This window comes from Trachurus trachurus, assembly GCF_905171665.1.
Source record: "Trachurus trachurus genome assembly, chromosome: 17".
NCBI lineage: Eukaryota > Metazoa > Chordata > Actinopteri > Carangiformes > Carangidae > Trachurus > Trachurus trachurus.
In genome coordinates, this window is record NC_139900.1 from 27,508,289 (window position 1) to 27,576,623 (window position 68,335).

The 68,335-nt window shown below is 43.5% G+C and overlaps 3 protein-coding genes across 3 annotated transcripts; 2 read left to right on the forward strand and 1 right to left on the reverse strand.

The window, feature by feature from the left end:
- Positions 1-17,921: 17,921 nt before the first annotated feature.
- On the forward strand, positions 17,922-33,912 carry LOC311000918 (glutamate decarboxylase 1-like; the record flags this gene model as incomplete). Its single annotated transcript, XM_083991823.1, has 17 exons — positions 17,922-18,001; positions 18,947-19,064; positions 21,060-21,116; positions 22,680-22,817; positions 23,428-23,670; positions 25,772-25,862; positions 29,513-29,625; positions 29,783-29,898; positions 30,702-30,781; positions 30,889-30,943; positions 31,040-31,156; positions 31,250-31,314; positions 31,401-31,479; positions 32,895-33,044; positions 33,227-33,334; positions 33,558-33,647; positions 33,739-33,912. Exons 2-17 carry the CDS (start codon positions 18,989-18,991, stop codon positions 33,910-33,912), a joined length of 1,752 nt encoding a protein of 583 aa, XP_083847949.1. The 5' UTR covers positions 17,922-18,001; positions 18,947-18,988.
- A 4,417-nt stretch (positions 33,913-38,329) lies between these two features.
- LOC311000959 (Golgi reassembly-stacking protein 2-like) lies at positions 38,330-49,298 on the forward strand. Its single transcript, XM_083991883.1, has 10 exons — positions 38,330-38,514; positions 39,172-39,252; positions 39,387-39,590; positions 39,683-39,769; positions 39,905-40,035; positions 42,372-42,504; positions 42,887-43,007; positions 44,432-44,539; positions 45,489-45,608; positions 47,947-49,298. The coding sequence occupies exons 1-10, from the start codon at positions 38,452-38,454 to the stop codon at positions 48,216-48,218; spliced, it is 1,320 nt and encodes a 439-aa protein (XP_083848009.1). The 5' UTR covers positions 38,330-38,451; the 3' UTR covers positions 48,219-49,298.
- Positions 49,299-50,752: 1,454 nt separating this feature from the next.
- Positions 50,753-62,794, reverse strand: LOC311000946 (serine/threonine-protein kinase tousled-like 1-B). Its single transcript, XM_083991866.1, has 20 exons — positions 62,508-62,794; positions 62,312-62,350; positions 62,094-62,169; positions 61,962-62,005; positions 61,777-61,866; positions 61,568-61,648; positions 61,366-61,458; positions 61,143-61,253; positions 60,297-60,433; positions 59,928-60,119; positions 59,005-59,071; positions 58,533-58,630; positions 58,138-58,219; positions 57,948-58,039; positions 57,769-57,858; positions 55,982-56,151; positions 55,713-55,848; positions 55,494-55,605; positions 55,140-55,247; positions 50,753-53,520 (listed from the first exon to the last, which is right to left on the reverse strand). The coding sequence occupies exons 1-20, from the start codon at positions 62,598-62,600 to the stop codon at positions 53,371-53,373; spliced, it is 2,061 nt and encodes a 686-aa protein (XP_083847992.1). The 5' UTR covers positions 62,601-62,794; the 3' UTR covers positions 50,753-53,370.
- Positions 62,795-68,335: the final 5,541 nt, after the last annotated feature.

Here is a 68,335-nt window from a genome sequence, read left to right on the forward strand (position 1 = left end):
ATACATCTGTCAAGGTGCAGTTGATAATGTACAGTAGTTTTTTTTTCTTTAGATATACGCTCAATTACACTTGAAAGTAATTTATTCACCAGTGTAAGTAAAGTCTGACATTTTAAAACTTAAACCAGGTCAACATAGACTTTTGTTAAAGGGACATTGTGTAACTTCTCCTGTTATATATTCACGAAAATCGATTATTTGGTTCAAAAGTCTGTTTTTCATTAACCAGTAATCCCCCCCATCAACAAACTGAAGTGTTCCTTTCAGCTCTGAATGAGCCGTTCATATCATTCATATCTCCATGGAGCGGGTAAGCTCGGTGCTGCTGCCGTGTGGTGTCGCCATGTTTTTACGTTCAGTGGCAGCGTGACGGTAGGAAACCACGGAAACTCAGCGGAGACACCGGAGCTGTCGGCTCAGGTCGAGGTGGCGTCTGTGAAAAGTCACCGCGGTAACGCAGTGAGGAGGAATGGAGCGTTACACTGATGCTGCATTCACCTGCAGTCAGGCAGACGGCCGTCGGTAACAAACCAGATGTCATTTTAGTCACAGAAGTCCAGAGAAAGCCGGTAAAACGTGGGTCAGGTAAACAATACAACATCGCCATGACAACATATTGTCACGTGTATTGTTTTGCCTCGTGCTGACGGACCACTTGTTTACATAGAGGCTTGTTTATGCCGTTACGTGTAGCGACTGTCGTCCGTCTGCCGTCTGCCCAATTTCAGGTGAATGCAGCATGAAAAATACGATTGAGTTGCTTGCAATATTTTCCCATTTTTGACCCCCTAAATCGTCAATTCTGACCCCCAGTGTTGGGCGGAGCAAAAAACGCGACTAAAATTGATGCAGGCAAACTGGAGTTACAGTAGCTACATCACGGCTAGACGGCGCTAGCGCTAGCGACCACGCTAACCTATGGGGGCAATTCTTTCAACCACAACAAACACTAAAAATAACAATCAAATATCTATGGTACATGACTGGAATCCTTATGACACACCACTGAACTCATATAGTGTACAGTAAAACAGTATAAACTTTGTGTTTTTGCATGTAACCACTCATCTCAGACAGCCTAACGGTGCGCTCACACCAAACACGATGGACGCGATGAACACCACAACTTTCCATTCAAAGTCAATGTAAATGACGCGATGACTCACGATGTCCCGTCAGGCGACGCGTTTCAGGCAATAAGAGCGACGCAATGAAGCTTCCATTGCATCATCGTGTGTATTGCTTGAAGTTGAAAAATTTGAACTTTTCAAGCAACATCGCGTGACGCTGTGCCGCGACATCCAATCAGCGTTGATATCCAACCACGTCACCAACACAGCTGCCATAGTTATGCAAGACACACATTTCAAAACATGGTGGGGAAGATTACTGTGGCTGTAGTCTCGCTCACCAGACCCTCCTACAGAGAAGAACTGTGGCTGTGTAAAAAAAAAAAAAAAAAAACCCGGGTCTGTGTGTTTTCCAGATCAATAATATACACCCATGGCCGTTTCCCAGAGCTCTACGACACGACGTCGTACTTTTACCACAATCGTAATAGAAAAAATAATGCCTGCAGAGGGTCAGCGAGGAGGTACAGCTTCCTACAGTTGTGAATATTTCATATGTATTTATATTTATTAATATTTCAATACTCAGCCACGGTTGACAGTTGAGAAAGAAAATGTCAAGCGACGCGATACTCGCGTTGCAGGCGATGGCATTGTGTCCATTGCGTTTGGTGTGAACGCACGGTAACTCTGAAACATCCTGGAAAGACATTACTAGCCTGCTCTCCCCGCCACAGAAACAAACACTTTTTCCTTGTTGTGATGATTTCTTTACTAAAATAAACAGTCAGAGATATTTTGGGCATTACCACTGCACTGCTCCACCTTTATTTTTGTAAAGAAATCATCACAACAAGGAAAAAGTGTTTGTCGAGTCATGTACCATAGATATTTGATTGTTTTTTGAGTGTTTGTTGTGGTTGAAAGAATTGCCCCCATAGGTTAGCGTTGTGGCTATCCCTAGCGCCGTCAAGCCATGGTGTAACTCCGGTTTGCCTGCATCAACTTTAGTCGCGTTTTTTGCTCAACGATTTAGGGGTCAAAATGACCGGAATTTAATTTATGATAATTGTTTTGTTTTGTTTTTTCTTGTAATACACTCCCTTTAAAATCTCATCTCATTGTAGTTTCTATCTCATTCATTTTCAGGGTATTCCGATATTGATATGCTTGAAAAGCACTCTAACTTTGATTTGAAGTTTTTCGGGATCATTTTTTAGACTGGGGATGCAAGTCCCAGCACAGCTCCACCCATCATACCTTTGAAGTTATAGGTATGTTGCATCAAAAGTAGCATAATGAAATCAGTTTCCTGCTTTTATTAGAGTTGTGTGGTGAAACAGTTCAGTCAACTTATGGGCCAGAAAAATACTGAAACGCACCACAGAGCTGCAACTGTGGACTTAATGCCATCTGAGCTGGTTCAAATATATCTTTATTGTACCTGCAGGAAAATTAGTTTGCAGACCATAATATAGACATAGAAACACATATTAGACAACCCTACAAAATTAACTACATAAATACATGAGATCATCGTGCATCCAGTAAAAGAGCAGAAGTGTGCAGCAAGAAGTTAAAACCTGCTGGTGACACATGGTGAAAAAGAACACGGCAGGAGCAGCTCCACTCTCTGGTCACAGCTACTGACCCATCACACTACTCTGCATGGGATCTATTGTTCAAATAGGAATATTGATCAGTGCAGCTTAAACCACAACAACCTGGTTATTTCTTTCATTTACAGAAACACATTTGATGCAAAGAGACATCCAACACCTACAAAAGGCCCAAGGATGTGAAACATTAATGTGCCATTCACATAAACACATTCACACATTTAAAAAGGTGAGACTGTGAAAACTGTTTTTTCATTGTGAATGAGGTTTGGCTGTCCATCCCTGCACCCCTCAGCTGGAGTCCTCTGCCACATCATGAGCTTGAACACTGAGATGTTTATGTTTATTGTATAACTTTTTAACCTCTCAGTTATCGGTGAGGTCTTGAGTGAGTTACTGAGACATAAAACATAAAGATGTGTGAAGCACAGTACATAAATTACATCACACAGCTCTGAACGACAGATTCAACAGAGCCCAGATTTTAAACTTTGTATGTGTGTGTGTGTGTGTGTGTGTGTGTGTGTGTGTGTGTGTGTGTGTGTGTGTGTGTGTGTGTGTGTGTGTGTGTGTGTGTGTGTGTGTGTGTGTGTGTGTGTAAACTCAACATATAAAAACTTCTAACCATAGTTTGAACAGGGAGACGGTTACTACTCTAATTTTGTTTTGTTTGTCTAATTTCTCAATCACAAAGTTAGTATCTCCTTTATCCTTTTATTTTGTCCATATAAATGGATCAGATTGATGGGATCATCTCCATCCTAAATCTTGAATCTGTTTTCTCTTCACTTGAACTATAATTTAAACTCGTGAAATCACGACACATTTGATGAAGATGTTTGTGTTGTACACCCACAAACCTGAGACAGTAAATGTCTACATGGTATGAGTATATGATATTTTAGCTGGGATAAAACAGGGGATCAACCTAGGACTGTGTGGCTGGAAGTGTTGCTCTATAAATCAGATGGGTAAATGGTCTGTGTTTAGGGTTTACAACCACTGCCCATTAGAGAGACTCATGTATGGCTGTCAGCAGGCTGTTTATTGAGAACGTTAAGCTATTCATAAAAACTCATACAGTGTGAGTCAGGTGTGCTTTGCCTTCTTCTCACCTGACAGCAGCTGCAACCGCACCAGACTTTGACATCTTTATTTTATTTTTTACTGTACTTTCAATTAACTGAGTGAAGGAGGAGGAAATGGGAGCTGTCCTGGGAGAGAAGAGGAGGAGACAGAGAGGAGGGAGAAATGAGAAGTAAAAGGAGATGTGAGATGGACGACAGATAGAGAGAAAAGACGGAGAAGAGGAGGAAAACAGAGGAAGAGGAAGGTGAATGATAGATGGGTGTGTGTTTGTGTGTCAGTGCGAGAGAGGAGAGAGGTATACAGAGAGAGAGAGAGGTGTGTGAGGGCACCATTAAAGCCTTGTACTATAAATCTCTGACAGTGCGTGTGTGTGTGGAGATAACAGAGGGATGTCTCTCTCCATTCTGGCTCTGTCAGGATGATGTATGCATCCCTTTCTTCCCTCCCTGTGAAATATTAGAAAGAGGCCCTGTGTGTGTGTGATCTCCGCCAGCATGCGGCCAACATGTTTGGTAATTCCTCACCTCTTATCAGTGCTCACATGAGGTATTGTGGGTGGTGGGAGACTTGTGGCCGCCTGGGAAAAAAAGGAGGTAAAATGACCCAGAAACACACTCTCACACATACAGATGAGCAGAAAACATGCAAAAAAAAATTAACCCTCTATGGTACGCATTATGATGCCACTGGGGGGAAAATGTTTGGAGTGTTTTTATGTCTCAAAATTTACTAAATAAACATAATCTAAGAAATTATTATTTTTGGGAGGTTTTTGGGATTTGTTGCCTATAGGCAACATTGTACCATAACGGTAAAAGTGTACCATTGTGAAACAACCCATTGAAATGAATGAAAAAGTGTATTTCTTGAAAGAGTAATTAATTATAATTGTATTTTACAGTAAATTCTATCTTATACTGTTCTAGAAATAATCTCTGTAAACTTTCACCTCCACTGGCCTCATCCTCATCTCTATTCTCACTCTAATCTTCCTCATCATCATCATAATAACCTGAAGTTTACATTACTGCAACCAAAATCAAATTTATTGTAAGGATCAAAACAAAATTATGATGAATGAACATCATATTTACACCTAAACACACACAACCGTAATCTCATTCTGCAATGTTGATTCCATAATGGTTCACTGTTGCCTCAAGGCAGCATTGCAATTTTCTATAATGGTACGTTGTTGCCTTCAGGCAACAGGTACATTTTAACAAGTTTCTTCCAAGTTCTTTTTTTTTTTTGTCTGCATTGTCTGAGTGGATTACCACCACAAGGGGGGAAACCATATCCAGAGGTTAATGCATTTTCCGTTTGTATATTTTAGTGACTGTCAGCTACCCTCCCTGGAACGTGGCTTTCGATCCTTATAATTCTGTAGGTCAGGGAGGGATGTGCTACACCGTAGTGAAATGAAAAGGGGAGGTGAAGGACTGTGAGAAAGCAGTTTCTTCCAAGTTCGAGTTTTTTCCAGACAAAAAAGGGCCAGGAAGTTATGATTTCAGACCGTTTTAGTGGAGCAAAATGGCAGACCTATTCCCTTGATTAATTAATTCTATGGTCTTCTCTCTTTTTCTCTCTCTTTCTTTTTCTTTTTAAGTATTACAGCAGCATTGTGGAGATGTGACAGGCCAAAATTTGGTATGTTACCTGAGGGCAACATGGTACCATAGAGGGTTAAAGAAAGCTGAGACCAGGGAGGGACAGGCAACAGCTGACGGTGACAGCTTTCTTGATCGGGGGGGGGGGGGGGGGGGGGTCTGACAGGTGTGATTGATCACATAATGCCCGGCACATTTCAGCGCTCTGCTCCTCATTTAGCTGACAGCATTTTCTTTATGGCACCTTGTGTTATGGTATCATAATCATGCCAGTGCCACTGGAGCGCCCGAGGAATAAATCTTTATAATCTCCCCCCTCCTCAACCCCATGATGCACCACCACCAGGAGATGCAGCTGAGCGGCTGCTGCTGCTGCTGCTGCTGCTGCTGCTGCTGCTGCTGCTGCTGCGGCGGCGGCTCAGGTCGCTCTGCCTCATGCTGTTTCAAATGGCTGCCTCAGCTGTCACTCACATTGCCTCATCACTCAACTGCGTCACAGATGGAGAGGGAGAGCGAGATATAGAGGAGGAAGAGGAGGAGGAGAGAGAGAGCGAGGAGGGAGGAAGTGTTCCTCCTCAGGTGAAACTGTGCCATCTCTCCTGTCAGCCTGTGGGGACTGGTGAGTGATGACACGCTGAAGGCAAATGTAAACATGTTAAAGCACCTGAATATCATCGTTTGGAATAATAAGTGCTTTTCCTTAAAGCTGCACTCATCAATGTGTTTATATAAAAGTCATGTGATGTGGCTTTGTGTAAACAAGAAAGGTCAAGAAGTGATCAGAGCAGAAAATGATCACCCAGCTCTGCCTCTTGTAGCTCACCGTTTTGGTTCTATGACTGTCATCAGACCAGTCAAGCAGCCACAGCAGGGAGGAGGTTTCAGCAGAATCAGTTCTACTGAACCTACATGTCCAGCATCCAACAGGTAACCCTCTGTGACCCAACCTATCCCAAGATTCACACCAACACAGACCCACTGTTAAAGGGATAGTTCAACATTTTGGCAAATTGGCCCATTGCCATAATCCCTATAGCAGTAGGTTCCTTACCTTTAATTGTTGGTGCAAGTTATTTTTTAAAACGACGGAGCAGAGCGAGCTGCTCAGAGCTAAGCTGAGGCTAATGGGATTTCTTGGTTTTCCTCATCAAATACACAATCCAACAACTCCAAAACGCTCTGGTGGACAAGTTGTGACCTGCACATTCACCACGCTATGAGATAATAACGGAACATTGCGAGACAGAGTTGTTTTTGAGGCAAATTCATGCAAAAGCACTGATGCACATTTCCATCGGGGGCAGTTTTTCGGCAAGCAGTCTCTGCATTTGCCTCGTAAACAACTCTGTCTCGTAACATCCCATGATTACTATCTCATAGTGTGGTGAATGTGCAGGTCACAACTTGTCCACCAGAGCGTTTTGGAGTTGTTGGATTGTGTATTTGATGAGTTTGATGAGGGAAACCAAGAAATTCCATTAGGCTCCGTAGCGTAGCTCTGAGCAGCTTGCAGCTCTGCTCCGCCGTTCTAAAAACAGCTTGCATCGATAGGTAACGAACCTACTGCTATGACTATAGGGATAATGGCAATGGGCCAATTTGCCTAAATGTTGAACTATCCCTTTAAGCTCAGTTCTACAGCTAATGCCATACCTAATGGGATTTGACACCTGAAAAGCTTTTGTAGACCACATTGTCTCATTTCAGATCATCCTTCACAGTCTGTGATGGCTTCGATGTCCACGTAGACCAGGTCCTCTGAAGATTTGACAGCTCTGTCAAAAGACTGTGACATCAGAGGTGGGCGTGGCTACAAATGTACAAGACCACACAGCTCCTACCGTACAGAGGCCTCTCAGTGACCCCAGTGAGGAGAAATGTTCACTTTCACACCAACAGGATTTCTGAAACATTTCCCCCTGAAGGTCAAACCTGTGGATCTGGTTTAACCTTCACTCTCCTCCGCTGTGCATTCCTTACATAAACCATGTATACTATGGCTCCCTCACACTTTTTGAAAGGTGAATATGTGAATGTCTTTTTCAACTGGTAATAGCTTGTTGCTTGGACCAGTTTTCTGTTTTTTGAATGTGATGATCTCATATTATTGGCCCCTTTTTACAGTAATATGCAAGACACTTATTGACCTTTTTCTGATCATTGGACCCGTTTTCTGATCAAATGAGCTGATACTGAGGCTTCCTTGAATGCACACACAGTGTTCATGGAAATACCTTCCTCTATGGATGGACGGCCAGCAGAAATGACAGAGGCAGAAAATGAAGCGAGGAAAAGACGGGATTGGCAAAAGTGAGAGGCAGATGGATGGAACGGGAGGAAGAAGTGGAATGAAAAACCCCTTGAAATGGGTGATGAGTTAGTGGGAGACAGAGATGGAGTGAGGAAAGAAAATGAAGAAATACAGAGTTGATGAGTGAGGAAATGATGAATGGGCTGAATGAGAGACAGATGGGCCGACTCCATCGCAGAGTTGGGTGGCAGAAAAATGAAGAGGGTAAGTAAAAGAGTCCGTGACGCCAAAGCGATGATGATTGTGATGGCAATGATGACACACACACACACACACACACACACACACACACACACACACACACACACACACACACACACACACACACACACACACACACACACACACACACACACACACTGTAATAAAGTGCCCAGAGGCTTGAACCATGCTCTTAAATAGATTTCACATTAAAAGTACAGCATTTGTAATAATATAAGTATTAGCAGTAAAACCCGTTGGCTCATGTTACAAGGACTCAAACAACAGAGAGATTTAATAGAGCAAATGCAATAAACCGATGTGTCACTTGAGCATGTGTTTCTATACTTGTGTGTGAAACTACAAAATAATTTTGAAAGGTAAAATTAAAGAGGGGAAGATGACAGAGAGGTCAAGACTATTTCCTAGACTGAAATTAGAGTTTGTGAAGAAACTGAGGAGCCTTTGATCGTCTTCAGTGACACACACTCACTGGCAATTGTAAGAGATTTGCATAAAAGTTTTTCTTGACCGAAAGACAGACTCAAAGTTTCTATAAATATTTTGGTATTAAGGATGCCAGGAATCTTATTCAAAGAACAAACTAGTTTGAACCAACAGGATCAAATACAAAGGAAGTAAATGGAATTAAATTAAATTACCTCCATGCTCATCTCCTTTGTTTAGGGGTTGTAGCCTATAAAAGTTTTTCAACATGTCGGAAATTCACTTTCTGTTCTCACTTTCTTGCCAAAAGTCAGATGAGATTATTGATCCGATTCTCCTTTAATAGATAAATATGAGGCCAGTTAGTTTACTACAAATGAAAAAAAAAAACAATATTGCCAATAGTCAAATTTGCGATTACTAGCTTAAACAGCTGGCAGTTAGCTTAGTATAAATAGTGGAATATATTCACCTGGCCATGTAAAGCCCTTTGAGACAAACTGTTTGTAAAAACGGGCTATACAAATAAAATTGCCTTGCTTTGCCTTGCCTTGTCTTGCCAAGCATTTATAAAACTCAGAGATCATTATGTTAGGCTATATCTTCTTTCTTTCATCTGGTGTATAAGTGTAAGTTATCAAAATGTTAGCTTTTGTATGAACCCAGGAAGATAGCTACCATAGCCTCTGTTTTGATTATGCAAGCAACATCTGTATCCTTTAAATGGAATTAGATTAAATGGAAAATTACAGAAGGATTATGAAATGCCTTGTTGACACAATTTGTACCCAAACACTGACAGGATCTGAATGTCATCTGGGTGTTTCTTTATTTTGATTTGTGACTCACAGTTACATCACACACACTTTAATTAGCCTGACGCGACCCTCAGAATCGAAAAGTGGAATTTCGTCCAACAAATAAATCAATACACGTAACACCTCAATTGTCCCCTTATATAGTCTGTGTGTGACGTCAGCACCTAGCATTTGGTAGCCTAACTCTCCTCTACCTCTCCCTCTCTAAACAAGGCAAGACACACACACACACACACAAGGACACACACACACACACACAACCATAATGGAGCAATTATCCTCTCCAGCTCCGATCTGCTCTTCTGATTGTAATTTGCATTTATTATTAGCCTTCAGCCTGCCAGGGGCTGTGAGGCGTGAGGATGGATCGTCATACACCACATCACACTGATAGACCTGCACAGATGCTTCATAAACACGTGTGCCCGAGGACGCTGTAACATGAGCCACATATACATACAAGACCACATACATGCTCAGCGGATGGGGTCGTTATGACAGCACGATGTTGCTTCATTTTGTTAATGCTGATCCCTGTTAATGATGCTGCGGTGGGAACAGTATGTTCAGTGGCGTTCCATCACAGACCAACATGCCACACATTGTGATGTCCTGAAGGACTGGGATGTGTCTCCCCCCCCGTCCCCTCTTCTTGGTCCGTGTTCTCTGTCGCTCTCGAGATGGCCTCACGCCTCATCATATGGAAATTTGTGAGAATCTCTCCGGGCAAATACAGCACACACAACCTGCCAGCACCTGAGAGGACTGGGTCGCTGGTGCTCTTGAACACACATGCTCATATGTGCGCACAAAGAAAAGGTGCGGAGGATCAGCGGAGTGTGAAATGATTCTGTTATCATGTCGTCTATGTGGAATATATTTTCCCATCAACCCTCTATGGCAGGTGTGCTTGTGTGCGCCTGATGGGTTGCTGTGTGTTGTTTGGCAGAATGGAGAGTGGGCTCCATTAAATCAAGGGGAGAGTGTCGGAGCAGCTTTTGTTCCACCTTGCTGTTTGACATTTGACACCAAGAGACTGACTCATTTGCTAAACTGCTGTAAAATCACATCCTTAATGACTGATGGGGTCAAGGAAGACGTTTCAGATAATGGCTGAAGTGAACTCATTTACTCAGTGACTCCATTTTTTTTAGATTAATGAACCTAATTTCTTGATTAGCTTCTTATTTGTTACAATATGGTGTGATATATTGTGGTATATTGATGTGTGGATGAAAAGAAGTGATCACTGCCGGCACATCTTTTCTTGCATACGTCTATCGGGTTAAAGGCTACTTGGTATAGGCTACTTCTCCTATTTAGTTGGTTGCCCCTTCCTACTGTTCTGTCTATTGGGTTAAGGTATCAAGTATCCCCAAAAACCATGACCCACAGGAAAAGGTGAATGGCAAGGAGAAATGTGTATTTCCACAACACCTAATCCAAACATCTTTATATATAGGCTACTGTAAATGTATGAGTGTGCCTTTTTCTCTTGTAACATCTGCATTTATTCATATTTATTCTGTTTAAATATAAACTGTTACTCATCACAAATAAAGTTCCTATCCAAATGGTGAATGACCTCTGACCTACCCCTTAACCTTTAGGCTAAGAAAACACCATGAAGAACATAAGATAATTCAAGATATTAAAGAAAAAAAGTTCAGATGGATAATATATTTCTGTATTTTTTGTTTTGTCTGTGCTCTGGATGTCAGTGATGTTACCAATCACAGCATGGCAGTTGTTGGGTTTTGTTTATGATGCCAACATTGTCAACCAAATACAATTTACACACTCATACAGTCCTAATGAAGGGCATTTGACTCTCAAACTCCCAATAAATTATTGTAACTTGTAGTAACTTTTTGTATTGTATTTAGGTTTCTTAATTTGTTGAGAGGAGAGACAAACTTTTCTTTAGAGACTGTTTGACTCCTTTCACACTCTTAAAAATACACACAGTTGACTCACAGGACGACACTCGTGCGCACGGTTCAGTGGCATGATGGTGTGCATGAGCGGAGGCACCTCGAGGGAGCGCTCAGTCTGAGCAACTTCGCTGCACTGCCTAATTGATGTGTGCTTCCCTGTGTGAGAGTGACAGAGCAGCGGGTGAGGCACCTACCAGTCCTGACTAGAACCTCACCTTTCCATAAACACAGTCTCAAACTCTGGCAGAAAATGAACAAGCCTGTCAATCATGTCTTAATTTGGGCTCTGTGGGAAGTCGAGTCTTCAATCTGTCAGTCTGACAATTTATGTCTTCCTGAGATTTTAAGACAACCGTGAAACAATACAGCCAAGAGCTGAGGAGACATGAGCCTATTAACTACACGCACCATACCTCACATCCACACACACACACACACACACACACACACACACACACACACACAAATTCAAGACTGAGGCCAGCTCTTTCGTTGTACGCGCAGCTAATGTAGCAGTAACAGCTACTTATTGGATGAAATATGGCTGACATGGAGGGTGGACAGAAAAAGCCAGGCCTCAGAAGGGCCTGGAAAAGCTTTTAATTTAAACACCATCAACATAACTTTCTGGTCTGTGCATCCAAATACATTTTTAGTAGCAGTTTTATTTCACAAATGCAGTTATAAACTTATCATGATGTGATGTTTAATCAACTGTTAAAGCAGAAGTAAGCGATCCGGTCGTTTTGGCTAATGCTGCGTTCCAGGTAGGCCTTTGAAACCGTAAATTACAGCTTCAAGTCACAACTTACGACTTTGTAGCGTTCCAGGCAACCCACTCATGTTTTTCCGACCTGTTTTACCTGTGAAAGTGCACTATAACGGCCACTCGTAACTTCCGACCCGTGAACTCGTACCAGATTGAACTGGTACGACTTCACAGGTCGGAAAAACACGAGTTACGAATTTCCTTGAACGCACCATAACAGTCCTCGTCCCTACGTCACCACATAAAAACTGTAGGATACGATAAATGTTTTCTCCTCGGCTCAGAGCAGAGCAGAGGGACTGGGAGACCCGTGTTTCGGTCCAAACACTCTATGTAAGTGATTGCTGTCGGAAGATATAACTATTTAAGACTTATATTAACACAAATATATCACTTACTTCTGCTTTAAGGCATTACATGTATCCAGAAAACGTTTAACAACAGCTGTAAAAGAACAAAGTGACTGGTCTGGCCAATAACACTCAAATGAAGAGTGTCTGACCTGCTCACTATTTCTAGTTCCAAAATGTCCGACGGTCCGTGAAGGTAGCAGTGACTGCCTGTCGCTATGGTAACGTCTGTTTACTTTACTTCCCACTTTGTAGCCGTCGTCTGTCGCTCTAACGTCAGGTAACTTTAGTTAGCTACACTGAGCTACAGCGAGAAATAACTTGGCGTAACTTCAGACACAAGGACCGTAGGTCGCAAACAATACATTTCCTCTTCCTCAGGTGAACCGTGTGGAGTTAATTACTGGAAGTTGTTGTTGTTGCACCAAAGATACAGCTAATGGAGGCTAACAGGTAATGCGACTCTACTAGTCAGAGAGCAACTATAACGTTACAGAGAATACAATAACATTAAAAAGCTGTATTTTCATTAATGTGCTACATATGACCAGTGGTGGGATATATAACTAATTACATATAGCATTTTATAGTAATGTCCCCTACTCCCCATTACTTTACACGAGGTTATTGAGCTACATGGAGGTTAAAAAAAATTGTAGGCTATTCCTGCTGCACCGACTACATTCACAACTTCGATCACTGCAACACTATATTAGTCAGATATTTTTGCTTGTAAGTGCTTCTGTGGTACTTCAAGTAGGCTATATTTGAATGCTAATACTTAAACACATTTTTGTAAAGACTTACTTGCAGGACAGGATTTGTGTTAGATATCTATGCTGTGATGTTGCTGATTCTTCCTCTTATTGTTTGACTTTTTCACTGCTGTAACTTTGTCCAGGCTTGAGTGTTTGGGGAAATCGTCCACTGGTTCACAGAAACAGGTAATGACTGTAGAAATAGGCTACCACTCCGCCGTCTATATTATGTTATATAACATTCATTGTTTCTCTTTGCTGTTGTTCAGCTTTTCCTTGAGTGGGTCAAATGTTTCCCTTTATTTAGGCTATCAGATTAAAAACTGAATATGTTCATTTTTCCGTCTCCTCCCTGGATGTAGCTGGCAGTAGAAGTCCCCTCTGCTTGTGCTGAGAACCACAAACCCAATGGTAAGGAGTCATTCAGACCAGTTCATGAAACATCATATCCAGATTCATTTACATTTTTAAGCCTGAATTGGCACAGAGGATTTCATTCGAGCTCCACTGTGTGCTTCTGGCGGTCACAAGCCTTACGTGACAAACTCATACTCTTGTTTATCATGTCCTAGGCACAATTGGGAAAAAGACTGGCGCCAATAAACCTCGGTAAGGAAATGAGAAAAATCCCACTGTAGGAAACTGTACATTTCTGTCATAGCACACTATGCTCATCTACTAGTGTTTTTCCACCTAGCAGAAGTCTTCCTGCTCGCACACCAACTTGGTCTACACAGGTGGGTACTCTGAGATTACAATTAAACTGAACTGACAAACACATTTAGCATCACAACGATAACTTTTTTTTTTTATCCTTAAGGTTCCTGGCAAGGAGACTCAAAAGGCCAGATCTTCATGTGGGGATGCGCTCAATATAGCAGGTACAGTTGATACCTCTGAACTCTCTGACACTGAGGAGAAACTAATATCATTGAAAGACCAGAATGCAATGCAAATTGAAAAATGTAAAAGGCTGTGACTCATGCTTTATCTTGAGAAAAAGTCACTTTGCTACCAGCTGTTACAGCTGTAAAAGAGGCAGCCTACACCAAGAACAAATAACATGATTATATCATAAAGTCTCTGTGTAAATATAGTGCTTTTATCTAATCAGCATTTGCTTTAATTCCCACTTACTTTAATGTTGTTTTATAATGTCTGCCATCTTTGTCATTTTTCTTTAGCATGTCTCCAGACAGCAAGTTCAATATTTTGTTTACATTATATCACTAGGGATCTTCTGTGTCAGAAAAGTGACTTTAAATCAATGCAAGTCAAATTAAATTTCTTATATTTCTGGTTTTCTCTTTTAGAGTGTGCTCCAAAGGAGGCCATCAACATAACACCAAGGTCTGTACACAGAGCTCATGTCGTACAGTGGGTAATTAGACCAATGAAACATCCCCCAGGTCCAGTTCTAAATCTCAAACATGATTTCAGGGTTGAAGAACCAGCAGAGTCGACTACAGCGCCCGGCCACGAGCTGAAGATGAAAGACTCTAGGAACAAGTGGCCTTCAGATTCGACAGAATTGGGTCAGTTATTGTAGAACAAAATGCAAAGTAAGAAGTATAGCGAGAGGAAAAACTGATGACAGTGATACTGTTTGCCAGGAGGAAGGACACATGCTCCTCCACCAGTTGAACCTGTCCCCTCGCATGAGCCAAATGAGGAGGAAGAAGAGACGGAGGGAGAGGATGCTGAGGATGAAGACCTTATAGCCCCAGTGGAGCTGAAAATTGAGGTAAAGTGACCGATGATCATCATTGATTCCAGATTTGAAGGATGGCTTCAACTGCAGCTCCTGGTTCTTCTTTATTTCACAACACAGAAATGTTTGAATGTTTAGTTTCAGTATAGTTAAATGAAGAAAAATGAAACTCAGGTGAGGATGTTTTATGGTTACAGTTCCTCAGAGCTGTGATGGACAAAGACTTGGAGCTGGCCCACAAGCTGTGTCAGATGAGTATGTAGCCTGTATCCATTAACTGTTTGTCCGTCAGTCAATAAATCAGCCATGGGTAAAGTCAGCCACTGGTGACGCTCCTCTCCTTTCTCCAGTTCTCATCCATGAACCAGATAATCCTGAGGCCTCTGAGTTTCTCCCGCTGATCAAGAAGAAGCTGCTGGAGGGTGAGAGTCTCCTTCACACAAACACAAACACACTGCAGAGCCCCAAACACATCACAAATGAGTGCTGTGTCTTTTCCCCTCAGAGCAAGAGGCAGAGCAGAGCAGCAAGGAAGATGATGAGGAAGAAGAAGAAGATAGCGATGATGATGATGATGATGATAATATCACTGGAAGTGATGAGGAGTCCTCTCAGAGCTCAAGCTGCTCCCCTTCATCTTGCTCCTCTTCCTCACCGTCAGATGATGATGATGGTGAAAAAGAAGAAAGGCGAGTGAGTAGACACAAGCCGTGTCCTCCCTGTCACGTCTCCCCCTGAATCTATGGAAACCGGTCCAGCAGTGGTGCAGATGTTGGAGGTTCTGTCAACACACATCTGTCTTACTAAGTTGCGACTGAAAATTGTGTTGTAGATTTAAGTCCAGTCTCTTTGCTTGATTATTTATTTGTTCATATTTCACCTGCAGATTAAATAATTACTGTGGATATATCTTATGACTCGTTACTTGACCACTCTGTTTGTCGCAACAGACTGTATGAACACACTGCTTTCAAATGCGTCTTCTTTTGTTTAGTTTGCTTTGAACAAGTGCATTGAAATAAATTACTGTAGCTTTATTAATACCTTTGTCAAAGAAAATCATCCTCAAACGATCAGACGCCTGGTAGTATTAGTTGATTAACAGATTTCTTTCGACAATTAATTAAAAATACTTTGATTTCACTTAAAAAAAAACACAGTTTCCAGCCATTTTTGCCGTGTCTCAAATTGCACGCACGTGTTGTAGCCTACAGTCGCTCCACAGCATGCTCAGGGCTGTGGAGTATGAATTTTTACAGAGGGTAGTCTTGTCCCAAATGCAACACTGCTGTGGTGCAAAGGAAATGACAATCGCAACATGTGACCGCGATTATTGCCCACCTGCCGCCTGCTTTGCTCACTTGACTTCAAAATGAACGTTTCACTTTCCCGTGTTTTCCCCTTGTGTCATTCGATGTGGAAATCATGCTGCCATCTGCACCAGCACCGTGTCGTCGCTTGAAAATATTTGGACGGCCCCTCCCCATCTGCAGTGAACTGAGATGACAGCTGCTGAGGGTGAGCGCTGTCCATTGATTTACACTCAGTCTGGAGTGTGCCGTTTTGAGTACTTGTAGTGCACTGCAGGCTGCTGTAGCTGAGTAGCCGTCAGTGTGCACACACCTATTCAGTCAAAATGTAAGAAGTGTCAGTAAATAAGTATATGTGAATTCACACACAGCTGCTGAACGTGTTCAGATTTTAAGTTGGGCAATTTCAATGATATACAAAGACTGTAAGACAAAAAAAATGAAGTGAAAGGTATGTAAAATGCTAAGAAAATGAGTTCAACCAGCTTTGATAAAGTCAGCATCTGTTCTTTGTCTTGAGTGGCTGTGAGGATGGAGTTGCGTCAGCTGCTCAGCTCATTTTCTTACATTGTCACCAACTCTTTTAAGTTGGGGATGTTGTGTCATATCCACTTCCTCTCCCTCCACCATGTTGTAACTGCACCTGACTGGAAAATTACTGCCACCAGCTGTTTATCACAACCAACCAGCTCCATCTGGGAGTTCATCTGCACCAACATCAAACTTTTCATTCCATACAAAATTGTATAAAATGCCTTTTTAATGGGAGATCATACAAGCTTGAAATCTCAGAGTGACTTCAATGTACAATTATTTATTATGAACAAGTTCACATCTCAGTTTACATCAGACAGAGTGAACAACAAGTACAGGTGTTTTTTGAGCTCATAATAAAGCTTTTTTATTTTTCTTGTTTATTTTGTGACATAACTACTTCATGTGCATGCTGTACAGGTTACATACACACTAACACACATAATCCATCGTGATGAAATGCCATCAGCCTGTGTGATATTTCCATTTATCATCACATGGCAGGGCTCCTCTTTATGAGTCGTCTCCACGCGTGACTTGTGAGAGGAGAAAGTCTGAGCGCCATCTGATAAAGGCTTTATAATCATTTGCAGTGGCTGAATGAGCATAATGGCTGGTCTCTGCCCATCCAGCCGACCGGTACACAGGACACGGGGAATGACGGCAAGGACACTAAGTCAACGCCCGCCAGGCTGGATTCACTCTGATGTCTCGGTGTTATTGTCCATGTCAAGGTTATAAAAAAAAAGGGTGCAGGTCAAAAATTATGATGCATGCAGTGTTGTCATCTCATGAAGGTGAATATACTACAGTGTGGATGGATGGCTCGTGGATGGTGCGTGCCGCCTTGCCTTTACCGCCCTATAGTGCTGTTATGAGAACGACTTTATTCTGTGGGTGAGATAACAGAGAAGCTGTGAAACACACATCTTCTACAGGTCCATTCGAATAAAGAGATGCAGCCTGTTACATACTCTGTTGTTACTAAAAACCCATAAACAAACTGGGGGTTTTCATCCCAAGGTCAATTTCTATTTCACATTCAAGTCTCCATCCTCCTTCCTGTGACACCTGGAGACACAGAGAGAGAGAGAGAAAGAGAGGGGGGTGGGCGCACGTCACTGGTGTTTTTCGTTTTGCTTTTTAGACGTCTTAAAGTGGATTGTAGCTGTCAGTGGCACTCAGGGAAGCTTCATTAGTCGTCAGAGGGAGGCAAGGCTGTGACTCATGCCTGCGTGAAGAGACCAATGGGCAGCCGGAGCCTCAGATATAAATAACGAATAAAAACATTCTTGAGAGAGAGAAAGAGAGAGAGAGTGGGGGTCACTTGAGCGCTGCTGGATGGGATTTTATTAGCGCTCCTCGTTGGTATTCCGCCGCCGCCGCTGGACTGCTGCTTGTCGCGCCTTTGGGTGGCAATTGTAACATCTAGTTATAGTTTCTCTGGACTCGACAACCTGTGCGCCGGTAAGATGCCTCCTTTTCTTTTCTTTTTTCCAGCTGCGCCCTTCACAGAGAGACAGACAGGTTACTGTTGATCATATAGCGTCGGAGTTATTTCTGGACCATTTTTTTTTTAAACATATTAATTAGAGAACACCCTCAGAATCAAAAATTCACCGTGTCGTTTGAGAGAAATTAGTCCCAGATGAGTGGCGGAAGGAATTCATTAGTTGTCCAGCGTGTCTCTCATATCATGATGACATTGAGTGATGATAGTGTGGGAAATGCTTGTTCAAAGCGCACCTTAATTGAAATGTCGATTGCTGAGTCAATAAGTGAATGACGTATGTGGGTGTTATAGCCTACATATTATCAATATTCGTTTAATAAATCAATCTTATTTATTATGGGATGATGGAGCTTTTCTGTCGCTATTTCGTTTTATTTTTCTAATACGGACTCTTAACTGTGTCAAGATGAGTGTGTCTGTTTTAAATCGTGTTTTCATTACATTATCAGATGCTTTGGTTTTATCACAGATCAGATTGTAAGGCTTTGGTGCTTTGACTATCAGCGGAAAAATGTCATAACTTGGAATAGGAAATATATTTCTTTTATCTACAGATTGAAACTTTTATTGTTCTCTGACATTGGCCCAGTGTTCTACAGTGGACATTATATCGAAGGCCATTATGTTATCACCAAAACTATTCATCCTGACGTGCGTAATGCTTGTGCGTCGTGCGCAATCCTCTCCAGGTTGCGCGTCCTGATTCACAGCCCACTCAGATATCCTTCGGGGATAAATCGTCCCTGGCGACGCGATCACATCAGTTTCTGCTCACACCCGGGCCTGACTATTACACCGACTGCAATCATTCAAATATATAGACTTCTAGGCTGCTGGAAGTTGTTGAGGTGGATGAGCTGAACGGGGCCATTTCTAACCGTGGACCGTTTTGTTTGCAGTTGAATTATTTCCCAGCTGGAGATCAGATAAGAGAAGGACTGATGGCGACGTCTGAGCCGAGAGCCACCGGCGGGGACCAGGACCCCAACTCCGCCAATTTAAGACCTCCGTCCTCAAGTAGGTCCTCATCACACAATCCTGCCTCTGATAGCAACACCTTGGTCCGGGATCGATCCCGTGGGGGGGGGGGGGGGGGGGGGGGGGGTTAAATTCTCGTTAGGACTGTTCCTCTCCGGAGCGCTGCTCGCTGTGCAGAAGAGCCCAGGGAATCGGACCGGGGCTCGGTGCCTTGCTCAGAGACACTTCTGCAGTGCGATCCACTGGCAGCACGAGGACTTCCACCCAGCTCAGCCCTTCACACCTCTGTCTGCCTCTCCCTCTCCCCCTCTCTCTCTCTCCTCCTCCTCCTCCTCCTCCTCCTCCTCTGTCTGATAAAAAGCGGCTCTCTCCCGGGCCATTTGCTGTGCGGCTCCGTCGTTAATCATTCCGGTTAAAAACAGAGCCATCACAGCTGCCTGTCGCTGTCTGGAGGATCAGCGGCGCGCGCCCAGCGCTGGACGTGGCGCAGAAATAATGCGCCATTAGAGCAACGATATTTATACTGAACTGACCCAAGAGCACGTTATGATAACGACTTTACAGAAAATATGCATTTGATGAGAAAAAAAAAAGATTTTAATAATAATTTGGTCTATTTTCTTGGGTTTCAAAAACAATTTTACAAACGATTTGGACAAATTGTCTATTTTGCCTATTTGAAATGATTTATTCCTATCATTTTCCTGAATGTTTAAGGCCTGCAGGCTGCAGGCTGTATAGCTAATTTTGTCCTGTTCATATTTATATTTTTATGGCTGAACCTATTTAGGAAGAGCCTACATGAACCCATAGGTTAATTAATCATTTTAAGCCTTTGTCGCAGTCACTATATGGACTCCATTATAGTGCACTTGAGCAGCCATCTGCAGTGCAACGCCGGGAAATAATTACAGTTTTTTTTTGTCTTCAGACAAATATAAAAGGAAATGGACTACACATCCCGAGGGCCAGTTTAATTTCATATTTAATCTTTATCAAATTAAAAATGTTTGAAGCCCTTGTTTATTTGTGGCCCTTAGGTGTCAGTAAATGTTTCTTATCTTAAAACATCTTATTGTTATTTTAAAATGTGAATTTGTGCTGGGCAAAAAAAAAAGCCCATTAAAAAGAAGATGTTTGTTTTGTCTGACTTGCTCGTATGCTGCTGCTGGATGTTGCCATTATCTCTCTGCCACGCTCCATCTCACGCCTGGCGGCTTCTTGTGTCTGTACGTGCGTGTATCCGTGCGTGTGACTATGTGTGTGTGTGTGTGTGTGTACGCCTTGGCCTCAGCACCTCGAGCTGTTCTCCGCTTTATCTCGGAATGAAATTGCCTCAGTAAATTTAAATACTTGTTTTTGTTTTGAAAGTTTTCCATCAGGTGAACTCTGTCTGCCTCCGCCGCCGCCGCGCGCTCTGCATTTTCTTCCCTCCGGCTTCTGCTCCATCTCTGCTCACGCATGTCCACGCTCGGGTCTGTGTGCGTGCGTGTGCATGGCGTATATGGACGAGACGCACTATACTGTTAGTTTCTGCATCTAGCCTGCTATAGACTTCCCAGTCACAGACATTACCAGCTCGCTCCAGTCACATACTGTGTTTCACTCAATTAATTTCTGCCCTCCTCCGTGAGCTCATTTCACGGGTGTTAATTCCAGTCCGCCCCTTGGCTGGGTGTGTGAGCCGGCGTGGATCTGCCGGTCGGGCCACTGCCGGTCCCTATTGATTAAACCTAAATCGGAAATGTTATAAGACTCATCCCTTCATGATCAGAGTGTCGTACAGCTAAATATAAATAAAAATGGGTTAATTCTCGATCAACAAAGGCAACACCCAAAGAAAGAAATTGGAAAGAAAGAAAGAATATAACCTCACCTGAGGCCTCACTTTCACACACCTGGCCAAGAGCCGTGCGCATCACGCCTCCACTGTGCTCACTGTGCTCCACCCGCTTCACATCCATCACCGCCTCTGTCCACGCTGTGTCCGCGGCCTGCAACATGACAAACTCAAAACGTTCATTTATGTTTTAGCCTACGAATATGCGTGGATGCACGGATGCACGCGGAAACTGGGGATGAAGATCTGTGGTAAGTTGTTGTCGGAGGGTCCTGATGTTTGCAACATTTTTTTCCCCAATTACAGGCCACAGATTTTTTTTCTTCCACTTCTTAATATAGGCTAAGTGACATCTGAAAGAACCTGATTACCATATGAATCCTTCGCATTGAGGCTGCGATTTCGGCATCCTTTGCTTAAAAAAAATCATCATATTCTCGGTGATTCTATTATTATTGTGTTTTTCCTCATCTCGAGGCCTTCAGAAATAGGCCATGATACAGGCAGCTTAAAGCAGGGCCATCCACAACTGTCACTGTGCGTTTCCATCCACTAAAGGTCAGTGGACATTAGCCTGTAAGTCTGGTGATGAGAGCCCCGGACCAGCCCCCCCAGTCACCCCTCAGCCCCCTCTTGCCTTTTCCATCTCATCAGAAGGAGGGGAATCCACAAGACAAACCTGGAGATGTGGAAATGTGGCGTTTAAAGCCCAGACCGTCGCTCTCCCTCACGTTAACCAGTAAATGAAGGAGCACTCTCAGTCATCCCCCACTCACACGGGCCTGTTTCTTGAGTGACATTTACCTAAATACCAATCAGTGCAGCCTCAATATTTTACTGTGAGAGGCGGATGTGACGTCGAAGGGAGGGCGTGTTTTTTCTCCATTTGAAGGAATTTGTTTCTTTCACTGGCTTAAAAAAAATGTAAATCTATACAGTAATATTTTGCCCCTGTAGAACAGAGATGAATGCAATGCAGATATGATCCATTCTTACAGCCATAGGACATTATTGGACTGTTTAATCAATTAAGATCGAATATGTTTTTACCATTTCTGAGAACGAGAAATTGACCAGTAGATTTGGATTGGTCGAAATGACATTTTAATGGACAGGAAATTGAATGGAGATATTTCTGTAATATTTCTATAGGGTATTCAGATATTGATTTTGAATCCTGCCATTTAGGATTTAATGAAGATGGTGTGATAGAGTTTCCAGTGAGAAATATAAATGGTTTGCGCACAATTAGGCCAGCACACTTCTGTGCAGAATGAAGAGGGCCTATATATGCACAACAGTGATGGATCATAGTTCAACACACACACAATAGGCCGCGTGCAGAGGCAGCCCTCCTCCGGGCTGTGTACATCCTTCATTAACCCTCTTTATGGGCTGTGTATTTATTGGCGGCATGGGTCATCGTCGCCGCGGGCGGTGCTGCCCACTGAGCCGGTCAGTCTGAGCGGACAGGACGGTGCTTCCTGACCGGGGTGTGGTGGTGACGTCACAGGGTGGGGCGGTCACCCAAACGTGTGTGTGCGTGTGTTTTGTGCGTGCCAACACATGAAGCTCAGGCTATATAAGTTTGATCTGAGGGCTGATTTTAGACAGATATCTTTCAGTAGCTGCTTTACAGAAAATATTTGGATTTTCATTTCACCTAAAAAAAAATAAAATAAATAAAAACAGCATAGTTATCTGTTATTTTATTAGATTAATCAGTTTTGTTCTATTGTTTGGTCTTTTTCTTTGTGCGTGGGAGATGGAGATGTTTGGTGATAACTCGTGCCCCTCGCCGTGTAACACCCTAGGGTTCCTGCAGAAGAACAACAGTCTGGACGAGAAGGGGAGGCTCGCGGGCCAGAAGAACCTGCTCTCGTGCGACAACAGTGACAGGGACGCGCGCTTCCGCCACACGGAGACCGACTTCTCCAACCTGTTCGCCCGAGGTGAGAGCCACCAAACACACCAACAAAGCAGTTTTAGCTTTACTGGGAGCTCATTCATTGAATTGAATTGTTTTCTGTAATTTTTGTCAGAGTAAAGAGGCTGAAGGCCTCCCAGAACCAGAAAATCCCCCTTATTTTTTTTATTTTTTCAGTTGTTCTGGTTCTTTCTTGCATGATAATGTAAACTGCACCAGAAAAACAATGGCAACATTATTATTAGGCTAATATGTAGAAAAAGAACACGGTTCGGTTGTAAAATGGAGGCTCTGCTTTGTCTATTTGGCTTTTATTTGTCCTTTAAAATGAAGAAACACCGGTTTGGGCTCCAGGAAGATAACCCAACGCGTGTGTTTGTCGTGTTTTGCGTTCTGGCTCTTTAATGAGTTTGGACTATCTCACCACATTAGTCAAAAATCATGGCCATGTTACTCTCTAGGAGGAGTCATGCCTTATAACTGCTAAATATGACCTCATACAGCAGAATAATTAGCCAAGGATATAAAACACACAAATCACTAACATAAAAATGCCAGTGGCCTACCTGAATAAACTTGTAAGAAGGAGGCCTCCATTAGGCCCAGATGATCATCTCCATCTCCTCACCTTACAGACCTGCTGCCCGCCAAAAATGGAGAGGAGCCCACCATACAGTTCTTGTTGGAGGTGGTCGACATCCTCACCAACTACGTCAAGAAGACTTTCGACCGCTCCACCAAGGTGCTGGACTTCCACCACCCTCACCAGCTGCTGGAGGGCATGGAGGGCTTCAACCTGGAGCTGTCCGAGCAGCCCGAGTCCCTGGAGCAGATCCTGGTGGACTGCAGGGACACGCTCAAATATGGCGTCCGGACAGGTAGGCTGCTACGTCACGGCCCGGGGACCTTCTGGAAAATGATTTAATAAAGATGACTACAATTACGGCCCTTTGAATAATTCATATGTGGCCTATGTTATTAAAGGACAGTATGGAGACAAAAGGCTCTCTCAGTTGGAATTGGCCTTTTTTAAATATTCATTTTTTGTCTTTAGACCAAGATATAGCTACACATTATGATGCAAAATAAAATATGCAATTACAGCTGGAAATTACTTTACTCATTTTATGATATTCATATCTCCAATAAAATTCCTAATCTGTCAGTAGCTGTAGTAGGCTAGAACAAAAAAAAGGGGAAAAAAGTATTCATTTTATCACTTTCATGTAAATTAATACCGACATTTTTAGTGTACAGAGGTGAATTCAGCATAAACCATTAGGGAAGACGCTGTTTTCCAGACCGTATACACCTTATTACGATGACTGCTTTATTTATTGTCCCCCTGGTAATTCAGTTGACATCCTCCTTTTCTTTCCCCCTCGACTTATTAAAGCGAGTGTCGCCTGAGGGGGTTGTGGGGCTAAACACGGGCTGTTTCAGGCTGTTAAAAACGACAGCGCTCAAACTGTCTCTTGGGTTTTATATATCAGACACTTTCTACTGTGTCCACAACTCAACACCACTTCTCACAAGGAGACGTGGTGTGTGTGTGTGTGTGTGTGTGTGTGTGTGTGTGTGTGTGTGTGTGTGTGTGTGTGTGTGTGTGTGTGTGTGTGTGTGTGTGTGTGTCTTGGACTGGAGGAGCTGTCCGAGGTGCTGAGGTGCTGGAAGAAGGAGCTCAGTCTTCCTCCTTCTCACCAGTGTATTTGGAACGATCTTAGATCTTATATATATATATATATATATATATATATATATATATATATATATATATATATATATATATATATATATATATATATATATATATATATATATATATATATAAACGTGAGCCATACATCATTGTATCCACAAGGTACTTATACTGTATATCCATAGCCGTTTTCCCACTAAAATTAGCGGGTCGACGCGGGTTTTTTAAACGCGGGTCGACCCGCTAACAATCGGCATTTGGCCCCTTTCCCATTGACCAAAATGAGCCGAGTCTGACCCCCCGCTGAGGGATCAGACAGAGCAGAAACCAGTCGCCCCGCTCTCATCCGCGGTGCAAGAGACACACAGTCATGCCACAGCCGCCCGCCGCGGAGTGTCCGTCCGCCGAGGCAGACTCTCTGGCTGGCTGACCTGGAGCACCAGGACCGCGGAGGACAGAGAGTCGGCTGCGGCCGGATGACGGACGTCCGCGGCACAACACGTCAGTTAAACAGACTGTCGCTTCTTTTCTTTTCTTTTCTTCTATCGTTTTTGGTCAGTGTTCTCTGATGTTTTGATCCCAGTCTCGGATGAGAGCAGAGCGGAGCAGAGCTTTGTTTTGGTACGTGATATGAGACGCGACCGGCGCGATGACGTAGCGTCACGTAACGTTCAGTGTCATCACGTAAATTAGCGGGTTGACGCGGGTCTGGCGTTCCCACTGCAAGCCGAGCAGAGCCGAGCCGATTAAAGGCGATTTTAACCCGCGTCGCTTGCCGAGTCGTTTGACCCGCGTCGACGCGGGTCAACGCGGCTCGGTGCGCCTTTCCCACTGCCACCAAAAGCCGATTGTTAGCGGGTTTAAACGGGTTTTTTGGCCAGTGGGAAAGGGGTACATGACTGCATTTAGGCTGCAGGCCTATTGTGTGCAAGCACCTCAGAGACTAAATGGCTGTCACACAGCCTTGTTACCACTGTAATTATGGTACACAGTGAACAGGCTATGTCAGATCCCTCTGGTTTCACGGTTGACCACGGGAATACAAAATGAAATCAAAAAGACTATGAATACTGAAACAAGTAGCTGTTTGTCAATACTGCTGATGTTGTGTTTTTATTCTAAGAATATTGTCACAATGTGAACTAGGTGGTGATCTTAACCCAGCAGGGCATTGTAGTTGTAATGCAGTACGTTTTTGTGTAATACACTTTTTCCTCCCTCCTTATAAAAGCCATGATTACCCCATTAATACAGAATGTGTATGATTTTCTTATGTCCAGGTCATCCACGCTTTTTCAACCAGTTGTCCTCAGGTCTGGACATCATTGGTCTGGCTGGAGAGTGGCTCACTTCCACTGCAAACACCAACATGTGAGTCCTATAGCACGCTGCTGTCCTAGTTTTGTGCTTGTGCATGACAGTTATATATGGGGAAACACCTCTATATGTCACGACAGGACAACTGAGAACCCCTGTTTGTAGGACACTGGAAATAGGTCCCAGTCATCATCATATAAGTCATTATGGAAGATGCTTATGGTGTTTCCCCTCAGCTCACTTCACCATTGGTTACAAGATCCTCTGAGGGCAGTTATATAAAGTGTTTGTTTTGTCCTGTAGAGGCTGTGTGTTGACAGACGCTGGGCGGCCACTGTATATCGGAGCAGCTCAGCCCCAGGGCTGCTTAGATTGCATATTGATCTCAGGTCACAGTTACATGGTGGCCCAGTCTGATAGAGGGCACGAACCACATCGACATCACACATCTGCAACACAGATACACACACACACACACACACACACACACACACACACACACACACACACACACACACACACACACACACACACACACACACACACACACACACACACGTTGTAAATAAGCTATAAGTGTGTGATCACGAGAATAGAATGAGAAACATCATATTACTGTAACACTGCTGTAGTGTACAATATCTGAACAAACACTCACAATATGGCTGTTAGTAAAACTTCTACTTTCTCAGCGTAGGGATGAATACATCTGTCACTTCAATTAATTTCTTTACTCTGATGTAAGGCTGCAATTAATTGTTATATTCATTATCAACTGATCTTCCGATTATTTCCTCAATTAAGATGAGGTTATTTGTTCCATTTATAAAATGTCACAATTTCTCCCCATCCACGACCCCATCCAAAACCTATTACTGTAATATAGATAATATATTATCATATAAGAAATAACATTTATCCTCAACAATATACAAGCTGAAAAGGGGAATGTGTGTCATTTTCTTATTAAAAGAAAATGGGCCAACTACCTCTGATCTCTGTATTAAAAATCAGAGAGGTCATGACAGTCACAGTGACTGAGATATGGAAGACAAGGAAAATGACATTGCAATTACTTCTATAAATAAGTCACTTAAGTGCAACAAATATGCAGGAGTTTCATTTGATAACACAGATGTAGAGATGTGTTGACATCCCAGAGTTTCATGGTACAAACTGACATGGGGCTGCAAATACAGCAGGACCTCCGCATTGCACAGAATAAACAGTGGGTAGAAGACAATAGACTCCAGTCAGTACACACAAAATGAGCTTATTCTCTAACTATTGTGGTCAATGTCCTTTCTCCTAAGGATAATAAGCCAAAAGCGCTGAGGGAAAATTGAGATACTTAATTTATCCTATTTCTCAAAACATTAGCTCAGGGAGCCACCCCCTCTTAGGAAAAACTTTCCCATCTCATCTACGGCTTGGAGGAACCAGCCATTGAATTCACACACTCACACACACACACACACACACACACACACACACACACACACACACACACACACACACGCGCTCATGCACACTTTCATAATGACTTGTACACACACACACACACCAGCTCTGGCTGTCCCAGATACAGCAGCTAAGGTTTCCAGTCCATTGACTGCAGGCTCATTGTGAGCTGGTCTTAGCAGATAGGCCAGCTGGGCCCCACACTGACACACAATGTCCTCCGGCTGCACAGAAAACCCTGTCACACTGTGGAAACTGACTGCTGCAGCTCCCCGCGGAGCGCTCATTCTGGCTCTATTGTCCCTGTGGAGTCAGACTGACTCAGTGGTCCTTTTAGAGGCTGAGAGGAGAGCGTGGTTGGGGGGTCAAAGGGTTAGTCACATAGAGACACACGCACACACACACATTCAAACACAGACTCGTACACATTGAGTGCCCTTGATGACGATAATAAGGGCATTTAGGGGCCGTCCCTGGAGAGAGGCAGGTGACTGAGGGGTAATTTTCACCCTGAAAAGACCAATGATTGGCTCTGATTGTGATAATGATCGCCCATTATTGTCATTACAGCGTGAAATGACATGGAGAGAAGCAGAATTTTAAAAAGGTGCACTGATTTTGTTCCTTTTCTGATGCGCCTCGGGTGAATTTTAGGAGAAAATGAAAGGGAAACATCCAGGATATTGACTATTTTGTGCTCCTTATATGAGCCATAATTCCAGTATATCAAACAACATGATGTTTCTGAAAATCAGGGCAGCGAGGGGCTACAGAGTGAGACATTGTGTCTTCTTTGTGATTTTATCCCCTGTTGTGGCTGGTCATGGTCAAAGCCCAGCAGTCATAATTTCATCTGGTGTATCGACTAGAAGCTAATGTTCCAATCAAATCCATCCCGTGGGTTTGTCCTCACCAGGCATAATTACACAAGAAAAATGTGTCTGTCGTCTATTTTTCCCTCATCTCTATGTTTCTGTTTTTGTTCTCAACCGCGGCTGTCGCTCCCGTTTTTTTTTCCTCTTTTTCTGTTTCTTCGTTCTGTCTTGTCCTCTGTGCGCTTTCCTCTCTCTCTCTCTCTCTCTCTCCACATCCTTCCCTCCTCTTCTTTTGTTGTCAGTTTTCTTCACTGCATTGTTTCCCTAAAGCCCCCCCACCCCCTCCTTTCTCTTGTCCTCACAGCTTATCCCCCCCCATCTACAAAATGCTCAGTCCTTGTTTAGAGACCTACTTGTAACAAAAAAACTAGAGAGGAACTGAAGAGGAGAGAGAGGAGATAATGTTGTTGTTGTTTTAGATGTGGACGGTGGTGGCTGATGGAAGTGGGGGGGTGTTGTGTAACTGGCCTCATTAGACTCAGGGTAAATAGGGATCAGTCCTAAGGGTGGATGTGGGAGGTGGTGAGATGTCTTGTCACTTAGCAAAGAGAGCAAAAGCTCAGACTCTCTGACACATTTAACCTACTTTATCTTCTCCAGGAGTTTTGTTCCTGTGTTGTCCTGTTGAGCCGCCAGTCATTTACTCATTTTATCTTTTGTCAAAGAGGTTAGATGCAACTCTACCGGATTTTTAGAAGTTGTTTTATGTCGCTCTTGTGTTGAGAAGATTATTTTCTGTCTTTTCATCTTTTCCTTCTCTTGTAACGACAGAATAACATTAATAATAATGGCCGCTCATCCTCACTTCCTGTATTTTGGGGCCAGCAGTGGCTGTTATCTCTTTAAAACACCCTCTCTTTCTGTCTGTCCCTCACACACACACCAACACACACACACTCACATGTACACACACTCGTACATTCACCTCCTCTCAGCCATCAAATCAGCCCCATTCAGGCTCGCCACTGAGATTGGCAGGATTGACAGATAGCCATCAGAGCTTTGTGTGCTTTAATTAAACCACTGAGTGATTTTAGGAGGCATTTGAATATTGATGTTTGCTGCCCAACTCCTATCAGACACTTTTTAATTAGCCCAGTCAGCGCAAGCTCCAGTTTGTGCTCTGAGGATGGAATTATAACAGAGCTAATGAAAAACCACTGAGTATGTGTGTGTGTGTGTGTGTGTGTGTGTGGGTGTATTGGCATTACTGTATTTGGTCTTTATAATCTGCGTGTGTGTGCGCAAGAGTTTTCTTTCATTCTTCTTGCTCACGAAGCAGATGTTGATGACTCATCTGTTGCAGTGATGGTGAATGACACACTATATTCATCAGTTGTGTTGTGTTGTGTTGTGTTGTGTTGACAGGTTCACCTATGAGATTGCTCCAGTGTTTGTGTTGATGGAGCAGCTGACATTGAAGAAAATGAGAGAGATGATTGGTTGGCCCGACGGAGAGGGAGATGGAATCTTTTCACCAGGTTGGTCCATTGTACCAGCATCCATTTCCATATATTATAATATAATTACTTTTTCAATAAATATAAAAACCACTGAGGCCTATCCGTTTTGGTAATAATACTACAGTTTATGTGTTCTTCTGTCCGTGGTGCTGATATGTCCTTCTCTACTCAACAGGGGGCGCTATCTCCAACATGTACAGTGTCATGATCGCACGTTACAAGTATTTCCCAGAGGTCAAGACCAAGGGCATGTCTGCTGCTCCAAGGCTTGTCCTCTTCACATCTGAACACGTAGGTCACCATGAACAGACACTAAAACACTTTCATTATATCAACTGTTTTATTTATTTAAAAAATAGTAATAATAATTTTACACTTTTTTGTTTCATTCCTAGTGTTGATTCATAAGAACATATATTTGTGGTTTTAATAAGCAAAAACCATCTCAGGCTTCTCTCTGGAGCTCTACAAACAGCAGGCCAGTAAGCCGATCAGAGAAGAGGAGGTTCTGGTCCTCTCCTCTGATTGGCTGTTTTTTTTTCCTGAAGGATTGAATGAAATTTTGCTAATTTTAAGTTTTTATCAACATTTTCAGTGTTGGATGGTGGGCTCAGATGGGCGGGGTTTGAGGCATGGCTGAGAGGGTTGACTGCTTTGTTGTGACATCACAAAGTTGCAGAAGTCCTGGTTTTAAGGCTGAATTTCTGAACACAGGCTGTGTGCGTTTCTCTGTGGACTGAGGTTTTGATACTTTAACTGTATTAATAGAGAACCTATAGATCTGCTTTGTAACCAAAGAGGACATGGAAATAACACTCTACACAATATGGGCCCTTTAAGTTTGCTCGTACGTCTTCACTGACTGTAGATTGAGGCCACTGAAGAGCTCTATTTGAATCAGTGCAATGGCTATTTTAATAGATTCATTCCGCTGTAATCACATCCATTTTGTCTGTAAAGAACAGCACAGTTGACAATATATCAGCCAGACAAAGCTCATGTAGCAATTAGCTCACAAAAATCTCCTCTCTGCATGAATTTAGCTGTTATTTTATGGGCCAATCATTTATTATCTTTATGTGTGTTCCCCTCAGAGTCACTACTCCATAAAGAAGGCAGGAGCTGCTCTGGGCTTTGGCAGTGAAAATGTGATCCTGCTGAGCACAGATGAGAGGTACAGGGTTCGCTGTAGAAATTTAAAACCACAATCACAACAAAAATTGTGTGAAAACAGCATCATGAAAAGCCATGAAACACATGCTCTGCTCTGCACTCTTTCAGAGGGAGAGTGATTCCTTCAGATCTGGAGGCCAAGATCATTGATGCTAAACAGAAGGTTGGTATCTGTCCTACATCTTCTCCTTCTACTCTGATTTCCTCTCTCTTACCAAGAATTTGCCCTCTAAGTCGCATGTTCATGTTGACTCTGCAGGGTTACGTGCCATTGTTTGTGAACGCCACCGCTGGTTCAACTGTGTACGGCGCATTTGACCCCATCAATGAGATCGCTGACATCTGTGAGAAGTACAACTTGTGGCTCCATGTCGATGTAAGTAGCTGACCCTGGGTCAGGTGCTGTGGTATTTTCAGGGGACACTATGTCCTCGTCTGTGTAGGTGATGGTAACTTCTTGTGTCCTCAGGGAGCGTGGGGTGGTGGACTGCTTATGTCCAGAAAACATCGCCATAAGCTGAATGGAGTTGAGAGGTTAGTAGGCCTACACAGCGTTACATAGAATTTTTAATGTATTCTTGCTTTTAACGGCATGTTAACACAAATATTAACCTTTACAGGGCCAACTCTGTCACATGGAACCCTCACAAGATGATGGGCGTGCCTCTGCAGTGCTCTGCCATCCTGGTCAGAGAGAAGGTACGGTGAAGACCCGCACACTGTTTCTCATAAAGTGCTAGAAGTCCATCAGGTTTTACATGGTTGCATATCTGAACGTATTCTTGATGTTGCATTCACGTGAAATGGGGCAGACGTCAGACAGACAACAGACGCTGCATGTAACAGGATAAACAAGCGTCTATGTAAACAAGTGGTCCGCCAGCACGAGGCAAAACAATGCAGGCCTGACGATATGTTGTCATGGTGATGTCGTATTGTTTACCTGACCCACGTTTTACCGTCTTTCTCTGGTGGAGTAAAATGACATCCGGTTGGTTTGCCGACGGCCGTCTGCCTGACTGCACCTGAATGCAACATCAGTGCCTCCGTCCTTCCTCACACTACACAGTGGTGACAGTTTTAACAGGCGCGACCTGGAAAACTTTCTCTCAGGCCTGGACTACACGTATATGGATATTTTTTTAAGCGGATATTTTCGTCTTCGTTTTTAAAAAAAACTTTGTCCACACCACAGAAATATCTCTGTCCATAGGCTACGAAGAGGCAAAACTGAAAACGATCGCCTCTGAAGCCTGAAATGCCATGCCCGGCCGGTGGTGGCGATCAGCAAAATGTAAAATACCACAGAAGAAAAACGCTATGAGCGCAGTCAAATCATGGTCCAGAAGAAGCATTCAAACGGCAGAGTGTAATTGTGAACTACTGTCAGGCATGCGTGCTTCTCTCTCTCTCTCTCTCTCTCTGTGTGTGAGAACCATAGACTGTAAAGGTGAGAACGAAAATAACAGTGTTATGCGGACATGAATGAACGGCGGAAAATCTATTCGTGGTGGACGTAATTCATCACGAATAAATGAAAACACTGCAGTGCAAAGCACAGATAGCCCGGTACATGTGTACCATTGTTGACAACCGTTTTGCTTCCATGCATGTGCGAACGGCTTGTCGCTAGGCGACAGTTCAGTTTAACGTCGCTACACGGGTCCAGTCAATCGGATATTTTTTTATTTCTCCACTTTTTTATCCGTTTAAAAATATCTCAGATTATGTGGGTGAAATCGCCGTGTTCGTGTGGTTGAGAGGCCCAATTGGACAGAAAAATGTGCGTTTAGGAATATATCGTATTCGTGTAGTCCAGGCCTCAGAGCCGACAGCTCCGCTGAGTTTCCGTGGTTACCTACGGTCACACTGCCACTGAACCTAAAAAATGGCGATGCAACATGGCCGCCTCAGTTCGGTGCGTCCTTATATATTTGTAACGACTTGTAACAAGTCATTCTAAGGTACGAGAAAGCTTTCATCTGTATGCCGGTGTGATTCGACTTCAGTTAAATACGTATTTATGAAAGACATATTTGATTTTTGCTAATAAAAAGCCAAATAAGTTACATACTGGCGCTTTAACATTGTGTGGCCGTTGTCTCTGTCTGTAGGGAATCCTGGCAGGCTGTAACTCCATGTGCGCCGGCTACCTGTTCCAACCAGACAAACAGTACGACGTCACGTACGACACAGGAGACATGGCCATCCAGTGCGGCCGACATGTTGACATCTTTAAGTTCTGGCTCATGTGGAAGGCCAAGGTGAGATGGAGTGAGACAGAAACACACATTTACATCTGCTAAACTGTAAATTGTTCATTAATCAACACATAGAAATGTCCTCAAGGCAAAAAAAAACTGTCATTGTCTTAATCATAATAGACGCTTTAAGTTTATATTCAGTGTTTTTTGTTGTTATTGCATTACCACTTTTTCCCCTGCAGGGCACCATTGGGTTTGAGCAGCACATTGACAAGTGTCTGGACCTGTCTCAGTACCTGTACAACAAGATCAAGAACAGGGAGGGATATGAGATGGTGTTTGATGGAGTGGTGAGCTTGTCTACTCTTCTGATCTATCTGTGTTCAAATTCAATATAATATAGAAACAGTTTTTGTCCTGCTTTATGATCCATTGAGAAAATGGAAATTCACTTTTCACAATATGGGCCCTCACAGTATTTTTCTTGGTCTACCTCCATCTTTATTTAATTTAATTTTTGTTTGGTGTAAATGAAAAAAGTAACCTGTGTGTGTGTTTATTTTCTGTCTGTAGCCCCAGCACACCAACGTTTGTTTCTGGTACATCCCACCCAGCCTGAGAGGGATGCCACACGGCGATGAGCGGCGAGAAAAACTCCACAGGGTAGGATGAGCTTTCACGTTCACCCCGCCTTTCTGAATCACACAGCTGATGGATGACGTTCTTATACGGCTGTTTTTTCTCACTCCATCAGGTGGCACCAAAGATCAAGGCCATGATGATGGAGTCCGGGACCACCATGGTGGGCTACCAGCCTCAGGGCCAAAAAGTCAACTTCTTCCGTATGGTTGTCTCCAACCCGGCGGCCACCCAGTCTGACATCGACTTCCTCATCGATGAGATTGAGAGGCTGGGTCACGACCTGTAGGCCTCGGGCATCGTCACTACAGCCTGGAGGTCTTCTATCTGTTGTATTTCCAATGAGGGGAAACATTTACAGTGCTGCAGACGGAGTAATGACAGGACTTGTTGTAGGTTCTTTCTATCCGGTCTATCTCTGCCTGAAGCATTTTGATTGTTTCTCCAGCTGAAGAGAAACTAGCAATGAGAGAGCGAGAGAGAGAGAGACTTGGAGCTTCTTACTAACTCCGTCCCACATAGTTCCTCCTGTAGACAAAATATGTAAACCAGTATCTGAAAGCTCCAGGTACAACAAACATGCTCTCTAATGTGTGTGTGTGTGTGTGTGTGTGTGCTGTGGAAGCCCGTAATGTATGTTTGTGCGTGCTCTCGTCTCGTAGTTTGTCTTTTAATCGCTGTGTGCGTGTGTGTGACGGAGTGTGTGTGAACGTGATCGAACGACATAAGGGAGAAAAGCACAGATCAAAATATTACATAGTATCATAGATTATTCTGCTGTATCATACATTCGCTACACACAATTGAATCATTGGTGCTTTCAGCTGTACATATATATATTTAATCTTTAGTGCACCAGACCTACTTGTCCTAAACCAGTGTCCAGGCCCCTGAAGCAGTGTGTGTGTGTGTGTGTGTGCAGGTGAGCATGTGGCACACTGTGTGTATCCTGTCATGTATTTTAGGCTGTAGGCCACTGTGTTAAAAATAAGCTAATGTGCACACCATAGATACCAAGTGTGTTAACCTAAGAGGTTTTTATCTAACATCCAGCAACAAGATCCAGTCTGCAATATTTTCCCTTTGTAAAAGTTGAAAAGTAAGATTTAAAATGTCTACGGCGATCCCACGTCTGTAAAACGCTGGCTCGTTGTCTGTTTCATGCAATCATGTGATTCCCATATGTGTTTATAACATTGTTAAAATATGAACATTTGATTATTTAAGAACAAATATTTATTGCATTTCCACTGTTTGCAGATTCAGGTTTTTTTTTTTTTGTAAATGTATCTCTATGTGTATTACACTGTAATACATTTGTAAATGTAATCACAGGAACTTGAGCAAAACTTTATTTATAGTGATTTGTCAGCCAAAGAGAGAGAACCGGGAACAGAGCAATCCATCGTCCTTCATATATAAGTTCTTATAGATCCTAGGTGTTTGTAAAATGTGACCTATTGACCCTTGACTGCGATGCAATTTCTATGGTGTGTTTCTTTCTGTGATTGTGAGTCTTTTTGACTGAATGTTTTGAAATGACTGACTGGCCTTCTGGTGAGATTAAGAATGAAGTCTATATAAACCTCGGGCGGCGGTGCTGGTCTTTTATTTTAGAGAGAAGCACAAGGATGTGAGAATGTACTCTCCTCTCGAGACTGGGAAGAAAGGATTGTTGTATCTGTCTGAATCCTAATGCATTTACTGTAATATAGTATATTAATTGTAATACATATTACCTGTATTCTCAGTGTTATGGGAGCTCAATGGGATATCTTATATGAAGAGTTCCTGTTTGTGTCTTTGCACAATGTTCACCTTTCTTTCTTCCATTGTAAATGGATGTGTACTATGGCAGTATTATATAAAGAGTTATGTTAACAAAGTATTTATGGTATCTATAGGGACCATATGTGAATGGCACAATTGCATAAATCATATTTAAGGTAATCTGTGTACTGTATGTGACCAGTGACTCCTGTACAAGACCAACCCCACATGTAAGGGAACGTTTCCCAGGAGCTTTTCAGTAGGCACTTTAACAGAGTCATACCATCTGGAAAAAGATCTTTAATAAAGTCTATTAAAGGAAAAAACAAGTCTGGATTATTGAAACACACACATAAAATAACTCTCTCTCTCTTTCGCACATTTATTTTGCTCCATGGTTTCTCAATTCACTCTCATGAAGAAGATTTTGGTCTATGCACCAAAATATCCCCCTCTCCTTCTTAACCGCCCTTAGCTACACACACACACACACACACACACACACACACACACACACACACACACACACACACACACACACACACTCACTCTTGCCTCCTGCCTAATCATCCTGGAGGAGGCTTTGTTTGCCCCCCAGCTGTGTGTCGGATTGGCTGTTCTCCAGCGTGAAACCCTCCTCTCAAATCAGCTCCTTCTCTTGTTTATTTTCTCCTTTTCCTCTCTCTTTCTCCTCTCTTCATCTCCTCCACCTCCTTCTCTTCTGTTTTCTTTCCCCACATTTGCACCTTTCTTATTTTGCTCTTTTGTCTTATTTCCTCCCATCTCTCCTCACTTGCGTTTGTATTTCTGTGACTCAGCCTCACTAAGCCACCATTTCACAGAGGCACAAAGGCATTGGCTACACTGTCTCATAACCTTCACATGGAGGGAATAAAAATATCAGAGGGAGGAGAGGTTGTGGATTGAAGCTTACGTTAAGTTCTACTTTGTGGACCAAAGTGAAGTGGTGTGCTGCTGCTGCCCTCTGGTGGTGGATCTATGTCTGCACAATTATCCAAAGCAATACACTCCACAGCTTTGTGAACATCATATAGAATAAACATGATTCCAAATCGCAAAATTTAAAATAAAGTGTAAAGTTTTTTCTCAGTTGTTCATGATAAGAAACCAAACAGTGATACAACATGACACACAGTAGGCTACATGGCGATAACTAAACAAATCTAATTAGCTCCACGTTAAAGAAACTAACATTAATCTATCAACCGCCTTGCAAACTCCATAGTTCAAGACACCACTCACCCACTGCACCAATACATCACCCCACTACCCTCAGGACGAAGATACAGAACCCTCAAATTCAGGAGGGCTCGCCTGGGAAAAAGCCTGATCCCTGCAGCTATAGCGGCCCTGAACAGCAGGCCCCGCTGATCAGTCTGTCCAATATTGAATCTGTCTGTCTGCTGTTTCACTGTGTCGTCATGTACTGTATGTTGTCACTGGTGCTGTGGATGTTGTATGTTGTGTATACCATTGTCTGTCTTGTGATGTATTGTCTCCCATTGTGCAGCCTGTGAAAACAAATTTCCCCATGGGGACAAATAAACTTAAACTTATAAAAAAAAACTTATTTGCCTTATAAAATCTAAGCCTGCTGTCCTTCAGTCAACAGGAGGGTATTATGGTCTGTAAAGCCTATAGTTACTGCTCATTAGCCATCAGGAACATTTCGGTGTCTGGTGTTCCCATCCAAGACCTGCTCATGTATTGCTGAGAACTGATCTGAGTCACTGTAGCAAAACATATAACAGATGTCAATGGGAACCTAAGCACTTCTCTTGAAAGGCAACTATTTCGCTTGTCATGTGTATTCATTGTCATATGAATGAAATCCATCATCCACAATTTTTCATGACAAAGACCACTTGTGTTTTTAAAAGCTTTGCCCTCTGACTAAAAATCCTGTCTGAAAAACCTAGATGGATTCATAAAAATGGAGCAGAAAGGAAAGGTAAATAGCCTATATCAGAGATAAACCTGCCTGCTAAATAAAATACCACAAAAATCCAGTTGCAACTTGGATGAGATTTACAATTTCTTTTTATTTTACACAATAGGATGCACATGTTTATTATCATGTTGTTTATCTATTTTTCAATGTACCTCTCTCTATGCCTGCAGTAGGTTCTGTATGTGCACAGTGTATGCACTGTAGCTTGAATAGATTTACTTCAACAATATTGTACAACATATCAGACACCACAAGCTTGGTTTTTCAACAACGCAATCCAATTAAGTGGTTGCTGTTATAAAATGGACACACACACACACACACACACACACACACACACACACACACACACACACACACACACACACACACACACACACACAGACCAGTGTTTCCCAAACTTTTTTGGCTCGTGCCACATGGTGTTTTTAATCATAATTTAAAAAAGAATAATTAGGCCTATTTTCAGTCTGTCTGTCATTTTTTCAGGGGACCCCATTTGAATTCCAGGTGACCCCACATGAGGTCCCGACCCCAAGGTTGAAAAACACTGGTGTAGACTGTAGATAGTCTAGCCTAGTACAGCCATTACAATTTATGTAAATGTAGGCTTTTTGAGGAATAATTTCCGGATGACGATTTTCTCGTGACAGTTTTTGCGAATGTGGGCTCCAGGTAAAACGAAAGGCACATACTTTATCGTGGTCAGCTGCAAGAGCTTTTTGTTTGTTATTTTACATTTGATTTAGTGGGGAGTGCCCACATTGTAGGCCAACACTTTCAACATAAGATACCGTATTTCATTTTCGATTTAAACAGAAAAAATAACCACTGTTTTTTGAAAGATATTAGTGAAGATGTCGTTTTAAAAAATAATTTGACATTAAATTAATTTGCAAAACAATGAAACGGGCAGAAAATCACAATTTTTAAAAGGCGTTATTTCCTGCCACGTAACGGCGCATGCGCACCGCTGAGCGAGTCACTTGGCGACGTGTACCCGGTGTGTGGAAGTGTCCAGGTATCTCACCTCCGCTGGGCTACTAGCTGCCATAAAACACCCCAAAGCCTTAAAACAGCGACAGCATGGGAGGATCGCAGAGTGTGGAGATCCCGGGCGGAGGCTCCGAGGGCTACCACGTCCTCCGGGTGAGTTTTCAGCCCGGACGTCCTGCTGTTAGCTCCTAGCTGTTAGCCCAGCGCCCGGGCGGAGGCGGAGCGAGCCCGGCTGCGGGTGTTGACGAGAGGCCGGGGATGTCCTCCGGGGCCTCGGTCCGGTCAACACCAGCACCACCGCGTCAGGAAACTGTTGTTCAGCTTCACAGTCGGTTTCGGTGTCACGTACCGTCTCTTTGTGTGGTCTGTGTTTACACCCGTCAGTTGGCTAGGATAATGTGTTTACCTGTAGCTAAGTGCCGAAGCTAGCTGGAGCTACGTAGCTGCGCTGGATGACAGCTGCCAAGCTGGTTTTTGTCAATGCATCCATTATCGGACGGGTCTCAGTGGACACCGGCTCTTTTACTCTTTTAGCTCTGCTGTTTGGGCCGGAGCTAAATGGAGACAGTAGAGATGACTGGACCGGGTCGGGTCAGCACTGGGTGTAGGTTAAGCCAATGGCTGCACAGGGGAAAGAGTCTTCAACACAACACAACACATCTCTTTATGTTGATCAACTCAGGCCCGACATGTTCAGGCTTTCTCCACCGAGTATGTCAGGTACTCTTTGTTTAGTAGGACACTAGTAGGATGCAGGAAGTGGATGTCACGGTCCTGCAGCAGCTCAGATTGTCTCTCACTTCTGTGCAGGTTCAGGAGAACTCGCCTGGACACCGAGCAGGACTGGAGCCTTTCTTTGATTTCATTGTGTCCATCAATAACACCAGACTGGTAAGTCAACAACCACCAACATCTATCTTTTTGTTTATGACTTATACTTTTTGTTTATGACTTATACTTGATCCAGTTAAGTCATAGAGCGCAGTGCATTTCATGGCTCCCTCTTCCTTCCTCTTTCTCTGCAGAACAAGGACAATGACACGTTGAAGGACCTGCTAAAAGCCAGTGTAGAGAAACCAGTTAAGATGCTGGTTTACTCCTCAAAGACTCTGGAGCTGCGGGAGTCCACCGTCACCCCTAGCAACCTGTGGGGGGGCCAGGGCTTGCTTGGCGTCTCCATCCGCTTCTGCAGTTTTGAAGGAGCCAATGAGAATGTTTGGCACGTGTTGGTAGGCAGTCCTCGAGTCCCATCTGTGTTCAGTGGTTTCATTTGATAAAGCTGTATTTATTTCACCTATACACTCGACTCTTCATTTAACAGGAAGTGGAGCCCAATTCCCCAGCAGCGCTTGCTGGCTTGCGGCCGCACACCGACTACATCATTGGGGCTGACACTGTTATGAATGAGGTAGTTTATCAAGGTTTCACATCCTTGCCTCTGTCACTTCTTTACCTGATGATGATGATGATGATGATGATGATGATGATGATATTTGACCGGCTGTCTCCTGCTTTTTGTCTGTGACTCGGTCCTGTCCTGCAGTCAGAGGACCTGTTCTCTCTAATAGAGAGCCACGAGGGGAAAGGCCTGAAGCTCTACGTGTACAACACAGACACTGACAACTGCAGAGAGGTGGTCATCACACCCAACAGTGCCTGGGGAGGAGAGGGCAGGTAAACCACATGATCTCTGTCCATGTTTTGAGCATTGGCGTGCTTCCAAAAGAAAAATCAGTCATCACTCAGCCGACTGCACCTCACATGAGCTCCATAATCATTCACTGTATAATCACAGTTGTTGTTTTTTTACTTATTTTTCGTTATCATTTAATTTTTCCTTATTTTCTTGTCTTTATTTGTAACAAATTTGGTTTTTGATTATGTTCTTCATGGGTGAGGTTTTCATATAAGCCCTTTCTGGGTTTCATACCTCCCCTTCGCACATCCCAATCACTGTAATTGTCCATACTATTTTAAAGCCCCAGTGTGTAACTTATTTGGCTTTTTATTAGCAAAAATCAAATATTTATTTCATAAATACGTATTTCACTGAAGTGGAATCACACCCGCATATAAATGAAAGCTTTCTCGTACCTTAGAATGAGTTGTTACAAGTCGTTACAAATACATAAGTGGGCGACGCACCGAACTGAGGCGGCCATGTTGCATCGCCATTTGTTACGTTGAGTGGCAGCGTGACCGTAGGTAACCACGGAAACTCAGCGGAGCTGTCGGCTCGGGGAGAAAGTTTTCCAGGTAGCGCCGGTTAAAACTGTCACCACTGTGTAGTGTGAGGAAGGACGGAGGCACTGGTGTTGCATTCAGGTGCAGTCAGGCAGACGGCCGTCGGCAAACCAACCGGATGTCATTTTACTCAATGAGAGAAAGACGGTAAAACGTGGGTCAGGTAAACAATACGACATCACCATGACAACATATTGTCAGGCCTGTATTGTTTTGCCTCGTGCTGGCGGACCACTTGTTTACATAGACGCTTGTTTATCCTGTTACATGCAGCGTCTGTTGTCTGTCTGACGTCTGCCCCATTTCACCTGAATGCAACATCAAGAATACGTTCAGATATGCAACCACACCGCTAGATGGGGGGAATTCCTACACATTATACCTTTTAAATGATATGTTTGTGCTAAATAAATAAGTAAATAAATAAATAATCAGATTGAATTGAAGCTACAGAGGATTTGGGCAGTTATTCTGTCTGACTTTTCCATCTCACTGATGTGGTTGAGTGTTTTACTGAACCTGCAGTGGCACTTGTTAAGAGCATGCAATTGCATCATAATAATAATAATAATAACATAATAACATTTCTACAAGTCAATTTAGAACAACAAGCCACAGTTGCAGTTGTGTCCACAAAGTCTCCACACTTTTCATTGATGTGGCCAGTTGTTTCTCTACCTTGGGGAACAGCTGTAAATGAGCACAACATTAAAGCAGAAGTAAGCGATATTTTTGTGTTAATATAAGTCTTAAATAGTTATATCTTCCGACAGCAATCACTTACATAGAGTGTTTGGACCGAAACACGGGTCTCTCAGTCCCTCTGCTCTGCTCTGAGCCGAGAAGAAAACTTTTCTTGTATCCTACAAGTTTTATCCAATGAGGAGAGAGAACGGCATGAAGGGCTGTGTGTGCAGATAGCCTCGCGTCACCAGGCTCTTCGGGCAAGAGAAGAGCCTGGTGACAGCTACCTCCGTCGTCTGCATTCTGGTTCCTGTCTGTAGCGGATACCGAAATCACCAAATTCACCAAAATAAAAGTGTTCACCAACATAAAACTTATAAAATAAACATTAACTTGTAATACAATAAAAGCAAAATGTTAACTTAATGCATCGGGGACTTTCTTGTAAATTATATTCCTTAAATTAAAGAGTTTTACCGCATTTTATTAGCTCGGTGCTTTTATTTTGAAGGAAAGGTCTGTCTCTCTCGCCCTGGATCCGTTTCCTACCAAAACAGCGAGTCAACGGCAACACACTAGTGTGCAGCCAAGGGATGCGCCTGAATGTGGTGACGTAGGGACGAGGACCAATAGATCCATGACGAGGGCGGGGGCTGCTAACTCCATCGGCTGACAAGAAGTTATGGTGCGTTCAAGGCAACCCGTAACTCGTGTTTTTCCGACCTGTGAAGTCGTACCAGTTCGATCTGGTACGAGTTTACAGGTCGGAAGTTACGAGTGGCCGTTATAGTGACTTTCACAGGTAAAACAGGTCGGAAAAACACGAGTGGGTTGCCTGGAACGCTACAAAGTCGTGTTGTGACTTGAAGCTGTAATTTACGGTTTCAAAAGCCTGCCTGGAACGCAGCATTACCCAAAACGACCGGATCGCTTACTTCTGCTTTAAACATATTCAACTGCTGACCACATGTGGACATGGGGGCTAAATCACAGATGTGGAACCAGGTTAATCTTGAATGTATTTGAATGAAGACTGAGGTTTATAGTTGCTCTCTCTCTCTCTCTCTCTCTCTCTCTCCCAGCCTTGGCTGTGGGATTGGCTATGGCTACCTTCACAGGATTCCCACCCGGCCTTTTGAGGAGGGAAAGAAAATCAGCTTCCCTGGAAATAATCCCAGTGAGCCCGTCAGTCCACTAAAGGATGGATTCACTGAGGTCAGACCACACACACACACACACACACACACACACACACACTGCAAGTTGTTAGATTTTGTGTAGTTCCCTGAAACTGTGTCCCTGAAAACTCCCGTTTCCTGTGTTTTATAACAGAAGCTAAAACTTTACCCATCAGTATGCAGACTGTGCGTGACATTGGAAAGACTTAATTTTTGAGTCATGCGGCCTCTGAAGTGTTCACACTTAGAAAATGCAGGTTTCCTCATTGTGCATGCAGCGCAGCAGGCAGGAGGGACAGAGCACAGTGTTGCTCATTAGAGATGATTGCACATTGGGATGAATGTGACCTTATCTGTTTGACAGCAGCATGGTTTTCCTGGCCTCGCTCCTCATGTTCTCTCTCTTTTAACTCCTTCAGGTCCAGCTGTCAGCGGTGACCCCTCCCTCTGCCCCTGCTGTCTCCACAGGCCTGGAAAACTCCCTCTCAGGCCTGTCAATCAGCACGGCCCCACCCACCATGCCCAGTGAGCTGCAGACAGGTGATTTGTTATGCTCATTTTATGAAAATGATGTGTCACGTTCTCATAAACATTACACACCCACGTCTAGGGATGTGCACGGTTACCTGAGTACCCGGGTACCCGAGTAGGCAATCTGCTATCTGCTATCTGGTTATGAATTTATTATCCGGTTAACCTAGGATTAAAAAAACGGCACGTTAGAGCACAGTCTAGTGTCGGATCAAACTACATTATCATGCCGTGGTTCGGCTTTTTGTAGTGTTAAACAGTTTCGGATCAAGCAACGTGATTTTCTGCTGTGTGAAAGCGTTTTTGGATCGAGCCTCGGACTTTCAAACCTTTTACAATAATCTGTGGTGGTTCCCTCGGTGTACGCCGTCGGGAGGGAGACGACAGGCGTCATCAAGTCTGTTTGAAAATATGCTTTCAGTTTACAAACATTCTGAAACCTTCCCAGTTATTTCCTGAAACGATGCGAGGCAGAGAGGACCGAAGGCACCGAAATGTACTGTGGACTAATAAATAACAGAGTATCCGCGGGGTCTTGAAAAGTATTAAAAGGTGATAAATCAATTTTGGGAAAATTAAGACCCTTAAAAAGTATTAAAAAGTATTTTCAGGACTTTATAAAGTCTTAAATATTTTTTTCTGAATTAGCTGTCCAAGAGTTTGAGTCCTAAAAAACATTGTAAAAATGTGTGAATTTATTCATTTTATTAAAAAACAAAGATGAACCGGTGCATAAAAAAGAAAAGAAGCTTGTTGCTTTTGTTTTTTTGAGAGTGGAGCAATGTTTTTTTTTTTTTTTTTGATAAACTTTGCCTTTGATTTATTATCCCAGCCTATTTTGAATTCTGTTGTATCATAGTGGTCTATAGTCTTTATCACAAACTAAAACTGTTATTACGTTAAAAGTGTCACTGATGTAAATGGTTACAGCTTGAAGTGGTGGTGAGGTATTGAAAAATATTGAGAAGGTCTTGAAAAAGTCTTAAAAAGGTTTTAAAATTAACTTGAAGATTCCTGTATATACCCTGAATAAGCACCGCTAATGATTTAAAAAAAAAGTTTTCTCCTCCGAGGCAGCCACGGCATAAATGCGCTGCGCTCGGAGCGCATGCAGCGCATTTATTCCCCGGCATAAAGATGCACATCTGCCCCATATGTGCATCTTAAACTCCAGTCTCTACTCTTATTATCCACCTGATATTTTGTCTGACGACGCTGTGTGTCAGTAATGCGGAGTGTCTGACGGACAGAGCACATTTATGCCCCGGCTGCGCTCTGTCCGTCAGACATGACGTCATTTTATTTTTTATTACAGTATTCGGTTACCCGGGTACGACAAGGTTAGGATACTCGGTTAGAAAATTATTCGAAATGCCCATCCCTACCCACGTCATACTCTTGTCTAATCCGGTGTGTTGTGTTCCTCCTGCCAGGTTTGCCCACGGTCCCTCTGCTCCCCTCCTCCACCAGCCCCGCCCTCAGCCCCCTCACTCCACTCAATCCCGCCACCACCAACTTCAACCCTGCCACCACGCTACCAGGTGGGTGATTTCTCAGACAGTCCAGCCTCCACGTCATCAGTTTGCTCAGTCAGCTGTGAACTTGCAGCACAAAACACGTGGCAGAGGTGTTACAGCTCCGTGTGTAGATTCATACAGCTGTGTTCACACCCCTGTAGGAAAATAAAGACAAAGGTCAGAGTCAACTGCAAGGCTCAGTTTGTTTTCTTAAGGACAAGTTGCCATTAGTAATAAAATAGTGAATAATGATAAATCATTTTATTTGTTGGTGCCATTCTCAACACCCTGGTCACCTTACATATAAAAAACAACAGCAAAAAACAGACATAAAATACAAAAGCACAGGAAATACATATACAATGACAAAGAAAATACAATGTGGCTAAATAAATTTCCACAAGTTTCCGAACGTCAAACATGTAAGCCGGTTTTGCTCTTCTGGTGGAATTGTATGTCTACGCTTCCATGGTTTCACTAGTTGCCATAGTTGCTGTAAATGCATGGATCTAGTAACACTGGCTTTTAACAAAGGATGTCCATTTGTGTGACATCCATTGTTAAAAGCTGGCGTCATGATCCATGTGTCTTACATATTTTCAATGAAAAAAAGATCCACAGAAGATCCAAAGAACTGAAACCATGGAAACGTAAACATTCAATTCCACTGGAAGAGCAAAACCCACTTACGTTTTTGACATTTGGAAAAAGGTGGATAGGGAGTAGGACATTTGAGAGGAAGAATGGATTAACTTCTTTCCCATCAGCCACCAACAAGCTCTCACGTCTCCTCTGGTTTTGTACCACGAACCGTCAAATGAGTTGAATATTCTGTAGCTCGGCCTCATGTACAGGGCTGTTCAGTCTCAGCATTACCTCACTTCAGATGTACAAAGTGACAATGGCTGTGATTAGACATGTGCATGAATAATGATTTGTTTGCACTTCCATGGCATTGTGTGTTTGTGTGTAGGTCTGATGCCCCTCCCAGGTGGCCTACCTCCGCTCCCTAACCTTCCCAACCTCAACCTGCCACTCCCAGACCTCAGCGCGGTGCAGCTAGCAGGCACCGGCATCTTACCGGGGACCACAGGTAAACAAACAGTCACGCTCATTATACACTGTTGACCAGAGGCTGCAGGATGATGACAAGTACCAGTACACACTGATTTGTTTTCAGGCGTTGTAACACAACATATTTAAAGCACTGCTGTAAATGAATGGAGAACATACAATGCTGCCTGAAAGTTTGTGAACCCCTGGAGTAGTTTGGATTTTTCTTTTTTCTTTTTTTTAATATACAAAATGACGGGTTTATGTTCATCAATTCCATGTAAATGTTTGAGGGAAGTGGGTGTAGCCAGCAGAGAAAGTGAAACATGGAATCAGAGTATGTGCGAAAGTAAGTAAACCGCAGCTGCATTGGTAAAGTCAAGTAGGTAAATGGACTCATGTGGGTGCTGAAGTTATTAAATAATCAATTCCTTAGGAGAGGTTTGGTCAGATCTGTAAGACAAATAATTTACAAATGGAGGAAACTCGGCATCAGAAGCACCAGAAGAAGAATAAATCAGGTAAAGGCCGACCCACACATCACCTCCAGAGAGATGCAGATCTCTCTGGCAGCAGCTGGGATTAATGCACATCAAGTGAAAAATGAATAGATATGTAAATTGTGGCAGCGTCTACTCTAAAGAAAACAGAGTTGCCTGTTTAAACTCAGCCAGAGATTATGTGGACAAACCAGAGGCCGTGTGGACTTCCACTCTCTGGACAGTTGAGAGTCCCACATTGAATTACTTGGTCACAATCACAGACACCACGTTTGGAGGACTCACAAACTTTCAAGCAGCATTGCATATAATTATAAAAAGTGTTTGAATGTAGTTGTGATCGAAACAATTTCTCCCACAATGCACTGTGGGTTGGAAAGGTGCTTACATCGTCTCATTCTCCATTCATTCATTTGCTCTTACATATATAGAGAGCCTAAGCGGAAGCAGGAAGTAAGGCTCACCATGGGACCTCAATTCAGAAAAAATCTCCATGTAGTGAACGGGAGTCAAACTTTTATTTCGTGATCTGATTGAATTGTCATGAGAAAAATATATGACCTCTACTTGTTTAAAACATCAAAATTCCCCAAAATCCGTAACCAGAAAGACTACAGGTGGCGTAGGTGACGAAAAAATACAAAATACATTCTTCTGTTGCCGTTTTATGACAAACTGCAGATTTTTTGGCATGAAACGCGATGTTTTAAAGGGACATTGTGTAAGTTCTCCTGTTATCTATTCACGAAAATCGATTATTTGGTTCGAAAGTCTGTTTTTCATTAATCAGTAATCCCCCCCATCAACAAACTGAAGTGTTCCTTTCAGCTCTGAATTTGCCGTTCATATCATTCATATCTCCATGGAGCGGGTAAGCTCGGTGCTGCTGCCATGTGGTGTCGCCATGTTTTTACGTTCAGTGGCAGCGTGACGGTAGGAAACCACGGAAACTCACCGGAGACACCGGAGCTGTCGGCTCAGGTCGAGGTGGCGTCTGTGAAAAGTCACCGCGGTAACGCAGTGAGGAGGAATGGAGCGTTACACTGATGCTGCATTCACCTGCAGTCGGGCAGACGGCCGTCGCTAACAAACCAGATGTCATTTTAGTCACAGAAGTTGAGAGAAAGCCGGTAAAACGTGGGTCACGTGTATTGTTTTGCCTCGTGCTGACGGACCACTTGTTTACATAGAGGCTTGTTTATGCCGTTACGTGCAGCGGCTGTCGTCCGTCTGCCGTCTGCCCAATTTCATGTGAATGCAGCATGAAAAATACGATTGAGTTGCTTGCGATCTACAACCGCACCACTAGATGGGAGTAATTCCTACACAATGTACCTTTAAGTAGGTTAAAGTCATATATTTTTCTCATGACACAATTAAATCGGGTCACGAAATAAAATTTTGATTTCCGTTCACTTACATGGAGATTTTTTCTGAATTGAGGTCCCATGGCAAGCTTCACTTCCACTTCCACTTAGGCTTTCTATAAATGAATGAATTCAGGCTTTATGCTGTGTTAAAGGGATAGTAGCATTTTTTTAAAGTGGGGCTGTATGATCTACAAGTACTTTAATTGCAGTAGAAGACTCTCTGCACTCCTCCCGTTAGCAACGCCAGCCCATAGCCCTGCCCAGAGATTTACAACATACAATGTTGTGAACAGACCCAACGAAATGGCCTATTTTCGCGGCCTAAAAGAGGTTTTACCTGAAAAAAAATACACAGTTCCATTGTTCGCTGTAATGTAATTTTTTCCAGCCCTTCAAAGTGCAGGAAAAACGCAGTTTTTATTTGGAAAATGCTACTATCCCTTAAAAGTATGTAGCATGGTAAATGATTCCATCGTTATGTGACTGTAACACGTGTTTTATCTTTCAGTCCCGTCCCTGGCCGCTCTCCCACCCCTCAACCTGCCGGGTCTGGCTCCGTTCCCCCCTCTCCCCACAGTGCTTCCCTCCCACCTGCCCCCCCTCCTGCCTCAGGGAGTGGCCCCCCTCTTACCTACATCCACCGCCGCCCCTCCCGCCTCGGTCACAGTCACGGCAGCTCCGGCTACCGACCCCGCCGACTCCACGGCGACCACGGAAACCGCCTCCACGAACGCCACGGAAGCACCGGCCCCCACGGAAACAACACTAACGTCGTCATAACCTGGGAAAAACAAGACCCCACTTGCCATCAAACCAAAACACACACCCGGTTTCTCTCTTACCCCCCCCTCGCCCCCCCTCCCTCCCTCCCTGTCTGTCTTTCTCTGTGTTTTTCTATTTATTTGGCCAAGAGGGACAGGAAGTCACAGAGCTCAGAGGTCAGCATGCTCCGGTTATGAGTGAGGAAGCTTGTGTGGAGCGATGAAGGATGGATGGATATGAAGATTGGAGGACAGATGTAGACTGCTCTCACCAACATGTCTTTATTACCAGATTGTCACGGAGCTACTGTATGAGGAGGACGAGGTGCGCTCTTCGTTTGTAGTTTGCACTTGCGCAGTTACATCCAGGCAAAGAACTACTGTACCTTAGGACCCCCCCGCCCCCCCCCCTCCCTTTCTGATCTGGCAATCCTCTGTTTCACAATTTAGATTTTCTATATAAACAGTGTGTGTCCATGGGGCTGGATGATGCATCAAATTCACTCAGTGACAACCCACCATCATTACTCCTTAATAAATAAACTGAGAATAGCTACAACCGCCACTGACCTGTAACTGGAAGTTCAGCAGAGTGACCAGCCGTCTAACTGGTCGTACTGGAATAAACCAGGACAAAGATATCAGATGTGGGCCGACACAGAGGACGATCATGCACTGTTGTAATAAATACTAGAAGAGTATGAATTTATCATCTTATAGATTTTGGTTCTAATCGTCCAGCCCTAACATATAATCTCTTATTATTAGTCAATAGACGCCCTGACCAGTAGATTAATTTGATTTACGTATTAATTTTTGTTGAAATTTCTGTACGAGTGTTTCCACCCAATGAATGAATCTGCATTATTTTGCACCACATTTGTGTTTTGAAATTATTAGTCTGTCCCTTTTTGTATGTCTCCATGTATACCCAGAGCTCTACAGTACACGCCGTCTCTACCACACGGAGAACGTTACAGCGCGGCGGCCATGCCAGACGACACAAGGTTTACAGTGACAAGAGCTACTGAGCAGTGTGTGTGTGTGTGTGTTTGCTGTTGGGTGATCATTTAGTGGGTGTAGATGTCGATGTAGATACACAGCACGTCTCCTGGCATGGCCGAAGCGCGTTGGTGAGAGAGTTGTAGTGATGCAGAACAGCCACAAGGAGTCGCTGTAACTGAGGTTTCTGCAAACATCTGCAGTATGCACAGTGCGAGCAATAAAGCCAAATAAATTTTACATGATGCCTCTGTGTGTGTTCATACACAGTGTTTGTTGCTGTTCCTTGACAGTCACAAATCAACGACTTAAGAAGAAGACAAAGCTGTGATGAGACAGTAAAGCTCCTCTATGGAAACTGAAAGGCTTCATTCTAACCACCCACTGGTGAAAGAGGCAGGTGTTGGTTTCAGGATCATCTTACAGGAAAAAAGAGAAGGTACACCAACCAAAAACACTCACTAACACACAGATTCCAAAAAACATTTGGGTAAAAAGGCAAAAAACATTTTCACACCTGCAAAATTCAGGTGTGAAATGGACATACTACGTGGAGAGAAAAGTCAAAAGTGACATTAAAAATCCATCAAGTGACAGAATTTAGCTGAAAATATGAAAATTTATATCTGAGAAATAAATTTGAAAAACACCTGTGAAAGACTGGACAGGACTTGTCTGCAATTTCAAATGTAGGCTTTAATGTGTTAAATGAACCACTTCTGATACATAAAACTGACCTGGAAATAAACGTTTAGTATGGATTCTGTTTTATTAGTAAGTTAAGATCATGGGTCAGTTTTAAGTAATTTTTTTGTGTTGTCTAATGAAGAGAAAGCATTAAAAATATTTGTTGCTCAGGTTCAAGTTAAATTCAGCTTTATTCCAGAAACCAAAATTTGGGATAACATTGAAACTTGAACAAACCCAGAGTTCTTCCTCTTGAATTTCAGTCAGATGAATTGATCAAAACAGAAGTGAATATTCCTGATGTTAAAGTTTAAAATTTCCATCTCAGCTTCACTTCCCCAAAAATGGACTTGTGAATGAACACCAGGAAAACCAGTTTTGAAATGAATCCACTTGATCTTTAAAGGAGGGGGGGGGGGGGGGGGGGGGGGGGGGGGGGGGGGGGGGGGGTGGCAGCCAAAGTGAAATATTTAGATATTGTAAATTTAAATTAATCAGGTTTTCAGCTTCTACACAGATTCAAATTATTACCTCAACATAGGAGGTCATGTTTTCACCTGTGAATTTCCTTCTTTATTGTGAGAATTACAATTTCCAACATTTTTGTGAATAGGCTTTATGCACAGCTCCACTACTTCCTGAACGTAAACAAGCTCCTTTATTTCCTGTCTTATTAGACAAACTGATTAATCCAGTCGTGTCTGACCATTGTGACTACTGAGGTCAGAGTCAGACACACCTGGATTCATCAGTTTGTCCAATAATGTTAGACAGGAAATAAAGGAGCTTGTTTAAGTTCAGGAAGTAGTGGAGCTGTGTATAAAGCCTATTCCTCACTATGTATTTTGGATCTTTACGTTAAAAACTAATCAGAGCCATTCATGTTGTTTGTTTAACTGTCTTCCATACATGATGCTGTCAGTCCAGGATGTAAGGAAAGTGAGATTTTAATAAATTCCTGTTTAACGATTGCCACGTGTTTTTATCAGATCTCTCTCTGCATTAACACTGAGTCGCGGCGCCTGTGGAGCCACGGACACATGACGTGAATATTCCAGTGTCTTCACACAGGACTCGTCACCTTCCTCTGCTCCATCTTGTGTCAGGAGCTGCTGCTGATGCTGATGCTGAGGTTGCGTAACCTCTCCACAGGAAATATTGGTCACACTGCAGGAATTAAGACTTGTAAGGCAATCTTTATTGCATATGGTAGCGTTGCACCCCCACACCACTAATGTGATCTGACATGTAGCTCACTAATGGCTGCGCTTTACATCTGTCTACACATGGCTCTTCATTAATCACATGGTGTGTGTGTGTGTGTGTGTGTTCCACTGTTAGTTTGTCCAGTGGATGAAAGTACAACTGAATTAAAGTGGAAACAGACTTCACCTCTTTCATTGCATTTCATCACTTGCTTTCATTTGGGAGCACAAGCTACTTCCTGCAGTTTAATGCACCTGTCATGTCACTGGAGCTACGACTGTCTTTGTTTACCCGACAGCTTCACATATAGAAAATCAATTAAGACTTCTTCTAAAAGGAGGCGAGAGCTCAGAGGGAAGATGAGACACCCACAGCTCGCTGTTAACGGCTCCCACTTGTCTTTTTATCTGACTTCTTCCAACAACATCCCCCGCTTTTTTCTGTCTTTCTGAGGACGAGCTCTGGGCCCGAGTGAGTCCTGGTCGCCTGCGTTTTTTTTGAGACGGAGCTTCAAATGCCATGACAACATACAGGTAAGTGTTTTTATTTACAGAACGACAACATTTGGATATATCCACTGGGGGGTTTTCTAGCTGCAGTAAAAACATGCTGCAACACAGGGCCAAACCTGGAGCGCGTGCCCAACTCTACTTGACACGAACAGGTGTGACCGTTCCTCACTACACAGCATACTGGGATTTTTGCTCCATATAATGTCTGTTGGACTCTCACATTAAAGTTAACCAAATCAAAATAATAAAAAAAAAAAAGAAAGAACCCACGTGGACATTGATGTTTGGTGGCAGAAGAATGTGTCGCAGCACAGTGTGTGTCCGTTTCAGAAAAAAAAAGAAGAGGCTCTGGAGAGTGTTCCTCTAAACACAGTTCAAGTACGCACGGACGCCAGGCGGACCATTCACACGTTACCAAACTAAAAGCGACATTTATAGCAGCCAACTGAGAAACAGCTTTCAGAGGGAAACACAAATAAACTTAGCAAAGTGAAGACACTGGGAAGCAAAGGGGGGGGAAGCCTCATTACTATATATTTGCTAGTGAGTAATGTCGCCCGCACATGAAATGTACACTAAATACTGTGCCCGAGTCTGTTGAGATACAGTGACGGTCGCTCCAAAGTCCCTCAAGTCCAGTCCGGCTTGTCTTCAGGCAGGTGGATGGGGACATCTATGACGACATGTACTGTAATATGCTCTGCCCTTTGAAACAGTTTGAACCTTTTACCTGAACAGCAAAAAAATAAAATAAAAATAAAAACAAAAAAATGGATTAAGACACATTCACACATCCACTTTGTGTAGATCTGAACTGCTTCGCAACACATTGAAAAATGCGAACGGAGGATTTGACCACAGAGAAGTCCAGGGCGAGCCCACGCTCTAAGTACTTCATGCCAAATCTGTGAGACCAGACGACCATGATCCGGATCGGAAGTGCAAATCAACCCCAGATAATTTCATCTGGGACGTTTTTTTTTCTTCTTAAAGTCAAGTCCTTATAAGGTTACATCATGACGCTGAAGTCAGCCCCTGTTGTGTGTGTGTGTGTGTGTGTGTGTGTGGGGGGCTACGAGGGAGAAGACCCCATGAGATGTCACTTTGTTTTATGCCTCCAGTCCACAGGCGGTGGTTAAACCGAGGGTCCGGATTTGATTCACAGACACTTGAACCACAACCACAACACACACACCCCACCCCGTCGTCTGCAGCCGTGGCTTTATGTTACAATTCTCAGCCACTCTGAAAGTGTATACTGTGATGTGTGTGTGTGTGTGCAGCTAAGAGAGGTGGGAGTGGTCAGGAGGACATGGAGGACATGGAGGACATAGAGCAGCTCCTGTAGCTGTTGAAATGTCTCCTTAGAGGGTGATTTAATAAAGTCCATAAACAGATGCACTGGCTTCATCGTTGTCTTTTCCTGCTGCACACGGTGTTGAGCTGTTCCCCTGCTTCTCTTTCCACTTCCCTTCTGTTTTTCAGGCCGCCCCCCCCCCCCCTCCTCCTGTCTTCACACAGTCGAGTTCAAGGACACAACGCTGTACAAACAGATTCAGAGGGAGAATCCAACCAATCCATCCTTCTTCTTCTCTCACTTCCATCTGTCCATTTCCATTCTCTTCTGTTGCTAATCTATCCAGTTTGGGAACAGCTCAGGGAAAGAAAAAAAGAAGAAGATCCATGTCCATGTTTTCCTTCAATTCCAACAATCCTGCTTGAGGATTGGCCAGAGGAGGCTGTCAGTCATGTGAGGGGAGCCAGTCAGTAGGTGGGCAGAGAGGAGGCGGAGGGCTGCAGGGAGCCGGAGGAGTTGGAGCGTCTCATGTGAGGGAGGAGGTAGGAGTCCGAGCACAGCTGGTGAACGTCGAACCGGTCCTCCTTGCGGTACGCCAGACAGCGCCGGATAAACGCCTGCAGAGCGGAGGAGGACATTTTAGAAAATGAGCATCAGGCTGTGAGTGTGTGTGTGTGTGCGCGCTTTTCATCTATCTGGTGGCAAATGAACACTCTAAGCTGGTTTTTTTTTTCAGTTACACATCAGAGCTGCTTCAGATGGTGAAACATGTATCAACATGTCAGTGGATTGTCAGACTCTCGAACAATAATACTTTAATCATCGTGTGTACAGGTGTCTTAATTAACCAACTATATTTACAGCACACATGTCTCAACTCATTTATGCTGAACAACAGTGAAGCCATTTGACGACATCTTAAGAGGATTGAGAGACATATGGCTTTGTTGTTTATTGTTTTGATTGAGGAGACAATCATTTTAATATCTTCAGCTGCTGTATGAAGCCAATATGTTGCAATTCGCTCACAGCAATGTGAAGAAACCTGATGTTTCAGTTGTTAATTGACTCTAACCAAAAACATGTCTGTCAATGTGGTTACTTAAAGCAGAAGTAAGTGATATATTTGTGTTAATATAAGTCTTAAATAGTTATATCTTCCGACAGCAATCACTTACATAGAGTGTTTGGACTGAAACACGGGTCTCTCAGTCCCTCTGCTCTGCTCTGAGCCGAAGAGAAAACATTTATCGTATCCTACAGTTTTTATCCAATGAGGAGAGAGAACGGCATGCAGGGCTGTGTGTGCAGCCAAGGAACGCCGTGAATGTGGTGACGTAGGGACGAGGACTGTTATGGTGCGTTCAAGGAAACTCGTATTTTTCCGACCGTGAAGTGGTACCAGATCGAACTGGTACCACTTCACGGTCGGAAGTTACGAGTGGCCGTTATAGTGACTTTCACCGGTAAAACAGGTCGGAAAAACATGAGTGGGTTGCCTGGAACGCTACAAAGTCGTAAGTTGTGACTTGAAGCTGTAATTTACGATTTCAAAAGCCTGCCTGGAACGCAGCATTAGCGAAAACGACCAGACCACTTACTTCTGCTTTAATGTTGTTAATCTCTCCATATTGCCCAACATTAAAGGTCTAGTATGTAGGAATTCCCCCCATCTAGCGGTTGCGGTTGCATATCGGACTCTCTTTTTACTCTCATCGAGTAAAATGACATCCGGTTGGTTTGCCGACGGCCGTCTGCCTGACTGCACCTGAATGCAACATCAGTGCCTCCGTCCTTCCTCACACTACACAGTGGTGACAGTTTTAACAGGCCGAGCCCACAGCTCCGCTGAGTTTCTATGGTTACCTACGGTCACGCTGCCACTCAACGTAAAAAATGGCGATGCAACATGGCCGCCTCGGTTCGGTGCGTCGCCCACTCATGTATTTGTAACGACTTGTAACAACTCATTCTAAGGTACGAGAAAGCTTTCATTTGTATGCAGGTGTGATTCAACTTCAGTGAAATACGGATTTATGAAAGAAATATTAGATTTTTGTTAATAAAAAGCCAAATAAGTTACAAACTGGGGCTTTAACTCCAACTATGACAATGTTTAAGGTCATGAGAAGATATTTGCAAGGTTTTTACACACAACTTCATCTTCTTCAGTTTTCATAGGAACAAAAGCATTTTTAGCATAATGTAAAATCGTGTGTGTGTGTGTGTGTGTTACCTTGGCCTCTGTGCTAGCCTGTGGTTTCGCAGGAAACTGGACCTCTGTGGCTTTAAGGATGGTGTTTTCCTGGAGAATGTCTTGCTGAGACTGGTTGTGACCAAACGGCTGGAGAAGACAAACAGACAGTCAACGGACCACAATCCATCACTTCCACCATTAAAGCCCTGCAGCCGTTTTATGGTCAGTGATGCACCACAAACATCTATGAAACACACCGCTGGTGTCTGCAAACTGCTCCTTCCACATATCAAAGCAACACCTCTAACTAACAATCCACCTGTGTATGAGTTCATCTTTACTCTCTGCTGACGTGCACATTGTTCAACTCATTGGTCATGTGATGAGTCGTACCTTGCGTCCGTAGAGGCACTGGAAGAAGATCACTCCCACAGACCAGACGTCCACCTTGTTGGAAATCTTAGGCGGCTCCTTCCCCACCACAAAACACTCAGGAGGGAGATACCTGAAGAACACAAACAACACATTTCATAGTAGCACAAGGTAGAAGATTCTCCTGTGTCAGTCTGAGGGGAGTAATTGTGTGTGTGTGTCTGTGTGTGTGGGTCTTACCAGTAGGTGCCGGCCCCCTGTGATGTGAGGTCCATCCCATCCACACCATAGTTATCATCATCCATGATCTTCGACAGGCCAAAGTCTGTGATTTTGATTTCTCCACATGCGGTGCCATCCACCAACAAGATGTTACCTGTTCCCCCCACACACACACAAACACAGCATAAGACTGAGTCAAGAGCGTCTGACCCCGGGTTAACAAGGTTAAATGACCTATAATGAACTCTTAACTAAGTATAATTCAGGTAGAAAGTAGTGTGACCCACCGGGTTTGAGGTCGTAGTGGATGATGGGAGGTTTGATCTCGTTGAGGTAGCGCAGGGCGCTGACGATCTGCATGACGATGGAGCGGGCCTCCTTCTCTGACATCAGCTTGTTTTGTTTCAGGTAGAAGTCCAGGTCGTTGCCTTCACAGAACTCCAGCACTGTACAGAACCTGAGAGGACACACACAGTTACACACAAGAAACAACACTGATGAACTGAACAGAGCTGGTGTCAACACAAGATTAGAACACTACTGATCATTTATTGATCCCTGAATAGAGAGTTAATAGGGTCACCAATAACAGAGACTACCAGTGTCTTCACCCCTTCTACCACACATGCTTCACCAACACTTGAAGCTAATTCATGCACAGCATCCATCCATCCATCCATGAAGTGTCAAAATAAATGATGAAAAGAGAAGAGTTTGCACTAGAATAAACGGGGGGTGACAAATCCATCTAACTCCATATGAGATCAGTGCAGGGTTTCCACTATATACATTTAGTTGTCCCAGCTCGCCGCTCCTTAATTAGCGCCGTCACTACTTCATAATCAGGTCGGAGCAGTTGCACAATAATAATCTACCGTTTACCAGTACTTTGTAAACTTCCTCAAAAGTCTCGATCCACTGGACGGTGCTCAGTTTATCATTAAACAACGTCAACAAGGTTCTTCAGTACCGACATTCTCACTACACGCTGGTCTGTCAGTTGACAATATCACGCGGCGGTGGCGACTGACGCTGCACGTCAAATTATCCCACGTGTCATGGATGTGTTTTCTTATTGCTTTGGTGTGTGTGCGTGTGTGTGGTTCAGGGTCCTAGAGGAAACACTGCAGTGTTTGAACTCCTACAGGTCACGAGTGCAGTTCGTATTCATGAAAAAGGATAAACGAAAATTTGAAGTAAAATCATTAAAACAATTTGTTTAGAAACGATAATTCCCTCAATCGACTGAAAGTCTCATCTTTCAGTTTTTCTTTGAACCAGTAGCTGCCTTCACTCATTACTCCACGGAGCCAAGTTGATGTTTACAAGATAAGGTGGTTATATAAATCCCAACAGTGTTTATTAAATACACTAATATCAATGCACTTATACAGTATACCTCCCTCCACAGGCTTTATTTAACACCTGATGGTTCTTATGTAACGCCTTATGGTGCTAAAACCGGGCTAATTCTGGCGTTCCACGCCCGCCCTCGGTGACACACGCTCCATGCAGTGGACGGGTATCATTTAGAGCGCTGTGTGTGTGTTTGTGCCTGAACAAGATGAGAAGGGGTGTGTGTGAGTTCAGTAGGCGGGCTGAGCGCTGCCCACCCAATCACAAGTGAGAGATGGTATCCTGCCATTCCCTTTAGTGGAAGTTAAAGAAAAGAAAAAAATGATTTTTCTTAACTTTTGATTGGGTGGGCAAGACATGCCCTGAACTACCAGCTTTAAAAATAGCTTCCATTGTCAGGACATGTTGGTGCTGATTCATGCATTTTTCTGTCACTTGCTTTATAATTTGCTCTTTCTCAATCTGATAACACCCCTGTGATGTTTGCTCTCACTTGCGGCTCTGACGTGGAGCCTCCTGGCAGATTACAGCTTGTGCATTTTTTGAATATTCACCGAGCGGTGCCCTCACAGAGGCCGGACTCTGACTTGCTGGTTACAAACTGCAGCTAGGAACGCTGTTTTAACCCTGTGCTGTGCAATAAACAACCTGAGGATATGTGGACCCAGCAGGGCTGCAGCTGGCAGAGGCCAGAGGTCAAAGGTCAGAGGTGACTCACGTGTCAGTGTCCAGGGAGAAGTAGTCATACAGTTTGACTATTCTGGGATGGTCCAGCTGCTTGTGTATCCGGTACTCCCTGCATGCATGCCTAGAAGGAAATAAACGTCAATGTAACATGTGTGTTACTGCAGAAAATCTTTGTCTGAAGCTGCATGTGTCTGTGTGAATGAGACCTACTTGTGGTAGTTCTCCTTCTTCTCCTCTCTCCAGTTCTTGTTGAGTTGGTGGATTTTAACGGCTGCATAACGCTGCTCAAACAGGTCAAAAGCCTGCGTGTGACAAGAAAAGACACATTTGCCTTTAAATACTGGACACAGGCAGAGAGAGTGAGAGTAGGGAACAGCCAGCGCAGCGTTACGGACGTCACCTTATAGACTTCACTGAAGCCGCCCCTGCCCAGCAAGTGCAGCAGCAGGTACCTCTCATTCAGAGTGGGATGGTCTTTAAACCTTCATGCGGAGGAACAGAACAGAAATGTTAATAATAAGTATAATCACGTAACATGAAGAGAAAATGTGCAGCGTTTCGATGCGGTGAACTGATCTGACTAATTTACCGTCGCCTTTCAAACGAGTGATTTGCAAATATGGATGATTGTGCTGCTGTCTCTGGATAATTACATCGACGAATTTAAATGACATCAAACAGACGTTCTTGGGCTGATGAAACGTTTCTTGTTTGAAGTGCCTTTAACGTCGTCATATGTTTGAGGATTTACATTCATTACTTGGGGGGACCTAGCCGTGTGGCGAGTGGACTTACGCCGAGCTGTCCTCGTTGTTTATCCTCTTCAGCTCTCTGATGTGGAGGTTCCTCACCCGCTCCAGCCGCTCCAGCTCTGCCTGAATCTCAGCCTCCTCCTACACACACACACACACACACACACGTTATGAAATGCATAATTCTTTTACATTTCGGTTATGTTGGTGTTAAAATATGCGTGTAAAGGAATCTCATTTATGCAATTAAACACTTTGTCAACAAATAAAGCTGAGTGTGGGAGCTGAAGTTACTCCTTCACTGTTTTGATGTAAACGGAGTGTTATGTAATAAACACCCAGTACTTTTGGTGCACGCTGTCAATCACATTTTAGAATTGGAGCCTTTTCTTGAACATGTCCTTTTGCATGCTTTCAGTAAATTAAATGTCCTTTGTGCTTAGTAATGTCTTTTTATTCATGTATTGGTAGATTGGTTGACTGATTAACTAAGTGTATATATTTTTCCAGCTGACCTTCTTCAGGTGGCCCAGACGGAGCTTGAAGATCTCTTCCTGCTCGTGGTACTCGGCGAGGGTCAGTCTGCCAAAACACAGAGAAAGTCAAAGTCCTGCAGGAGCCAACGTGATGCACTACAGACACTCTGTCACAATAAATTCAATTCTTCTTCACCCCACAGTGAAAGTCCAACAATTTCAGACGGATAAAAGGAAGTGTTATATTTAAACCTATGTTATTAAAGGGATAGTTCAACATTTTGGCAAATTGGCCCATTGCCATAATCCCTATAGTCACAGCAGTAGGTTTGTTACCTTTAATTGTCGGTGCAAGTTATTTTTAGAACGGCGGAACAGAGCCGTGAGCTGCTCAGAGCTACGCTACAGAGGCTAATGGAGTTTCTTGGTTTCCCTCATCAAACTCATCAAACACACAATCCAACAACTCCAAAACGCTCTGGTGGACAAGTTGTGACCTGCACATTCACCACGCTATGAGATAATAACAGAACGTTATGAGACAGAGTTGTTTTCAAGGCAAATGCCGAAAAACTGCCCCCGACGGGAATGCGTATCAGCGATTTTGCGTGAATTTACCTCGAAAACAACCCTGTCTCACAATGTTACGCTCCACCGTTCTAAAAATAGCTTGCACCGAAAATTAAAAGGTAACGAACCTATTCCTAAAACTATAGGGATTACGGCAATGGGCCAATTTGCCAAAATGTTGAACGATCCCTTTAAGTAGTGTGTGTATCTGACACCTGGGATTTGGATCATCTTTATGACAAGTCTCTATATTAAGTCTCTATATATTACAAGCTTTCATGTTAGAGCACAGTTGTCAGTTTACTACAAAGAAAATAGCTAAAAACAATAGAGTCTGAACATCCGTTACATCCTTCACTGATGACGGTATGTATTTATTTCAGGAAACTCACAGCTGGGGCAAGGAGGGCTTGAGGAAGGGGTCCGAGTCGTTGCCGTTGACCACCTTGGTTTTGCGCTGCTTGGGTTCAGAGGTGGAGGCCACCGAGAGGGAGGGAGACGCAGGGTTAGGAGGCTTCCTCTTGGCCAGCAGCTTCCTCTGTCTCTCTATGTCCTCCCTCTGCTGGTTGATTCCCTCCTGTTGCCTGTGGACAGAGGAGGGTGAAGAAGACGGGTCAGATGGGAGATAGAAGGGAACTGTGTTGTGTTTGCATGTTTTCTCCTGGATGTCAAGAGGAAAAAACACAGTTTCTAATTGAATATCTTATACAAAATATAAACATCTAGGATTTAAAAACGAGCACGACTGCCGTCTCTCTCACTTGATCAGGTTCTGGAATGCATATCCGTCAGTCCACTGCTCTGTGTAGGACGCTCCGTGTCTGACGGTGGTGAAGTGACCGAGACGGAGGCGATCCTGCATGCTCTTCTCACGACAAGACTGCTTCTCCTGGGTGCTCTGTGCACAAAACACACACGCGCACGCACACATGATCAGATATGATGGAGATTAGTGCTGAAGGAAGGAAGATAACAGTTGAAATCCATTTTAGTTTAGGAGTCAAACTTGCAAATTACATCCACCGCAGGCCTTCACCTGTACGCTCCATTTACATTACATTTATTCATTCACACAAACGAGGCACAACCCAGGCCACAGCAGATCAACGCAGATCCCTGTGCAGAATAAAAATGTAATAGGTATATTTATTTTTTTAATTACAAAAACTGAAAGCCCTGGATATATTAAATCACAGTTTAGGGAATATTCTGCACTAATTCCCAACACCAGCACTCTGCTGCTGTGCTGTGCTGTGCTGTGCCGAGCAGCTCCGTGGTGGTGAGTTAAAGGAAACAGGTGGCGAGGGAAGAGATTCAAAGCTCCACGAACCACAGGAGACTTTCTCCCTTCATTAGTCGTGGACAAAAGCAAAGCTAAAACACCAGAAGATATTGGACTTGTTATCAGGATGCCTGTGTTGCTCCTTTTCAGTTGCAATTCTAAACCTGCTGCTTTTTTTTTAACTCCCTTTATAAGCAGTGAGCTTCAATTCTTCTACGTGTTGTTAACACATTAGCCACAAAAACGTTTCAACTGCGTCGCTGTTAGTTTTTTCCTCTTTCAGGTGTTAAACGGGCCGTGCTTTGGTGTGAAGATGGACACAAACCTTTTCTATCAGCAGTTTTTTGCTCATGGTGATGCACTTGTTGAGCCTCTCCTTGTATTTCTCCAGGAGTTTCTGCTGTTCGTCGATCTGTCTCCGCAGGTCGCAGTTAGCCTGGTAAAGACAGGTAGAGTGTTCAGTCTGGTTGTGTATGATAAAATACAACACAGTTATAACGTCAGATGTGATCCTCCTATCCAGGACTTGGTGAAAACACACAACTCACCCTGAGCAGGTCATCTATCCGCCCCTCTTTCTTCTCCAGGTCCAGACTCTTGTTGCTCTCCAGAGCAGCCAGTTTCAGCCCCGTTAACTCCGTCTGCGAGCCGGACAGAGATGTTCCAGTCAGCCGTGTATTATTAATAAGAGTTCACTGTATGTATAAACAGTGTGTCAAATGAGTGTGTCTCCTGTTTGCATCATGTTACCTGGACAAACTTGCTGGAGGAGGCTTTGGGATTGTGTTCCCCAAAACACAGGCTTGTAGGAGAGGAGCTATTCTGCCGGATCTACGGACAAAGAGGTTTTGTTAAACACTGTGATGACACACACAGAACATAAGACTCACATCCACGTCATTTGCATAAAACTCATCTGGAAAAAAAAAAACCCTTTCTGTTGCTTGTCAATCACTTACAATTGAGCCGGGAGCAGAGTGCGAGTTCTGTGGAGAGCGGCGAGCCGACGGGAGCCCTCTGACTGGACTGGAGCCGTTTCCACCCTGGAACTGTTGACGGAAGAGAAAAACGAACCGACAGATGTTAAGAAAACCGCTTCAAGATGACAGAACATGTAGTAACACTGGTTGTTGGAATAACTCACATCAAAGTAGTCGCTGATCTTGGGCCCACGTGTGGAGGTTTTACCTGCACGGAAATTTGAATAAAGGTTTTAATGCAACCCAGCAGTGATACATGATGCATTACACTGATTTTCGCCAGGTATTAGTCATACCTTGACTGCTCTCTGAATAGGTGTCAGCTTTCCTTTTCCTCCCTCTGGACGTTTCAGAGTGCTTCTTCTCCGGGGTCTGTAAATCGATATGAAACAGAGGAAGGAGAGAGGGGAAAAAAAAAATAAAATAAGCATAAATCCCTTGTGTTTAACCTAATAAAGCTGGATTCAGTGGTGATGTTCAGCAGGAAAGAGCAGCAGGAAGGAGAAGTACATACTGAGTAGGCAGGGGAGCTCCCTCTTTTCAAATCAGAGTTCTAGGAAGAGAGGAGAGGCAGAGGTGGAGGTAGTGGGAGAGACAGAGAGACGAGCGCAAAAAAAAAAAAAACATGTATCTGTGCCTGTGTAATAAAATGTGTCCAATTTAATTTCACCGGCGACGACGCAGCAAAACTGCATCTGTGTGTTTTTTACCTCCGACTCCTTGTCACTGGACGAGCCCAGGCTGCCGTAGCTGTGGTTGGACGACTCATTGGCCAGACCCTGCACACACAACACGCAAATCATTCAAATACCTGAACACACAACACGAACAGAGTCAGTCAGCGCAGGTGTGTGTGGTGACCTAATGAAACACAGCCTACGGGGCAAGGCCTCTAGTCTGCCACGTCTGATAGGAATCCAGATCTTCAGTTAGAAGGTGTGTCACTTGGCCTTTTTCCATCTCATGAGCATTTCCAGGAAGTGAGGAGTCCTTTTAAGGAAAATGGGAACCTCTACCTGCGGGTTCGGCTTTCAACACTTGTGCTCAAAAAGTCCCTGTTGCTCACTTAAAGGGACAACGAGGAGTTTCTCCATCGGCAGAACGAAAAATTCCGCGACAATAAAAAAGTCTCATATTAATGTGGATGAATCTCCGCTACCCACACTTGTTAATGGGCCCATTTTCGATAAATATATCGTTTTGTCTCTATCGTTACTTTGTTATTATTAGTGGTGGTGGAAACGCTGGGTGAGCCGACCAGCGTTTCCTTACTTTCGGTTTCGTGGCGAGTCATGAGAATAACGCCGCCGAATCGCCGTTTATGGTCGGAACTACGACGGTATGTGATCGTCTTCCAACCTCTGACTTTAATTCTTGATGAATGAAAACATGAGTCTGTCTTGCGCCGGTCAAAGAATTTCACGGTGCGCGCGGAGGCTCATAAATGTAGTGTGAAAACACTTTTCCAAAACTCCTCGTTGTCCCTTTAAGATGGACCAATATGGACACGTGTACAGACACACATGTGATCTGTTTTGACTGTCTGGACCTGGACTGCAGCTCTGTACTACTATCTGCTGTTGTATCATGTTATGTTGGGATGTCAAAAGAGAAAGTTTTGATGAAGAGAATATATTCTGAGGGTACCGGGGCCGCTTTCCCTTTCGGGCCATGTTGCTGTATTACTTAAACTGAGATGATGTGTGAGGAAGTCTGATTTAACTTACATGTCCGAAATGAATGAATGAATAAATAAAGGTGTCTTTTGTCTGTGCTGCTGTTACCTTAGCACCCTCCGCTGGTGCTCCCAGTGCTGCCTACTGTGTTGCCACTGACAGCTCCTGTGAACCTGGCCTCCAGCAGCTCCTGTCTCCTGGGGTCCAGACTGTGCAGCTCCTCCATGGGGCCTGGCGTGAGGCAGAGAGAAGGGGGGGGGGGGGTGAGGAGTAAGGTTACACATTTATATTGTCCTCAAAGAAACAGTAGCAAATAGCAGCACAAGGAATCAGAGCAGAAAACATCCCTGTAACAAAATTACTCGAAAAGAATATAAAAAATGAGCTGGATGAGAAAGAGCGGAGGACGGTATCTGGGGGAGGATTAGAGAAAATTGGAGTGATTAGAGGATAAAATAGAAAATGGATTTAACTGTAGGTGCAGTTAGGTAGCTCTGTAAAAGATGCACTTTCATCCGATGATGGGAGACACTTCTGGATGAGTGACACTGCATTTCTAACTTGAGCAGGAAGGTCATCCTGCCACCGGGGAGACAGGAGGGAGAGGAGTCAAGGCCGGGGCGTAGCGAGTCCGCCAGTTTGTCACTACTGAAATCTTCAAGCGGCCCCCTCCATGTTCTCATTAGCAGGGCTGCCACAATGGCCTCTTTGCACGGAGCTAAACTAGTCTCTGACATTTAGGGATCTCCGTATCTCGGAGGCCTTGCGGACAGAACACAATAACATCTGAGATAAGGACACTGGGAGTTTTGTCCCCGAAGTAAAAATCTTTTGACATGCTGCAATGTCAGTGAAAAATAGAGCAGGGTGTTTCAGTCTAATTTAAATGCTACACATGTTTAACAATGCTCCTTAGACTGTTGAAACAGGACACAGCTTTTAGTTTTACAGGCTTCTCAGAAAAGCCTTACAGTTCTACGTTTACATTTCCTCAGTGTGGCCACATTCACAGATGCCAGAATGGAAAAACCATTAACAACTTGTGTATCACCACAACAGTACATATGAAGTGATTGTTGTTACGTGCAGCGGGCTAACGTATACGCCGGCTGTCTATGACAACCAGTTTCCAGGGAGAGACGAGGCACAGGTCCTCTGCTCCCTGCCGGCTGCTGCAAGTGTTTGTTTCCTTATTGGACATTTCCTGGCTGTCATCTTTACATAGCTTCTTCTGGCACAGGGGCAAGCCCTAAAAGGCATAATGGACATTATGAAACAACCCCCCTGTGCAGTGAAACAGAGAGCACACACAACAACAAGGCCTTTGTGAGGTTATCTAAGGACAGGGCAGAGAGTGATTTGGGTTAATTAATCTACATAGTACAGCTTTATATTACAGCGTAATTACTGCTTTCTTACTGCGATCGTGTTACGACTGTGAAGTAAGAAATGATTTCATAAACAAGATCCTGCGCACAGTCGTTATAACGACGCTTTCAACGACTTGTTAGCACCGTGGCTGTCTACGTGTGGTTATACGTATATTATTACATAAACTACTACACCCAGCTGGAACATTAGGACCAAAATGCTCCGACTTATGAACAGTGTTTGGTCACATCACAAGCAGCAGCGCAGCCACATCGGTGCAAATAACATCTCCACAGCACGCAGAGAACAATGTGGACGGACAGATGGTCCAAAACTGTCCAAAAAGTGACATTAAAACGGGGCCTGTCCTCAAGTTGTCAGCAGCAGCAGCAGCAGCAGCAGCAGCAGCAGCAGGGAAATGCATTACAATGCATTCATGGATACATGCACTGCTGCGTTGTTTAATACACAACTTGATGCTGCTGGAAGGAGGCGATTGTTACAAACTGCTACAAAAACACTGGTAACGCGTCGACGAGTCGCCACAAACCGTGTGAGTGACGAGCTCACAAACAAAACAACAAGCTAACGCCGCCGCTGTGCAAACATGATAGCTCGCTGCTACTCAGACTGGCCGTCAACTGAACTGACAGCTGACGTTTGGCTTCCAATTCACGGCATCAGTGAACTTGACATCCATTTTTACTTCCACGGACGGCGGCTCGACTCGGCCGAAACCATCCCGCTTGTCCTGCAAACAACACACTTTCGGGAGAAATAGAGTCGGCCGAGCACTTGGTGGGCTCATGTACCTTCCTTGCTCTTTGCGGTCGCCGTTATATGTTGTTGAGAAATCGTTGGGGACGAGGAGAGCTGCGACCAAGATGGCGTCGCCCTCCAAACTTCCACCACCACTTCCACTGTTACTTTGGACACTCATGAAGCCACTTTACCACCGAGAGGAGCCAGCGTTCACTCTGCCGTTCGCGGAAAATCCCAACTTGCGTCCATCGACACCTGCTGTCGCCGACAAGGCCACAAACGACGGTTAGTCCGTGTGTGCGTCGCTAGACGTCTCGCATGTTGCGACCCGCGCGGGTCGTGCGGAGCAGCGGCTTCTTCAGAGACTCGAGGCGGCTCCAGAGTAACCATTGCATGATGACCGCACCGCGCTGTCAGCATCCAGTGAGCGAGCGGAGCTTTGATTCTGGTAGGCGAGGCTATCGCGAGGCTGGCGCGCACCTAGCAGTACGATGGGGATGGCATGACACCGAAACAGACACTGATCTGGGATCATTTTACCCTCCTCCAACTAGCCTTAGGTTCACTGGAAAGCGCAACTCTCTTCGACCTGAGAGCAAGCCTCTTGTTTTGGCGACAAACAACAAACACCCCGAAAAAATGGCCGAAAGTTCCTGTCTGAGGAGACACGTAGGAAAACAGAGACACACACGCACACACCAATGTTTGTGTGTGTGTGTGTGTGTGTGTGTGTGTGTGTGTGTGTCCGGTGTGTGTGTGTGTGTGTGTGTGTGTGTGTGTGTGTGTGTGTGTGTGTGTGTGTGTGTGTGTGTGTGTGTGTGTGAATATGTATGCTATGTGTACTATGCTTATACATATACATACGTGTATATCTACACGCACATATATGTATGCATATATGCACATATATGCATATATATAGATATATATATATATATATATAATATATATATATATATATATATATTTATATATATATATATTTATATATGCATATATATATATATTTATGTGTATATGTCAAAAAATTAACAAACATAAATTATGACATGTTAAAAATAAACAAATTAATTAATTAATAACATATGATATAATGAATAAATTATATATATATAATTTATATATATCATATGTCATTATATGTGAATATATATAGGCCTATATACTATATAGATAGGCTATGTATGTGCACATATTGTGTCATATTTATATCATATCATTAATTTATTTGCTTATTTTTGATATTTATATATTTAAATACAGTAGTGTGCACTCGTGCATGGTATGTGTAGCCTATTTATAGATCGTCATATATGAACACGTGTGTGTATGTGTGTAAGTAATGTAATATTGGATTGTATCAGACTACTGCACTGTGTACACTACGTTACTATGTGTAACAGAGAGCGTGTGTGAGAGAGTGTGTGTTAGGCAGGGCTGTGGTCTTGATGCTGTTTTTCAGTCTTGAAATACAAGTTGCAGGGAGGGGAGCGCAGGTGGGAGGATAGTTATGTGGTCTGGGCTATAGGGTCTTTTGTTCCAAATTTGGTGCAGTGCATCAAAATGCCTTTGCCTTCTTGTAGGGCAGCATACACAAAACACAACACACACACACACTCACACACACACACAGCGAGAGAGAGAAACAGACAGAGAGAGTAGGCCAAACATTCAACTGTTTGGCCTACATCCTATTCTTCCATTCCTTGCCAATTTATTTTAAATATAACAGATTTGTTTTGCACTAGATTACATGTACCAATACGGAGACTGCACTGAGAGTGAAGACATTTCCAAGGACTGAAAACATGTTTAATCTCTAATATTTGAAAAGTTAATTCTACTGTAATTAGATTGGTTCAGATGAGCATTCAAAGTAATAGAAAGCAGAGTGTAAAGGCTCCTTTGTCTGTCAACCCCCTGCTCCACTTGCAGTCAGATTGCATCAGGAACCAGACTGAGGCACAAGCGGTCATACTGCACCTCATATGCACCTGCCCATGGTAACCTGATTTTTTTGGTCACATGGTTTCCATGGTAACAGCAATAGTCTTCTTGACAGGCAATGAGGAGGGCTGTATAAGCAGTCTACGACATTACACTACTACACACACGCACACACAGTTTGTGATGTCATTTCAGGTATGAAATTGGAGTTGTGTTATGAGGAAAGAGGTGACAGGTGCCTGATATCCAAGCAGCAGTCAGGACATTCCTGGAGCATCAGATGTCTGACGGAAAACCAGGAGTGTTGGCTGACATTTTGAAAACTGCCTCCAGCTTGTGTATAAGACACACAACTGTGGGCTACAACAATAATGGTCTTTTGAAAACCAAAAAGTTTGAAAATAAATTGAAAGAAAATCGGTAAAAATATTGGATGTACATTTGCAGAAAATACAGCATTTGGCAGTGGGGGTTTTTTTTGGCAGGTAATTGCTCTCTAACTCTGCAAGTTGAATAGCCTACACAAGTGGAGACTGTATTTTACATATAAACAGTTTTACAGAAGTATTTCGTGAAATACAAAAAAATAATCCAGTCACTTTGATGTGGTGCGAGATTACAAATACCAAATCATATGGATGCTCTAAGCAGTTTTATATTACCCTTTTGTCGTCATAATTATGCAATTATATCATTATAATAAATCAACTAAATCATACTATTAAATTTAATTTTGTTAAATCTAAAAAGTATGTGAAAGTAGTAGGTCCTATGTAACTGAA

What these genes read in the sequence shown, in the direction of transcription:
- LOC311000946 (XM_083991866.1), bottom strand. Translation starts at nt 62,600, where the DNA reads ATGATTTGCGTGTTGTGTGTGCAGGGTCTGGCCAATGAGTCGTCCAAC. An exon ending in ACTCTGCTCCCGGCTCAATT is followed by an intron (nt 61,649 to 61,776) that starts GTAAGTGATTGA and finishes CTTTGTCCGTAG; the next exon opens with ATCCGGCAGAATAGCTCCTC. An exon ending in TTCTCCCTGGACACTGACAC is followed by an intron (nt 56,152 to 57,768) that starts GTGAGTCACCTC and finishes GTGTCCTCTCAG; the next exon opens with GTTCTGTACAGTGCTGGAGT.
- LOC311000959 (XM_083991883.1), top strand. Translation starts at nt 38,452, where the DNA reads ATGGGAGGATCGCAGAGTGTGGAGATCCCGGGCGGAGGCTCCGAGGGC. An exon ending in AGGGCTACCACGTCCTCCGG is followed by an intron (nt 38,515 to 39,171) that starts GTGAGTTTTCAG and finishes ACTTCTGTGCAG; the next exon opens with GTTCAGGAGAACTCGCCTGG. An exon ending in GCCTGGGGAGGAGAGGGCAG is followed by an intron (nt 40,036 to 42,371) that starts GTAAACCACATG and finishes TCTCTCTCCCAG; the next exon opens with CCTTGGCTGTGGGATTGGCT.